Source organism: Oreochromis aureus, linkage group 3, assembly GCF_013358895.1.
Source record: "Oreochromis aureus strain Israel breed Guangdong linkage group 3, ZZ_aureus, whole genome shotgun sequence".
NCBI classification, from domain to species: domain Eukaryota; kingdom Metazoa; phylum Chordata; class Actinopteri; order Cichliformes; family Cichlidae; genus Oreochromis; species Oreochromis aureus.
In genome coordinates, this window is record NC_052944.1 from 42526198 (window position 1) to 42582292 (window position 56095).

The window sequence follows — 56095 nt, forward strand, 5'->3', positions numbered from 1 at the left end:
GTGTTTTGGTGTGATTTATGTATCATGACTTATGTTTTAGGTTCATTAGCAGTCTTTAGGTTAGTCTGTCTTTAGTTTCTTATATTCCTTTTTGGTTCCTTGTCCTTTAGGTTGTGTCTCTGTCCTCTGTGTCCCTTTCTGTGTGTCTGTTTTTATCTGTGTTGTTGTGTCTTCTTTCCCTTTTCTGTCCCCATATTCTCCTCATGTTTCATTCTATGCCTCCCATGCCTGTTGTGCTTATCCCATGTTTCCCCAGCCTGTCACATCTCTCCTCTCGCCCTCTTGTGCTCTTTCAGTTCCTTGCTGTCTCGCTTTCTCTCTCTCTCTCTCTCTCTCTCTCTCTCTCTCTCTGTCTTGACCCCCTTAAGTGTTTCCATGTCCCCCTCATCATCTCCTCATATTATCTCCCTAATCCATCTTGTTCCCTGAGTGTTCTTTCCTCACAGTTCCTGGGTCATGTTGTGTGAGTTAGTCTGCGTCCCAGTGCTTCCTGTTTTACTTTGATAGTCTCTTGTCTGGTGTACGTAATGTTCAGTTTTGTTTCCTCCTGTCATTAGTTAGATCACCTTCAGCTGTGTTCCCTCCTGTTGCTTGTTCCTTCGTTTGCACTCATGTGTATTTATAGCTGTGTCTCAATTCAGTGTCTGCATCCTTCAAGGCCTGATTTGAAGGCCAACTATGTCAGAGCAATGCGGCAAAGGTTGTCCCAATTTGAAGGCTGCTCCAAATGCGCCCAAAAATGTGTCCTTCATTTCCTACCTTGTGAAATTCCTTGTGCGGCGGTGGGTGTGGATAAATTTTTTTGAAAAAAAAAAAAAAAATAGCGACAGACGGTTGAACCGGTGCGGCTGAAGAGTAAACTTTCAAAAGTAAGTAATGAATATTATGTCACTTATTTATGTGCAAATGTTTAATAACGAAGAACATTAAAACATTACTGTTGGCCACATTTCGGCAAAGTTATGTGACATTAGTGATGTTTGTACTTTCAGCGTCAACTTGGTTTTAAAGCCTTGACTATAAAATATACGCCGTTCAATAGTTAACCTTAATCTTACTGTCCTGCACTCTCTCTCTGTTTCTTTCTCTCTGATTGTGGAATAAAAGTATGAACATGTATTTATAAGTTACACTTGTGTTTGAATCCTGCAGCTTATCACACATTTGATTTCCATGTGTGACAACTGCAAGTGTCCAGAGTGAGGACAGACTGAGGGACCCACTGCTGCACATCATCTGTGAGGCTTTGCACCCCTGATGATCCACCAGGACAAACTCAGCAGTGTGTGAGGAAGAGGAGGAGGAAGAGCCAGCAGCAGCTGACAGATGGAGAGAATAGACAGACTGTTCCCTGTTTGTGAAGGACTGCTAGGAAAGTTTAACATAACTAATTATCTGTCCTGAATCATTATTAGGTAATGTTCAGATAATGTTATCATCCCAGTGTTTTCAGTGTGGGAGAAAGTACTCAGGGCCTTCAAGTTACACACTATGAAAGGCAGCAACAAGTTTAATATTCAGAAACCTAAAGTATGTATCAGCAGCAGAATGGAGCTAAAAATAAATGTTTGTTTCAGTTCTATGAAGCTTTGAGTATTTTGGATTAGTAGCACTGCTGTGTTTGTTGCATCATATTGCTGTAATTGTTTATATGCTTTATATATTCTGAGGTAAGTTGATCTATAGTGTTACATCATATTCTATAAGGATGTTATGTGTTTGTTTACTTTCTGCCCAGTTTGACCCATTTAGCAGAAGTCAGCCTGTTTCTCAGGCCGAACACAGGACACACATACTGACACGCCCTCACCTCAAGCCTCACACTTCCTGCCTTCTCGGTCTTCGAGGACGTGACCCAAGTAGACCACGAAGGTTGCGTCCTCCAAGGCTGCATACCCTGAATTGGGATACAGCCTATGTCTGCGTCTCCCTTTGTCCTGCGTAGTGTTCAACCAACAAATCATCACTGCACAGCGCAATGGAGTGATGGATCACACTTTTGTGATCTTCTGTGACTTCTGTCAATCTGATGGATGAGTCTGTGTTTGGCCTTGAGAACAGTACTTGCCTGATTGTACTGTGCCAACAGTAAAGCTTGATAGAGGGGGAGATTATGGTGAGGGGTTGTTTTTCAAAAGTTAAGCTCAGCCCCTTAGTTCCAAGGCATCCATTTTGGACAATGCCGTGGTCCCCTTCCTGTTCCAGCGTGACTGCTCACTTGCAATGTTCACCCCAAAGCAACACCAATTATGTTAAGGAGCAGATACAGACATGCACACATGCATGCACCAAAATAAAAAATATATTTCTTGTAAGATTTTTCATCTCTGTTTCTTCAGTATCTGCAGGGTCTCATTACTGTGTGCATGGATGTTACAGAGGTGGAAATACAAATACTTTGTTACTGTACGCAAGTAAAATTTTCAGGTATCTCTACTTTACTTGAGTAAGTTTTTTTTTTTTCTGACTACTTTTTTTTACTTTTACTCCCTACATTTTAAACAAATATCTGTAATTTCTACTTCTTACATTTTCAAAACAATCTCATGACTTTTGCTTTAACGCATTCAAGGGGACTTTTTCACATCACATCAAACTGATTTTGATGTGACGTGAACTGATAGCCTAAACAGAAAAACATAAATAGGAAATCATGTTCCTATTAATCACTAGAGCATGATGCATAAAAAGAGATGATGTGTGCAAAGTCAGGGCCTAAAAGTGGGACTTTTTTTTTTTTTTGCTACTACACCGGAACGACTGCGGCTTTCCGTAAGCAAACACACAAACTGTTTGAAGTGTTAAAACACTTCAGTATAGATTTCAAGTGATAGAAATACAATCTGAGGTGTTCAACAGTTACCTAAAAACCTCTACATTATACATCAGTAACAGAGAAAAGGAGCAGCATGTTGTGATGTGTTTAGCACTGTTGCCACTGATGTCATCTAGTGACATCTTTGAGTACTGCAGAGTAGAGTACAAACTGACTATTTAAATCAGAATAAAAACTAAATTGATTGATTGATTGATTATACTTTATTCATCCCGAGGGAAATTGGGTTAAGGCTGCCAGCCGTGCCAGCGCCGTCTTACCCATCCGACCAAACATACATTACACAAACATCACATGGGGAAGACAGGTCAGAGGGGTATAACATGGAAAAGCACAACATGAGGAAAGATAAGGAGAAAAAAATAACTCCCCCCCCAGACTGAGCTCCAACAGGGAGATCAGTTTGAGAACAGAAAAAAAACACCTCTGCACATAGCACATGAAAAAAACTCTAATACACCAAAGAAACACATGACAAGCAACAGGGATGGGTAAAGGGTGAGAGACAGCCAATGTCAACAGTACATCCGGGCCTGCAGCCTATGCGCTGGTCTCCATGATCCACCGTCAGCATCGGAAGGGAATAAGCATCGAAGGCGTTTGGAGGGGGAGGGGGGATGAGTATATATCAGCATGTGTATATGTCTGTGTGCATGTGTGTGTGTGTGTCCAGAGTTCAGCTGAGACAGTGTCCTTCACCCTGCCAGGCTAAGTAAACAGTCTTCCAGCCAACCCAGGTGGCCTTGCATAGAATGAGAAGAACAGTCTCAACACAGTCGTTATCAGGGTGTTGTTGTTCAGCTCCAGCCTTGAGACCGCCGCTGGCGCCGAAGGGGTCTCCGCGTGAAGTGATGATGGTTTTAACTTTATTGCGAACAACTCTTATGAATTTCAAAGCTGTTCTAACAGTCCAACACTGGTCTCTCAATCTCCCGTTGGAGAGCCGTGAGCTTTCTATGATGTTATCAGACTTACGATCCGTGATGTTGTCATTCTTGTGCTCAAAGGGCAGGTTCTGAGAACTCACGACCGCAGTGCGCTTCCCAAGATGTGATCCAATTTGTGCTCAGAGGTGTTATTCCAAGCGAACCCCTCCAGATGTAATCCAGTTTGCACTCAGAGGTCTTGTTCTGAGTATTCACGGCAGCCATGCGGTTCTCCAAGATCTCATCCGTGCTGCACTCGATGAGCCATTTTTGAGAAACTCACGCCTCGTCCCATCATTTCAATCCCAGCGGGCAGCCTTGTGGGGGTTTGAACAGCCGGTTCCGCTTCCTTAATTCTTCGATAAGCCAGGGTCAAGCCAGCTCCGATCAGCAAGAACCCTGTTACCATGGTTCTGAATAGGTAGATATCTTCAGCACTCAGGCTCACCCGAGCCCAGACTTCTCGTTGAGAAGGGGTGTCAGTTGCATTCAGAGACCAGTTGATCAAATCCATAATTCCTCTTTTAGGTTTTAGAGAACAGACTGTGAAAGAGTGTTCCAGGGCAAGAGTAATACAAAAAACACGAGACTAGACAAGGACACAAGAGGCTAAGCAGGGAAGCTAAGGGAGAAGGAGGAGGAGGAAAAAAAGTGCGACCGCCTTCGCCGAGAGCAAGAGAAGAGAAACGGAAAGGGCTGAGTTATCCACTTTTAATGAATTGGTCGTACCCATTTTTAAACTAAATTTAAAACCAACATTTATTTTTTCTTTGTACATTTGTAACAGTTAAAGTGCAGCCTGCAGGCTGATGGTGGCCCTTGACTGTAACCAGAGACACTTCATTGATCAACAGTTCAAGTTAAACTGTGACTCAGAGCAGAACAGCATTTCTATTTAAACTCTTCTGTTGCAGCAGTTAGAGCAGACTCGCCCTTCCTCACACTGACAAACACAGCTGCTGTCAGCTCACACCTCACTGATGGCTGACTATAAAACTACAAACCAACACAAAAATGAAAATCAGCAACATAAACCAGCATCATGTGAACACACACATTAAAAAACACTAAAAGTTACTCAGTTTGTGTGAGGTTTTTTTTCTTCCTGTGACACCTTTAATGACACACTGGCTCCTTCAACAACATCCTTTCTCAGCATGACCCATTTTATTAGTGAAACTGTCTCCTCTCTCACACAAGGAGAAATTTGTTTGACTTGTTCTGCTTGTTGGCCTGAACAGTTATTCTGACAAAGAGAAGCACCGGCGTTTGCAGTGGAATTGACACAGTGAAATAAAAGGGTAAGTGTGCTGTCGCAAAAGGCAGGCTTAACAACACCCACTCCCAAATTCAAACATATACAAAGGTCTCAAAGTGCATTAAATACTATCCCTGGCTTTCATTTTTGAAATAAATGTGTGATTTACGAACTTGGTGCAACGCTGCATTTTTAAAAATGAGCTGTAAGCCAATACCTATCAAAAGCTATTACACATTTTTAAAATTTATTTCTAACTACCATGTTATAATAAAGAACACAAACAGAACAGCACCAGATTAACGAGCTTCATATCCCTGAAAATTCTTACAATTGTCCCCGTGTGGGCCTCATCCTTGTGCCATTGCCCAACTTGGATTAAAAACATTTTGAACCATGATGACTCACACATGTGTCCCTGATGATTGACCTCTGATACCAGCACGTTCTCACTCCCGAGGCGTAATATTTTTCAACATTTTGAACATCAGTGCCCAAAGTGGGGAAACATAGCACCTAAACCTTTGAGTGCCAGTAAGTCACATTTGGAGTATTTTAACTAGCACACAGATGACACCGATGCTTTGGCCTGTTATGAACTGCCGCTGAGCCGTTTAATATTACCACTATGCAGTAAATCCACAGTCCTGCCTTTGCTACAAAGTGTACTTGACTCTGCTGTATGCTGTGTAAATGTGACTTTTGGACCAGGTGAAATCTGTGACGCAGAATGAATATTTTAGTTTAACATTGCACTGGTTGTGGCCAATCACATTATATGGTCCTACTATAAATAGTAGCTGCTGTTTTATTTATTTATTCATATTTATTTTGGTTGATTGAGGCTGTTCGTTCTACTGGTGTGTTTGTGCAGTAGGGTTAACCACAGATGATGTCTTTGATTTCCCGTTTTGGGTCTATTAATAAGTTGTGTTATTACTCCGAATCTGAAGGCCTGAAGTGGTGGTGACTGGGTGACCTGGTGGTGCGATATTCCGTGGTTCGTAATTATTTGTGCATTCGCCCACTGGTAATCCACGGCTGTGAATCAGTTAACAGTACACGTGCAAATAAATGATTGGCTCTTCTGATCTTTGTTTTACATTTCGGTTAATAAATTATTTATTTTACACTCCCAACCACGTTTGTGTCTCAAGTGTTACAAACCTTAAAAACTTTGCAAATGACCAAGAAGGCACTAACTAGATACTGTCTGTGTGAAATTCCCAGGTTGGCGTTGTCGGGTTTTCCCTGTGACTGTAAAGCTTTAAGCTCCCTATCATCACAATACCTTTGTATATCCGCGTAGTTCTGATCTTACTGCAGCAAGTTAGAACAACTGACTTTTTTATTTCCGTTATTTCGCTTTTCTCTCCACTGCTCTAAATTATCGGGCTGCTCTGTCTGCAGCTCCAATACGTTCGCTCATGTGTTTCGGGTATTTAACCGAAAGTGTGCGAACTGGATGAGGAGAACAAGGTGATTTAAATAATGTGTTCTTTGGTCCGTTAATCTGTAGCAGTGCATACAGCTGAGCTGATGTAGGAATGCTGTAAATGTAGCACCTTAAACGTATTTAAATAAATAAATAAATATTTGAAAAATTGTCAAACTCTGTTGCAGATTGTTCAGTTAATACAGTTTAAATAGATAAAGTTTATAAAGGTGTACAGATCGTGTTTGATTTTGTGTGTTGGGCATTTTTCACACATTGTCAGAAATAGAAACATTTTTAAGGAAACACCGATGAGACGTTTGATTTACTCGTAAAAGCGAGGGCAGGGCTGTTCGCCTGAGCTAACAATAGAGAAACGAGGAAGTGGTGTCTATTCTCATTAGTAACCCGCGTCGTTTTTTTGGTTTCTTCCGTGTTTGGAGCCATGTGCAACTTGACGTAAAGTCTGAGGTCTGGATGAGCAGGAATGTCGATCCTACCGCAGATATCCGGACAAAACTTTTGAGAGGAAGGTCAAAGTTTTTTTTTTAGCTGAGACTGCGCTGCTTCTGCGTCCGAAACGGGAAAGAAAGACACGGCAGTAAGTGCATTTGTGCAGAAACCTGCTGCATCACACAGTGTTATGAAGTCTCCTGATTTTCCTGACATTTGTGTGCTTTAAATGAAATATTATAAAAATGTGGCTGAAATTGAAACCCGCACACCTCTTAAGATCATAAACATGTTAGGCATGCTTGTTCACTGTATTTAGTTTTGAGTCGGGCTGCTGCATAAATACACAACATTCAGCAGTCTTAAATCCATATTAGACTTCAAACGCACTCCGCTTTGCATTTATTTGCATTTGCAGTTACTATTAAAAAAAAGAAAAAAGAAACAGGATTTAATTTCTCGTGTTTCTCCAAAGGACAAAATACACCTGTCAGAATGAATTTATCAGATAACAGCTTATAATCTGAGCTGCAGTACATAATATAATGCTTGATTATCTACTGGAGCTGTGATATGAATTAATTGTCTCAGTTAATAAATGTTGTAAATAATGATGTAGTTAAATGTTCTCGTTCTGTGGTTTCACACTTTAGGGCTCAATGAAGAATGCCAGGCTGCACAGCTTCTTTGCTCTCAGCATTAACAGTGACTCTCTTCTGTGCTGTAGTCGGTGAGTAGCTGCTAATGTTTCTGTTTCTAATATATATATTACAAGAATGGTATTTAATACAGTAATTACACAGAATTTGAAAGGTTTGCTTCTACAGAAAATATGAGATGTGATATCACAACTTTGCAACTTTACAGAGGATTTATTCTTGCACCATTCTTCATGTTTAAAATAAATTAATACAGATTGAGTAGCGAAAGTAGAACAATTCTGGCTTTCAGCTCTTTATTTGTATTTTTTGACACTGGGTTTTTGTGTAAGCTGCTAACTACCATCCTGCTTTTCACTTCTCCATGAGGCATCTTCTGGTGGTTCCATTGTAGCTTCATATATATATATATTATATATATATATAATATATATATAATATATATATTATATATATATATATAGATATATATATATATATATATATATATTTATATATATATATATAGAAATGTATATATAGAAAGATTATGTTAAGCTTTTTGTGTTTCCAGTTTTTCTTCTTTTGGAATTGAATTTGTGTTAGACTGAGCCTCCCACTCACCTTGTAAAGATAAACACTGACAGAAGACCATTGCATATTTTTGAACACAGAAAACTAAAAACTTGTTTGTCTGAAGCAAGAAGTTGTGACTTTTCTACATTTAGGCTTAATTTCTATGCTATTCCTAACCTAATAGCATTGTGTTCAATGAGTAGGTGGGTGGGGCTCACATTCATATCAGCGTGTCAGAGATTTCCCTATCAGGGATGTCATGTCTTTCACACAGACTGAAGATTAGAGAAAAAAAAAACTTTCTAAGTTTAAACACCTAGTTTGGCTTAATTTGTCCATTATTTGTTTATCTACTCATTTATTGAGTTTTTTCTGCATTTTTTACAATTCCTCACTTATTCTGTGTCTGTTTCCTCTTGCAGGTGAGACTAAATTCACTATGAGTGCAGAACAGGAGGTCTACCATGCAGAAGAAAACAGTAACATCACAATGACATGGCTGTTCCCTTTCGACACCAACAGGCCTCCTGACTTCCTACAAATAGAGCTAATAAATGTGGAAAAGAAGACACGGGTTTACTTCTATAACAGCAAGACTGGCACTTACATGTATCCAGATGAGAACTACAGAGGACGACTGCAGTGTGATCCACAGCTCACCAGGAAAGGACGAGTTGAATGTCTCTTAACTGATCTCAGGCTCAACGACACGGGGACATATCACTGCATTGTTGTCCTTAACGAAGAAGTTAGTTCCAAAACCTGTGACCTCAATGTTACAGGTAAGATGACATCACTGTTGGTATCCTGCACAATAACTAAACAGTAAACAAATATTTAGCCTTGGATAATTAAGGGATACCAAATCAGTGTGTTTCTTTTCAGTAAGGGACAATTGTGCATCTATATCACTGTAAAAAAATTAATAAATGACAAAAAACAACAACAAAGAAAACAGAAATTTTTTACTTCAGTTTGGTGACAATCATAAATTGTACATAATCAAGTTGATGTCATCCAGTGTTGGCTGTAACACAAAGTAACGTGATACTGGGATTATATTCTTCAGTAATGTATTAATGCATCAAGTTTAGTAGTCACATTACAGTTACAATTATGTCAATTCAAGTAAGGTGCAGACTTTATCAAGGACAGAAACAATTGGAGATTACTGCACTAGCCAAGCTGCTGCTGGCTCCACTTTCACTGCTCTGAGATCAGTTTCAATCTGCATTTACTGTGTTGACAAAAAACCACCAGATCATTCAATGTTCCCTTAGTGCTAATGTATAGTATAATATACTAAGTAATGTTGTTAAGTCCTTAAAATCATATTCTTTTATTGTCTTGACTGTATTTGAAGCTATTTTTATTTTTGTATGATACCTGATTTATATGGAATATGGCTGAAGTAAACTAAAGTCTAAAATCAGTCATTTGTTTAATAGTAATTTAACATTATATAATTCACATATAAAACTATGAATTGTAATTTTAAATGGTTTAAAAGCATGTAGAATAGCACATGTAGGCAAGTATATTTCTCCTTTTTTTATCAAGAAGCAAAGACAAAAAAGAAAAAAAAAAGAAACAGGGCAGGGTTCGGTGGTTGAATCATCCATCCCCACCAACGCCAAAACCAAATCTACGCCCTTGGATCAGTAACTTCCTCATCCATGTGTTTATGGACCTTGTTCTGTTTACTGGTGTGCAGTCATATTGGAACAGGAAGGGGCCATCCCCAAACTATTCCCACAAAGTTGAGACCATCAAATTGTCCAAAATGTCTTGGTACACTGAAGCATTAAGAGTTCCTTTCACTGCAACTAAGGGGTCGAGCCAAATCTTGAAAACAAACTCACATCATAATCTACCCTCCACCAAACTTGACTCTTGGGTCAGTGCAGTCAGACAAATACAGTTCTCCGGACAACCCAGACTCGTCCATCAGATTGTCAATTCTATGCCATTAACAAGGCAGCTCTGAAGCTAAATGAGGGTCCAGCCTGGTAGCAAGATGTAATGAACAAAGCAGCCAGTTGGTGGTTTTGGAAAATTGTTTTCACACAACGAGGAAACAGAGTAAAGCTAAAATTCACTTGGAGTTGTGTTGCACGTCCAGTGCTTGGTCTGTACCAGCTTCTCCAAACCATAATTTTTAAGCTACTAAACACTTCACCTTCATTAATGACTCTTTCTTGTCCTCAGAAGTTTGCATTTAATGATCCTGTCACTCATACTTGTTCAATATCTTTGCAGCTGCTGTTGAAAAATTGAAGACAGAAACACTGAAACCAGAGAGCCGTCAGAGGATCGGTCTCTATTCAGCTCTGGGTTTGTTTGTAGTGGTAATTTTTGCACTTTCCCTGAATTACTTGATTTTAACGTATTGTAAATAATCAATATAATTTGTATTTATGTGAAGTAGCAGCCCATTACAGATCACTCCTGAGGTCACCTCTGACTGTAATGAGGCTGCTGACTGTTTTTAAAATATTGTTGCAATTCCTCAGAGCTGTACCACAGAGCAGTGCACACTCACATCATCCTCCACTCTCCCATATTTAACACAAATTTATGCACTTTTATTTCCAAGGTTTTTTGTTTTTTAATGACTTCAGTCCACCCTGACCAGTTGCATCCCATGTTGTCAGGTTTAGACTGAAGACACATGGAAACGAGAAAAGTAACGACCAATGAATTGGTCATTTCTTATTTAGTAATCAACAAATATTCATTTCGTAGTATTTCATATCAACAAATTCAGGAGAGTTTTTGTACTGAAGAAGTTAATAATATGCTGCTAATTAACTCTGGTGCTAATGGAGTTCCTTCAGTTTACATAGAAGTGTTTTTGTATCAGCTTCTGTTTCCAAAGAATCTTCTTCTATGGAGCAGTTTAGACTCATCATGATCAAAATAGTTTGTTGTTTGTCATTAATGCAAACTAGTGTTATGAAGTTCACCAATCAGTGTTTATCCATCGCTGACCTTAAGAAGAATGCACTTTGCTCACAGCTGATGACAAAGACTTGATTGGAATCAGTAATTTGCTGAATGTTTTTTTCTTCTTTTTTCCCTCCTTCTACCTCATATTATTCAGTTTACATTAGTTTAAAACAGCCATCCATTACAGATTACCTCTCAGTTCAGCTCTTTCTGTAATGAGGCTGATGTTAATGTTAACTGGGATTTCCTGGCCAGCAGTCAAAGCTCCACCAGACACTGTGAAATGAAGGTTTTTTTAAGTTGTTTTTGTGACCAGAGAGGTCCAATGAAGTGAGACTGAGTTAGTAGAATATGTTTTATCAAAGGGAGCTAAGATAAACACAAAATCATTTTCCCTACAGGAAGTACAGCTTCTTCTTTTTGTGGGTTATTACCCAGGATACTGAATCAGTAAAATAATTTGTTCTTAAATGTTTTAAATGTTTTTAGTCTCCTTATTAAATATGAGACAGTGTCATATTTGAACACACACTGAAATTTAAGTGTGTGCTCAAGGTTTCAGAGCTCTAATGTGCAGGTGTTTTTCATGTTACAAATAAACAGCAGGACTGAATAAATGTATATATTATTCAAGAATTCACAAGATTAACCAATGAGATGCTCTCTCACCTTATATGTTGCCGTTAATAACTTAAAATAAAAATTTTCATCTCTGACTGGGGTTTTAGATTTCGTTAAACAAGCTAACATAAAGAAAGTTGAGCTATGTTGAACCTGGTCCATATTATATCTCTCAGGTCTTAATTCCAGTGTTAGATCTGTTTGTTGTTTCACTGCGAGGCCTTTATTCCATCACCTCTCATTAACTCACTGATGTATGTTTACCAGCAAAACTGGAGGCAAGGTTCAACAGCAATGCACTACATGGGAAATGAACAATCCACAATTTGTGGAGGTTTACTCAAACATACCTTAGCCTAAGTGGCCTTATTATTATTATTTTTAAATAAAATGCATCAACATTACTGACTGACACCTGATCTGTCACCAATTTTGTTGGGGTGTGGAGATGATGTGGGTGCACTGTAAAGTGGATAGACTCTGAGGGCACTAATTTTTTTAATGTTTGTGTTAGTGCGGGGATATGCACTTTTTTTTTCTCTCTTCTCAGAGCCAAGAAAAAAAAATACAAATTGTATTCAAACTATGTGGAAACAGTTTTTACTAAAGTATAAATTCTGTTCACCAAATAGTGAGAATTGGTTTCTTTTAACTTAGGTTGGATAAGACTGTCTGCTTATGCATGTAGTCACCATCCAAATGTAAAATCTCAGGAAGGAGGAACTCTGTTATTTACTAATGAAGAGGAGAAAAATTCTTTTGGTGCATATTAACACATATCATTTTCATGAATATGTTACAAAGCACTAAAGGTGAAAAATCTGATGCTTTTACAAATTAATTATATCAGCTACCTCAAATAGATGTTAGTCAGTAGACCTCATCGTGGTGCTGTTTTCATCTGTGAACTGAGAAGCTCCGCACTGAGCACTGACACTAACTTGAATGATGGTTATGTGTTAAATATTACAGACTAACTTGACTATTGTGATACCATTTCAAAAACACTATCAATATCAGAGGTCAAAGTCTGTGTGACAGAAGAGTTATTCTCTGATTTACATTTGTCTTGTAACAGTTTCCTTCTTGTATAATGATACACTGAGATCATTAAACTAATGTAATTAGCTCTTATGCTTTCATACGATTTTTTTGTTTGTTCTTCATCTTGCATTTTTAAAGTGGATCTATTCTGTTTTCCCTTATATAATATTGTAGTGATGGATGTTCATGTTAGACTTGGTCAAAGTTTCAGAAAATGAGGTCAGTTTATGTATAAGTAATCTCCTTGAGCCAAAAATACAGGCTTCAGACTGACCCACCCACCTACTGTTGAAATGTTCTGTTTATAAGGGGCAGCTACTTAAATTAAATTGGACTCAAAGGGGAGGAGCTAAAACATCTGGTTTCCAACACAGGATGAGCTAAGGGGCTGCACCATGATCTGGTCTAACATAAAACTTATTTTGGATTGTAAATCATGCATTAACACCCATTATTTGTAGTATTGTAGAGTCTTTGCCGTACAAGATAAAGCACCATGAGGTGACTCTTGATTTGGTGGAATGCAAATACAATTGGTTGATCTGTTACATCAGATGTGAATGGACATTTCTCAGCTGCACTTCTTCCATTCTGGCTGCAAACTTATTGAAGAAGTTCTATATAATGTACATTATACATGTTTCACTTGGGTAATATCATTAGGAGGCATGCATACATTTTCATTGCTATTTTCATTAGATCAGCTGACCCTGAACCTGGGTCCTGGTGTAATAGTCTCAGGCTGCTGAGGGACCTCCCATAATGCACTGACCGTTTCTTCTCATTCACGCTTTTCTTTCTTTTCTTTACTCACCACTGCTGCATGTCATTAATGTGTCTCTCTATGCTCTCCTTTGTTCTCTTCTTGCCCCATCCCCAACCAGTCGTGGCAGATGGTCGCCTCCCTGAGCTTGGTTCTGTCCAAAGTTTCTTCCTGTTTAAAGGGGAGTTTTCCTTCCCACTGTCACCAAGTGCTTGCTCATAGGGGCTCATCTGATTGTTGAAGTTTTGTCTCCAGTATTTTAGGGTCTTTACCTTACAGTGTGAAATGTCTTGAGTTGACTGAAGTGAACTGAACTGAATGACTGTTCTATGTAGATTAATTCTTTTATTATTGCTTTGATAATATATACAGTTTGTGTTTAATGCTTTATTATTATAAATGTAAATGCATTTTAATTATATACGTACAGTAAAAAAATAAAAGAGGAAATTCACTCATTTACCACTGAAAACAGTTTGATTGTAAATAAACTTAACACTGCTCATCCAACAGTGTCTAAGAAAAACAACATATTTCTAAAGTGTGCATGTCCCAAACACAACCGATAATTGCACTTGATGACATTAGATAAAAATCTGACCTATTTTCAAAGCATCTGAACAAAAGCGACTGTTTTTCTGTCTACTGGGAGGGACTGACAAGAAGACATTAGTCAGATTCAAACATGAAACTGGTAGAGATGCGGTTTTCAAGGCCGCTTCAGCAGGAGGGACGTTTAGTCTGAGAAATTGGAAAAGTTATTTTTTACCTGACTCACTGTCTCCCACTGTTTTTCAAAACCAATACTGCCAACTAATAGTTTCATTATTAATTTGCTGAGTGGTATTTTTTGTGAATTTTCCTGCTGCACTCACAACTCTGACGAACACTGAACACTCGGCATTTGTTCAAGATTGTCTGTTAGTCCCAAATATTTGATTAATCTGGATAACTTTCCTTTAAGGATGAAGACAGCAGGTAAATGATCAAACTTTGCTAGTATTGACAAGAGCTGTAATATCTGGATATCAAATTGTGATGATTTAAATTAGTTTAAAGTTTAGTTAAATTAGTTAGTTCAGTTTGAAGGGTTCCTTTGTTCACAGTTTGAAAGGCACTGGAAAATGCTTAGAGCCCAAATACGAATCACCTGACTGCAAACATCAAAAGGAAAACACATTTTTACACAGTCTGCTGCTCTCAGCTGTGTTCATATTGGCCAGTGTATGATGTAACTGCAGTCCACCTGCAGCAGTCACTGAAAGGATCTCTGCTAATTCTTAAGAACCAGCCCAGGAACCCTCGCTTAGATCATCTGCTTAGCCAAGTGGTAATCACGCCTCTCCTAGTGTAGAGTGGTTTTTTTTCTGTGCCATAAGGTGTTTCTGTTCTTTCTTCAATCTGTTTTCCAAGGGGCCCAAAGAATCTCTCTTCAAACCGGTTTTCAAACCCAGAAATCTTGTCCCAAAACTGTCTCCCCTCCTATGATCTGCCACAAGCAAACCAGTTCCTCCCTCCAGGACCTGATAGCTAGCAATGAGAATTGATAAGAATTTAGCGATTCTGATTCCATTATCGATATCACTTATCGATTCGATCTCTTATCAATTCTCATTGGCTCATTATCACCAAAATCTGCAAGCATGTCAAAGTTCAGTTCGGTTCGGTTCATTTTTATTTCAAATATGTACATTCATCATCATTAAAAAATGTCATTTCATTCTTTTGTTTGAAAAGGAGTATAGGCAGAAGTACACACTTATTTGGCCCTACCCACTCAGGTTTTACCTCTCATTCATTTAATTTTCTTTCAGTCTTAAATTAAACAAACATATCAATCAAAAGCAAAGCAAAACAAAAAATACAAAAAATCAAACAAAGAAACAAACAAACCCCACCACAGTATAGTTTCTCTCATATAAACCAAGACAAAATGTGTAAATACGCAGATTCACAAATGATGAAACAAACAAACTAAAACACCATTACCAACAACATTACTGTTCTGGTTAACCCCGTTGTCTTCATTCTTATATTTGTTTAAAATTTAAAGTCATTACATTCATGCAAATTAATTGTATGTTGAATAGTCAAATGTTTCTGTTGGAGGTATTTCCCCTCTTTGTTGTGATCTGCGTTGGGTCATTACTCAAAAAAAGAAATGTAATTATGAGATAGTGTGTTTCAGGTCAATTTACAGAGAAATTCAATAGTAATGTAATGAATAGAGTAACAAATTACTTTTTTCTGGGAGTAATTAAGCAATGTACTGCATTACTCATAAGAAAAAGTGTTGCGTATAATACTGTTTCAGTATAAACCTGAAACCACGTCCCACACAGCGACACAAGTCCTTATCCTGCTGGAGGCACACATATTTCTCTTAGTATTAGTATAAACACAAGGAAAAATGAAAACCAGCACAAAGAGAATTTAAAGTGATCGCCACTCTGATTCTACTTTAGAAACATGGACTGTATTATTGTAGGGTCTTTACCTTACAATATAACACACCTTCAGCCAACTGTTGTTGTGATTTAGTGCTAACTAACTAAATAAATAAATAAAATACAATACAAAGCAATACAAAGCAATTTGTCCACACTGAAAACTATTTTACAAACGTGTACATACAATACAATACAATATAATATAATAGGACGACCACAGAGATGAGTCCACTGTCAGAGGCCATAAGAAGATCATTTGATGATCAATAAGCTGTTTTACAACTAATCTTTTAAGAATTTTTGAGATAAAAGGAAGGCTGAAGATTATCTTATAATAAGCTATTAATAATAAGCTGGGTCAAGAGATTTTTAAAAAAAAATTACAGCCACCAAAGGCCTGCAGTATGTTTTTTGGTTTCAGAAAAGGTGATCAAATTCAGTTTAATCTACTCTGAATATCTTCACCCTTAGTTAACCTCATGCATGAGAAAGAAAGCCATGAATGAAACTCTGATACCACAAATCATCGTGTCAACGGTTACAGAAAGGGAGGAGCCACCGTTTTAAATGAGTGCTTGGAATATGAATGTGTCAGTCTGGAAACTGATAAAACTGATGTCTATCGAAATCTACTCTACATTTGATTTTTAAACATAACGAACCAGCTTAAACTAAACTGGGATAAAAGGCAAAGCGATTGCAACTTAAAAAGAAACACTGTCATAGTTAGACCTAGTAAGACTGCATGTTGCCTGACAGCATTTAATAATGCAGTGACAGTCTCATTTAGATTAGCAAGAATGAAACTAGTTCAGGAGAGCACTGCTAGATAAACAATGAGGTTTGTGACGATGTGGTTGTGGTGAACCCGGAAATCGCTGACTGAAGATTAAAAACAACTCAGGACACAATAAGTCTGTAAAAAAGAGAGAAGTGACAAAATGGTAACAAGAATGTAGTTTGATAAAGAGACCGAACCTTTAAACTGAACTAACATCTCCCTATAATGATATACATGTAAGCTTCTCCTCACCCATGTGCACAGGAAGTTGGGTTTTGTACCAGACACATCTGGCACAGAATGACACAGCAAAATAAAGTGAAATGTTATTTATGCCAAATAATAGTTGGGAAATTAAAAAAAAAAAAAAAAAAGGATCAATGTGAGAAGTACAGTTTTTATATATATGTATATACTAATATAATACTGTAAAACTGTACTAACAAAAGCTGTATAAAAATAAAGAGACATGTCTAGGTCTCCTTTTCAGGATGAAAAGTAACAGGAGTTCATGAGAAATGAGGCAACAGGAGACGGGATATATATTATTATTATAACTGCTATAATTTATTATAAGTATATAATTATTAGTATTATTATATTTTAATATTTGGAACTGTTTTCAAATTGTTATAGAAAGGACAAACAACAGCCACTGGATGTTTTTTGTCTTCTCACAGGAGCTGAAGAAGAAATACAGATCACATGACTGGAACAAAGTTTAAACTGTTTTTGTGTAAAATTAATTAAAAGTGTCTCTATTACTGATGAATCTCAAATTCACTATGACTGCACATAATAATTTAAATTAACAAATTTTAGGATAATTTGTTGTTTTCTGTGTTTAGCATGATCTGAAACAAAATTCAGTCTCCGCAGGTTTGTTTTCATTCTGCACTGAAACTGCATAACTCGATAATGTGAGGGGACTTTCTAACCACTAAACAGGTGCCAATTCTTCAAAGCAAACACCGGCTATCTGTGTTTGTACCTATTTGACAGAGTTATACAGTTATGAGTGTGTCTTTTTCAGTGGTCGTCTGTTTTTTGACAACAGATCATTCATTGCATTATGACTCAGAGCTGAGGCGCTACTTACAGTGGCAATTTTCTTTAACAAGTCTTTTCATCTTTTATAGATATGAATTCTTTTTAAATCATTTCTAAAACCAAACATTTGTCTACAAAAAAAACTTCCCAACTTAGTTAGAAATATAAAATGTGATTGTTTGTTAAACAGTTTAAAGTGGGCCTTACTGATTTTACTGGGTGAATGTAGGACTTCAATGATCTGACTGACATTTTTTTTTTTACAGTGTTTTGGCTCAAACAGCTTTTTAGATTAGAATAGAACAAAATAGAATAGACACTTTATTGTAATTCAGAACATACACCAGTTACTTGTCATCAGAACATAATTTCAGTACATTTAATTGCCATTGGACTACACGGTATGAATTTTAAAAAAAAAATCTAAATATAAAGGTAGTAAAAAAAAAAGAATCTAGGATATGTACACATAAGAATATAAGAGAAATTCCTCTGTATAGACACTCTTGTTAGGGGAAAAACTGTTCATATTATTAGGAAAAATAAATATATTGCACAGCAGTAACAGCAGCATAATAATATAGTTTCCGAGCAACACTTAAGGTATGACATTGTGCTGCTCTGAATATACAGTTACAATGTGCACATATACGGGGGAGGGGAGGGGTTGAGTTTGGAGGGGCAGCTGTGTGTTTGCATAATCAGGCTTAACTTGAACCTTTTCATTGTATGAGCTCTGAATGTTTAAATCATATCTAGAATCGAAACTTTCACAAGAAGCTTGTATATCTGCAGAAAATAATATAGACTGATTATATCTGGGCCTAAGATGCTGATTCGTATACTGATCGCTTCAGCTCTCATCTCACGAATTGTCCACTGTGGACTGGCACTGATCGTCTCCCAGCCTGATCTTCAATGTCTTATCTCTGACACGTAGATCGTTCGATGCTTCTCTTTCTGCCTTCTCATCCGTTTTAATAATTTGATCTATTAAGGCCATCAAAGAAAGAGAAAATTCAATTAAAGATTCGCTTACTAATTGTTTATGGTTGAAAAATCTGTGTTGCAAAGAAATGTGAGAATCGAAACAACCTTAAGTTTCTTTCAGAGCACCAATAATTTTCTCATCATTTTCTGTTTGATCATTTGGCAAAAAACTATCTCAATCCATGGCAGTACCCTCTAAAAAGTTACAAACAATTTGAGCTTGCTCCTCTTCTGTTCTGCCTCTTGTGTGCACAAGGTCTCTTATCTGCTCATTCTACTCATCTAGTGTCAGTGACCACGTTGTCATACAGGGTTGTATCTCAGTCTCTGACTCACTTCCTGTAGCTCCTGTTGAAGTTGAGGGCCTCTTAACCCACTAGGTTTGCCAACTTTTTAACTATCAAATAAGGGACGCTGTGGTGTGCCAGAAGCACAATGCACAACCAGCTGGACATAGTGTAAATACGAACTGTATGTGATATCGCAGGTAACAGTCAATATACGTGACATTTAGGGTACAATAAGGGATGAACCAATCTTGCTCTTTATACTGGATGCCCCGGCTATAACGTGACAAACTTAGTACCCACAGATGCTGCTTTCAAGTCCCCAAGTTCATTCTCCAACTCCTGTATACATTGGATCATTGCTTGTTGCTCATCTCCCTCCATGATGACAATCAAATACTGGCTGCTTCTTCACTCAAGTCTACAAGCCTGCAAGCCTGTCCTTGCAAAAGAAACTAAAATGAATAAAAAAGACAAAAAGCAGCCACTCCCTTGGATCCTTTGGACAACCCCAAAAATGTGACAGAACACTAAGGTGTAGAATAAAATGCCCAATATCAATTAAATAACAATTTTACCATTTATTCACAGACAGGATTTATAACAAATTCTACTAATATCCAAGCTGCACATGAAACCTATTAAACCAAAGGTGCAAGCAAATAGCACTGCAAATTGTCAAACCCTCGTTTAGAGACACCACAATCAATTCACCTGTGGGCCAAACACTGGAAACGCGTAGTCGATTTAAATCTTGATCAGTTCAACCTTTAAAACTTGTGGCCACAAAAATCATACCCACTCACACCAGAGTGAGTTAATCGTCTCCAGAAATTTCCACGGAAGAAAGCTCACTTTACCTCACACACCTACTGCCTTTTCAAAGCTCCCCTGCCAATCACACGACAGAAGGCAGCAAACTGCCAGGTGGCACTTGTTACACTAAGAAATGTGTGATTCGTGAACTTGTGATTGTGCAGTGGTGCATTTTTGAAAATGAGCCATCAGTCAATACCTATCAAAAGCTATCACAGTGGCACAAGATCATTATTTATTTTTAACTACCATGCTATAAAGAAGAGAACAAACTTGGAGCATCAGATGAATGAGCTTCATACCCCTGAACAATCTTACAGTTGTCCCTGTGTGGGCCTCATCACCCACCTTTGATTTAAAACATGGTTTTGAACTACGATGACTCACACATGTGTCCCTGATGAATGACCTCTCAGACATTTCTCAGTGACTGTGTCTCAGTGACCCCCATGAGGAAATGTATCACCTAAATTTTTTAACACCATTAAATCACATTCTGACTTATTTGCTCGCAGATGACACCAACACTTTGGCCCATCATGAGCTGCAGTAAATACATTCCTGCCTTTGCTAGAAATTGTACTTGACTTTGTTGTATGCTGTGTAAATGTGACTTTTGGGCTGGGTGAAATATGCAAAGCAGAATGAATATTACATTTGCTAATTGCTAATGACTGGTTAGTGGCCAGTCATGTTACACGGTCCTACTATCAATAGTTGGTGTTATTTTGTTTTATTTTATTTCTGCTTATTTTCGGTTGATTGCTTTTGTAGAGATCACCTGGGGATTATTTCCTCTGAAGTCTTCCCCTTGTGGATTACGAGTAGGTTTTTATTTTGTGCCGTACATTCAGTTATTGCACTCAGCAGTAAAGAGTTGTGTTTAAGGGTTGGTGCTGCAGAAGCTTACTATTGGCCTTTGCTGCCTCTTTTCCATTTTGTTTGGGTTTCCTCCTGTCCTTTCAGTAACTGGGCAGTAATTTGCTTTAGAGTCAGCTTTTTGTGTTAGATTTTTGTGGTGACCCAGAACATTTGATCTGTGTGTTTTACTTGGGTCTTTGAAGTCTCCTTTTTAAAATAGTGTTTAAACCATATGTGGGATCTATGGAAGCTATTAATGTGTTTTAATGTAAGTTATTTAATTAGTGAAGTTTGTGTCTGTAACATCTTCACAGTACTAATCGATAGGTCATCTGCTCTAAACTGAAGATTAAATTTATTTGGTAGTTTGAGTGTTTGGTTTCTGAAAGATTGATTTATAAATGCTTAATTTTGCTAAATCACTGGAATGATGCCCTTTTATTAGCTGCAGGTCACCAGTGTGTTTGTGCAGTAGGGTTAATCACAGAGGATGTATTTGATTTCAGATTTTGAGTCTATTAATAAGTTGTGTTTTTACTCAGGATCTAAAGGCCTAAAGTGGGGGTGAATGCTTGCCCTATGGTGGTAAGATCATCCGTGGTTTGTGGTTATTTATGCATCGCCCACTGGTAAGCCTGAATCCGCTAACAGTACACATGCAAATAAATTATTGGCTCTTCCGATGTCTGTTTTACATTTCTGTTAATAAATTATTTATTTTACACTCTGAACCACGCCCGTGTCTCAGGTGTTACAGACCTGGGTGCCTTCTTAGTAATGTGCAGTGTTTCAAACGCCCCCACCACAATGCCGCCCTGGGGAGTTTCACCCAATTCCCCAGGTTGGCGTTGTGGGGTTTACCCCGTGACTGTGAAACCTTCAATCTCCTAATCGCCACAGTTCGGGTCAGCTGTAGATAATAGCCAGGGGTGGTCCTAGCCTGTTTTGGTGCACTCCCTCCTTCCAAGTTTGTCCATTCTGCGCTGCAGATGGGTTGATTGCGTTAAAAATTCTAATCGCCTTAATCGTGATGACAGCGTTAACCTTGATAGCCCTAGTTTGTTGGTTTGCTTTTATTTTGTTTTATTTTGCTAGTTGTTTATTAAATGCCGCTCCAGCCAGCCAAAGCATCCCCGCCGTCCCGCCCCTCTCCTCCCTGTGCAGCAAGCAGCAGGCGCACCTCATGAATGGAGGGCACCCTTACTCCACGCAAATGGGCGATAGAAAACCGTTCGGCAATCGCCAGAATGCACTGGCATGATGTCGGGGCAGTATGGGTGCGGGCAACTTTTTTTTTTTTTTTTTTTTTTTGGATGCATGTTGCACCACGATGAAGCCCTGGGCAACGGCCCATGTCGCCCATATCAAAAGCCGCCACTGATAACAGCGGCAATATACATTAAACCCAAGTCTTTGAAAACCTCAATGAACTGAATTTGGATAAATTCGCTGAACTCTGGTTGTGCCTGACAAGACTGACACACTTTGTACAGTTAAATTATGGTCATTGGTTAGAACACATAGTTCCCCTTCCCCGCAACCCACACACACGCCCACACACACAAAGGCCCTTCCCACTGTGGTAAAAGAGGAAATGTGAAATATGAGCTTTTAATATTGTTTTATATGTTTGTTGTTTGTTCTGCTAAATTGCAGCCGAACATCTCAAAACAGAAACCAAAGCAGTAAAGCATCATTATTATTTCTGATTCTGATTAAACATTAAACTGGTGACATATATACTCATGTGACTCCTCAGACAACTAACAAGTTTCGACACTTTAACGTTATTTCTATGCTCTGTCTGCAGCTACATTTATTTCATTTCACCCAGACTGTATGAACTTCCTGTCCGTCCACGTGCTGGATGAGGAGTATACAAAGTATTTTTGAATAATGTGTCCTAACCATGCATCAAACGGTTGTTAAAAAATAACACAGGTGGGCCCCGGTAGCAGATCACTCAGACACGCTTGGTAGTAGTGAAACAGATTTATTTAGAGTGAAAAACACAAAAACAATAAGGGGGCGAGGGAGCACGCGCACGGAGACACTCGAGCGTTAGTAAACGGGGAAAGGTGAGAGACTTCAATAGTGGACATCGGTTGCACACAGATGTTTTACTTTGGCAGCAACTTAAACAACTGAGTCAAATTAACACTTAAATTCAAAACACATAAATCCAAGAAGGTGGTCAGTCTTCTTTTTCAGTCTAAAATTGGAGCGCTTACTTGTCACACATTTACTGAGGACTCGGACGGGGTGCGTGGACCTCGTGGCGGGGTAGGCGTGGATCGATGATAGTGTAGGCGGGCAGGATGACTGACATCCAAAGGAGACAAACGAAGGAAGCACGGTAAGGAAGACTGGGGAGCGTGGAAGTGATCCTCAGGTTGTGGACGGCTGGGGTGACAGCGAAGCAAGGTGACAGGAAAACAGGCGAGAAGGAATCCCAAAAAGACTTTGATTACTGGAGGATTTCCACACGAACCACGACTGACTCATTACCACTGGCCCAGACAATACTCTGACAACAGACGTCTACCACTCCGCTATTTAACAAGTGTGTAGGGAAATCCCGAAAGTCACAGCCTCGCCCGCCTGCTACATAACGGGGAACCACAGCAAAACACGCGTGAAACAGATGTAACAACAGACAGATGTAGGGACCGGATGCTTTAAATGTAAAGTGATTATTTTGAAATATTGTCAAACGCTGTTACAGATTGTTCAGTCAATAAAGATGACGTTTATACCGTGTTTAGACCGTGTTTGATTGAGTGTGTTGGACAGCTGTAATTATGAATTTTAGGGGAATCTTATGAAACGGTCTTGAGACGTGTGCAAATTTGAAAGGGTGGGCAGGACTTTTCGGCTGAACTAACGAGGAAGTCCTGAAAGTTTTTTCTCGTTGAAAAGAGCCATGTGCAGCTTGACATAAAGTTTGAGCTCTGGATGAGCAGAAATGTGGATTCTACCGCAGAACGTTTGAGAGAACGATCAAAGTTTGGGTTTCTTTTTGTTGAGCCTGCGCTGCTTCTGCGTCCGAGTCGGGAAACAAAGACACGGCAGTAAGTACATTTGTGCAGAGGCCTGCTGCATCATACAGTGTTATGAAATCTCCCGATTTTCCTGACATCTGTATGCTTTAAATGAAATGTTATAACAACAGTGGCCTGAAATTGAAACCCACGAAAACATCACCACGACTAAATGAAAACAAAACGTCGTTTGCATTTCTCCACCTTGCACTCATTTGCATTTGCATCGACTAGGCCTAAATTATTTTCTGCTCCTTCCATGTGTTGCTTGCCTGTGTTCCTGCCAGATGTCCAGAAAGGATAAAAAACAACAACAACAACAACAACAAAAAAAACGTGTCAGAATAAATGTATTAGATAACAGCTGATAATCTAAGCTTCACTATATAATAAAATACTTGATTGTCTACTGCAGCTGTGATATGAGTTATTTAATAAATGTTGTAGTTAAATGTTCTCGTTCTGCGGTTTCACACTTTAGGGCTCAATGAAGAATGCCAGGCTGCACAGCTCTCTTCCTCTCAGCATTAACAGTGACTCTCTTCTGTGCTGTAGTCGGTGAGTAGCTGCTAATGTTTCTAAAATGGTAAAATGGCCTGTATTTATATAGCGCTTTAATAGTCCCTAAGGACCCCAAAGCACTTCACATATCCAGTCATCCACCCATTCACACACTGGTGATGGCAAGCTACATTGTAGCCACAGCCACCTTGGGTCGCAATGACAGAGGCGAGGCTGCCGGACACTGGCGCCACCGGGCCCTCTGACCACCACCAGTAGGCAACGGGTGAAGCGTCTTGCCCAAGGACACAACGACCGAGACTGTCCAAGCCGGGGCTCGAACCGGCAACCTTCCGATTATAAGGCGAACTCCCAACTCTTGAGCCACAGTTTTAAATTAATCATTTAAAAAATTTAACTTGCTGATTTTCTTCATCATCATTTATTTGAGCTTTTTCTTGTTTTTGTATTTGTAATAGGTTATTAAATAAATTAAACTTAAATAAATGAATTCAACATTGTCTAAGCAATTAAAGATTTTATTTGTAACTGTAGATTTTTCAACACTTTATGTTTAAACATTGAAAATAAACTAGAAATGTTGTTTTCCCCAAAATGTATAAACACATTAGCCTTCAGTAAATCATTTGTGTCATCAAAGCATATTTACACAATCAGCCTTTATGTATTTTAACACCACAGTAACAAATGTGTTGAATCTGTAAAATGTTAACACCACTTACAAAAAAACATTTAGCAAAAGGACTACTTTCAAGCAAGTGTTCAGTACATGTTAACTTTCTATGCACTCCGAACTTCTTAAAGTCTTGCATCTTTCTTTCATATAATGCAGTAAAAAAAACGTTTAAAATCAATTTTACACATACAGGACTCAAACAGTTTTCGTAACCACACCATTAACAGTATTGTGCAGTGCATAACAGAGTTCATTTACTAACAAGGATTAGTAAATGAACTCTCGGCCCACTTAGATCACAAAGGCCGGGTCCTCAGGTGGACGCACCCTCTGAATTTTGACACCCCCGGCCTGTTTCCGGCTGGACAATAATAACGGTGACATTTAACTTATTTTATCCAATAAATAAACACTGTAAAATTCAAGTTTTTTGTATATATATGTATATATATACCCCCCAAAGCAGATGTTTGGTTAAGATAACTAACTCAAGTTATAATAATTAATTAGAAATATCCAGTTTGTTATTAAATTTGTTTCCCTCTTCTACTTCTACTTCTTCTACTTCTACTTTGTCATGCAGACACTGAAATGATTAAGTGAAGCCCTAATTTCATTATTTACAATTTTTAAGGAGCCTTTTGCAATGCCCAACACCTATGCTGAACGGGCCACTGACATGTGTGTGATATGGGGTGATTATTGATCAATGTGTGACCTAAAGTGACTAAGACGGAGTCATGATGAAGGGTATGCAGTTCTGAATAAATGGGTTTTGAGACATGATTTAAAAGTGGTGAGAGAGTTTGTGGTCTGGAGATCTGGTGGAAGTGCGTTCCAAAGTCTTGGGGCAGAACAACATGAAGGCTTGTTTGAGGAAGCTTACAGTAATCTAAACGAGATGTGACAAGAACATTGACAAGAATGACGGTACTGTTTGGAGTGAGTGAAGGACGAAGGAGGTTAATATTACGAAGATGAAAATAGGAAGACCGAGTGATATTATTTATACTGTATGTGCTGTGAAGGAAAGAGTTCTGTCCAGGATGACACCAGGACTCATAACAAATTTAAGTATTGCAGGAGCAAATCCACACTGTGATCAGTGTGGATTTGATTTTTGTTCAAGATGCTGAATTCCTCACACCATGTTTGTGAAGGTTCTCAAGCCATGGTAATTTAAGGAGCTTGGAAAGAAAACCGAGTGGAGTCCTTTAAGTTTCATAAAGACACTGAGAAGTCAAATGTCTCCAAGAAACCTAAAGAAGCCCAGTCGCTTTTCTTCCCATTCATGTATTTGCTTCTGCTTATTCTTTTCAGGATCACGGGCAGGGGGCACTGGTGCTGGCTTAGGGCCTCTCGCAGGGCTAACACATAGACAGGAGACAACCAATCACACTCACATTCACTCCTATGGGCAATTTAGTGTTTCCAATTAACCTGTTCCCACTAACTGCCTGTCTTTGGACTGTAAGAGGAAGCAGGAGTGGAATTGAACCCAGGCCATTCTTGCTGTGAGGCAACAGTGCTAACCACCATGCTACCCTGCTTCTCTTCCCAAGGTCCTTAACTTACCTACACCAAACTCCATGAAAAAGTTCTCTTCCTTCTCTCCCAGGTTCAGTGGATGGGTACTTCGATTGTGCCATTTAAGAAAAAACTATAAGTATTCAAATAAGTATAAACTATGTAGGTGACTGCCAACAAATTGAATTTTGAAGCCAAAGTTTTAATAATTATCATACGTCAAGAAACATGTCATTGATCTGCCTGATTCTCACTTTCCTTGATGAAACTATGTCCATCAGTTTTGGGGTCCAGTGGTCACGTTTAGCCATAAAAGTAGATTCAAGGCTTGCAGTGGTTATTTCCCCATGAAACTTCGACCATTTTTACAAAAAAATGCCAGGCTTCACAAATATTTTCTTTTCAAAGCACACATTGCTTATATAAAGTTTTAATGACAAGTAGAGTCACAGAGTCTTTGCCAGGATCATACTACTAAAAGCTTATTAACAAATTCTCATATAGTCTGGCGGTTAGGCCTTCTGGTTTTCACCCAGGCGGCCTGGGTTTGACTCCTGGTATGGGAACTGTTTACATAATTTCGTTAGGGATTAATAAAGGATTCTGATATTATTAATATTGTCATATTAACATAGTATTTCCCAAAACGCAACTATTCCAAGAAAAGTAATAGTGATAGATACTGGTCTTAAGATCAAGAGCAATACTTCATTTAAGCTTTATCACAAGCGTAACCGAAATAATTTACAATATAATATAATGTATAGTGTTTTGTTAGGCCAGTTTTATAAAGACAGAACGAGTGAGGCAAACAGACCAACTCTACAGGACCCCTTCTCACACACGTATTCACAGTTTAAAGGCTTCTAACTTTGGTAAAAAAAAAAAACAACAAAAAGTGATTGAAATTAGATAGCAAAATTTATAATATATGTATATAAGTCTTATCCATTCATATGCTAAAGTTCAAAATGGCTAAATGACATTGCTAAATAGTAGCATTACTTACATGTGGTAGTGCAATATTAGGTTGATGTAATTACCAAAATTATTAAGTCAACAGAACCCAACAGCTCAGAAGACTTATCTCAGTAATAAATTTGAGTTTTTCTCTTACAGCCATGCATTTAATCAAGTGGTGGTAACAGGTTTGATGGATTGTTTTAGGGTGTGTACATGTACACATACAGACATGTACATATTTTAAACCTTTAAAAATGTATTTGGATTTCTTTTCTTTAGAGCAGTCTAAATTCTGAGCTTGTCAGTGTGCTTAATGAGTTTAAACGCCCAGTCTGAAGGCTTGATTTGTCCGGTATTTGCTTATATACTCATTTAGTTTTGAGAATTTTTTAATTACTCCTAATGATTCTGTGTTGGTTTCTTTTTAACCCCTGCAGGTCAGACTAAATTCACTGTAAGTGCAGAACAGGAGGTCTACCGTGCAGAAGAAAACACTAACGTCACAATGATCTGGCTGCTCCATTTTGACACCAACAGGCCTCCTGACTCCCTGCTAATAGACCTAATGAATGTGATAAGGACGACACAGATTTTCTTCTATAACAGTGAGACTGACACTGAAGTGTACCCAGATGAGAACTACAGAGGGCGACTAGATTGTGATCCACGGCTAGCCAGGAAAGGAAGGCTTGAATGTCTTTTAACTGATGTAAGGCTCAACGACACGGGGACATATGACCGTATGATTGTCCTTAACAGAGAAAGTAGCTACAAAACATGTGACCTCAATGTTAAAGGTAAGACGACATCACCAGCTCCTTTGTTGGTATCCAGCACAATAACAAAACAGGAAAGAAATATTTTGACCTGGATAATCAAGGGATACCCGATTAGTGTGTTTCTTACACTAAGGGACATTTTTCCAGCTTTATCACAGTAAAAAAAATAAATGAATAAAAAGAAAGAACAAATGTGTCATTTCAGGTTGGGGAAATTCACAAAGTGTATGTTAAAATATCTACATAGCCAACTTAATATTACTTAATACTTTAAAAGTATCCCCTTGAAAGAAACGGTAACTAAACCCCATGCTATATTATCAAAATATAATATTAGAATTGTAATGAATGTACTCTGTTTCAATCTGTTTATGTAGGATACATGCAGTAAATTTTATAGAAAAAAAACAACATTTTTTCGTGCTACCTACATTGTAGAGAGTAACTTTACCTCCTAAACAGGAAAATTAGTATGGTCAGGGATTACAGTGGGATTCAGCAGGTGGGGAAACCCTAAGATCTGTGTAGTGTCTCAGCATGGGGAAAATAATCACAACTTACATAATTAATATGAGCTTCAGTAGGCCCGAGGAACAGGTACGGGTGAAGGAGTGGACTGGGTCTCAGCTGCCCTTGCTATGGGAGCAGGCAATGGCTGGACACTAGTTTCCCCCACCTGAGGAACTGGCACGGGTCCGGGGACATGCTAAGCCCTAGCCCCTCTAGGAACCAGGACAGGGACTGGCTGTGCCCTAGCAACCATAAGCCAGGAAACTAAAGTAGTAGTAGTAGGTTGGGTCCGAACCACTTTGCGAGCAGAAACAGGCAGTGAGAGAGGTTCTGGCATGACCAAAGGAGGAGAGAAATGATCAGGTTCGAAGGCGTAAATGTCCTTCGTGAAAGCCTCAGAGGGCGGAACAGTCTTTATGGATGTAGCTGGGTACTGAACAGGTGGCAGGCAGAAATGCAGGGTGCTGAGAGGCGGAAGAGTGAGCAGCCGAAGATTAGCAAATAATGCCCTCTGGTGCAGGCAGAGCAGCAGGTGGAGGAGCGCAGTGCCTTCGAGGACCCTCCCAGAGCCAGACAAGTCCCAAAGTTTCCAAAAGGAAAGCGCTGACTGCTGCAGCTCAGTATAGTTCAGAGTCCGCTGGGTCCATTCCGTGTTCGAGTCACAGGTCTCATCATTCTGTCACGTTTAGTGGGTGGAAAATGGAGAGAGGACCCAAATGCAGGGGCATTGAGGGGTTAAAAGAACTGGATAATGAGGAGGGTTGGAAACAGGTGAGAATACAGCTGGAATAAATCTAACTAGTGACCCTAATGACCCAGACAAAGTAGAACTAAACATAATGCACAAAGACAAGAGGTTATCACAATAAAACTGGAAACATACACGGGAAACTAAACAGTGACAAAAGTCCAAATAGAAAAAAACAAGGTCAACCACTCAGGTACCCTGACAGATGTGCACATACATTTTTTTAATGCACGGCAGAACAAGAGCACAATGGTAAGGTGCAATCTCTATCAAAGAGAGAAACAACTGGAGATTACTGTACTAGCCAAGCTACTGCTGGCTCCAGTTTCACTGCTCTGAGATCAGTGATCAGTCTGCGCTTATTGTGGAAACAGGTAGCATTCGCAAGTACAGAAGCACTTTCATTTATCATCATAACTCATGAGTATGTATGATGTGAGAAACTGTTAATACCTTGTTTAGCACATCATTAATGAAAGCTTTGATGATGGAGAGGGTAACTCCTGCCATGTCTGGTTAAACGGCTTTATAGTTTCACTAGCCCCGCCCACTTAAGATCAAACTGGGCTGTACACTATGGCTATGTCCACACGTTCCCGGGTATTTTTGAAAACGCAGATTTTTCTATGCGTTTGCACCTTTCGTCCACACGTAAACGCCGTTTTCGGTCACTGAAAACGGAGATTTCTAAAAACTCCGGCTAGGGTGGATATTTTCTAAAACTCCGTTTTTGCATTTACGTGTGGACGAGAAAAACGGAGAAAACGCAGCGTCAAAGGTGTGCGCCTTTTTTGACGTCACAGTGTGCGCCACGTTGTTGTTTCGGTGAAATGAATTTCTACAATACTGTTACTGTTAATTGTACTCTCTGCAGTGTTTAAATGCTTACATATACACACACAGTTACTGTCCCTCCACACATACCACTCGGTTCTGCTTCTATGCCCCATCTTTGTTTACTATTTCCCACCGAGGCTTCTAGACTTCTGATTGGCCAACATTTCTACACGGTTAGGAATATAGCGCCACCTGCTGCTTTGGCATGTTCCTAGCAGCGTTTTCCTTCATTTCTGCCTTTACGTGTGGACGGGATTATTTTTTAAAACGAAAACGGAAAATCTCCGTTTTCAAAAATACCCGTGTACGTGTGGACGTAGCCTATATCGCCAAAAGTATTTGCTCATCTGCCTTCACGTGCATATAGACTTGAGTGACATCCCATTCTTAAACCACAGGGTTTAATATGATGTCAGTCCACCCTTTGCAGCTGTAACAGCTTCAACTCTTCTGGAAAGGCTTGCCACGAGGTTTAAGAGGGTTTATGGGAATTTTTGACTATTCTTCCAGAAGTACATTTGTGAGGTCAGACACTGATGTTGGATTTAAAAAAAATTAAATTCACATAATTTATGTGCAGCTACCAAATCTACAGTCACTGTGTGACGCCATTATGTCAACATGGACCCAATTCTCATAGAAATGTTTCCAGCACCTTGTTGAATCTATGCCAAGAAGAACTGAGGCAACTCTAAAGGCAAATGATGGTCCAACCTGGCAGCAAGATGTAATGAGTGCAGTGGCCAGTTTGTGGTTTTTGGAAATTGTTTTCACACACCAAGGAAACGGAAGAAAGGACTTGTGTTGTGTAATCCTAGTACATAGTCTTTCCCCCCTTATCCAAGACATCGTTTTTTTAAGCTACCAAACACTCCATTTTATTAACTAGCACCTAGGTTTTCTCAGAAGTTCATATTTATTGATCCTGTCACTCATGCTTGTTCAATGTCTTCCCAGCTGCCTTCAAGAAACCTGTGGCAGAGACATCGACACCAGTGAGGAGAGGGAGGAACGGCCTATATGCAGTGCCAGCTTTGTTTATAGTGGCGATTTTTGTACTTTTTTTGTAAATAACTGCTGTGTATTTATGCGAAGTAGCAGCCCATTACAGATCACTCCTGAGGTCACCTCTGACTGTAATGAGGCTGCTGACAGTTTTTAAAGTATTGTCACAATTCCTCAGAGCTGTACCTCAGAGCAGTGCACACTTACATCATCCTTCACTCTCCCATATTTAACACAAACTTATGCACTTTTATTCCCTAGTTTGTTTGTTTTTTTCAATGATTTTTCCATTATTTTTACACCCTGACTTGCTGCATCCCATGTTGTTATGTTTAGACTAAAACATGTGGAAAAGAGAAGTTTAATCATCACTTTACCAAAAACACTATTTATCCCAAATCTGAAACATGTTCGTTCATCCTCGCTGGATTGTTATTCACACCACAATATTGTCATTATTCACACAATGTATTTATTTTTTATTGGTACACTGTGTGGCTAGCACAAATGCTAACCATAAACTGAAAGTAAAAGGGTAAGCAGCTGCTTTCTTATAGTTCTTACAGTTTTAATGCTACCTCAGCTTTATAGGTTTACATTTTTGTACTGAAGGAGTTAAAAATATAATTAACTCTGGTGCTAATGGAGCTCCTTCAGTTTACATAGAAGTGTTTTTGTATCAGCTTCTGTTTCCAAACCATCTTCTTCTATGGAGCAGTTTAGACTTTATAAAGGTTTATGTGCAGCTCTGCTTCAAAGCTCAACATGGTCAAAATAGTTTGCCGTTTGTCATTAATGCAAACTAGTGTTATGAAGTTCACCGATCAGTGTTTATCCATCATTGACCTTAAGAAGAATGCACTTTGCTCACAGCTGATGACAAAGACTTGATTGGAATCAGTAATTTGATGAATGTTTTTTTTCCCTTGACATGTTTCTACCTCATATTATCCACTTTACATTGGTCCAGAGGAGTCGTCCATTACAGATTGCCTCTCAGTTAACCTCTTTCTGTAATGGAATGTTAATATTAACTGGGATTTCCTGTCCAGATTTTAATCATCCACCAGACACTGTAATGTCTGCTGGACGTTTTTTTCAAGTTGTTGGTGTGACCAGAGAGGTGCAATGAGTGAGATTAATTACTTAGTGGAATATGTTTTACCTCATGTTTTATCAAAGGGAGCTTCATTAATTCATAAGATTAACCAATAAGATGCTCTCTCACCTTATTTGTTTCTGTTATACTTTCTAATAACCAGTGTTGGTCAAGTTACTTGAAAAAAGTAATCAGTAACTAATTACTGATTACTTCCCCCCAAATGGAATCCCGTTACTTTACTGATTACTTATTTTCAAAAGTAATTAATTACTTAGTTACTTAGTTACTTTTTAAAAACACAATTTACAACCTGAATAGGTGATAAAGCGATAGATCTTTCAGCCCAATTCTACTTTTTCTGCATAATCCATCATACAAAATGTAATCAAATGGAAATGTCTCTTTTTAAAACTTGTTTTATTAGTTTTAATCTTTTAACTTTATGCATCAAGCAAAAATTAAATTATACGCAACATTCTCTGACTGGAAGAAATTTGTTTAACATTTAAACCTATTTTCTGCACATTCCAGCACATAAAATAAAATATTTTTTTGTGTTTACACTCACTCTTTCAAATAGATGCAAGTAAAACACAGCAGAAAATAAATAAAATCAAAGGCTAGTTGCTCTATTTTCACCTGTAAAGCAGGACTGGGGTAGGCGGAGGTTTACCCTGGTGCAGGTGTGCCGCAGCGGTCAGTGGAAGAATCCGCGAGTTTCTCTGTGAATTTCCCATTACAGTCGTAGCGCACTCGGCGCTTGCTTGGAAGTTAAGGGGTTTTTTTTCGCTGTAAAAAGAAGTTTTCTTCCCACGCACAACGGACGCTAATGTTTTTGTCACTTTTTATGGAATCAAACTCAAAATAAGGTCAGTACTTCCACGCTTTAAACGCTGCACGCTCATACTCTCTCCCGCACTCGATATATTATCCATTGTTGATCTGCAGACAGCTGTTGTCACGAACGCCGCACTCTCGTTTACGCCACTGTCATGAGACATTCTCGCAAAAACTCACGGTTTTAGTAACGCAGTAACGCAGCGTTCCTACGGGAAAGTAACGGTAATCTAATTACCGTTTTTGCAATGGTAATCCCTTACATTACTCGTTACTTGAAAAAAGTAATCGGATTACAGTAACGCGTTACAAGTAACGCGTTACTGCCCATCTCTGCTAATAACCTTTTTTTGGTCTCTGACTGGGGTGTTAGATTTTTCTGAGCATTTTGTTGAACCATAGTAAATCCCTCTGGTCTTAATTCCAGTGTTAGATCCTCGAGGTCTTTATTCCATCACCTCTTTGTAATCAACTGAATGAACACTGATTTAAAAAAAAAATGATGGCACATTGTTTTTCAGAAATTTCAGAGAAAAGCAGCAGAACAGCAGGAAAGTTTCACTGAGTTTCAGTGAAAGTTTCAGATTAATCTGTGGCATGTCTGCTTGAACTGTAGTGTCATGGTGTGTCCAGTTCCTTTTTTATAAACCTTCGAAACTGGACCATCATCATTAGCAGAGGTTGACAACGAGGTCGACCCTCACACATACCTCAGCCTCAGTTATTTGTTTACCAGCAAAACTAGAGACAGGGTTTGAGAACGATGTACTAAATGGGAAAGGATCCACAATTTGTGGAGGTTTACTCAAACATATCTCAGCCTAAGCTGTCTTTATTAGTTTTGAAAAATAAAATACCTCAAACCTACTGAGAAAAAGCTGATCTGTCACCAACTTTATTGGGATGTGGAGATTGTGAGGGTGCACTCCAAAGTGGGTAGACTCTGAGGGCACTGATTTTAGGAGTTTGTAGAAGTACAGTACATGATCAACTGTAAAACTGTACTAACAAAAACTGTATAAAAATAAAGAGACATGTTTAGATCTCCTTTTCAGGATGAGAAGTAACAGGAGTTCAAGTGAAACGATGCAACAGAAGACGGGTTATGTAATATTATTACTGGTATAACTGCTCTTATATTATTATATTAGATTATTATTATTATTATAACTATAATATTAGTAGTATTATTATAGTTTAATAGTCTGAATTGTTTTCAAATCTTTATAGAAAGGATAAACAACAGCCACTGGATGTTTTTGTCTTCTCACAGGAGCTGAAGAAGAAATACAGATCACATGACTGGAACAACGTTTAAACTGTTTTTGTGTAAAATTGAGTAATAGTGTCTCTATTACTGATGAATCCCAAATTCACTATGACCACAATCAATAATTTGTATTACATTTTTTTTTAGGCTCATTTGTTGTTTTCTGTGTTTTGCATAATCTGAAACAAGATTCAGTCTTGTTCCAGATTTGTTTTCATTTTACACTGAAACTGAATAAGTTTTTATCCACTAAACAAGTGCCCATTCCCCAAAGAAAACACCTGTTTGTACCTATTTGACAGAGTTATACAGTTATGAATGTGTCTTTTTCAGTGGCTGTCTGTTTTTTTACAACAGATTATTCATTGCATTATGACTCAGAGCTGAGGCGTTAAGTACAGTGGCAATTTTCATTAATCATTTCTAAATCCAAACATATGACTAACCTTTCCAACTTTGTTATAAATATAAAATGTGATTGTTTGTTAAACAGTTCAAAGTGTGCCTTACCAATTTTACTGGGTAATAGTAGAACTTCAGTGATCTGACTGACAATTTTTTTTTTTTACAGTTTTGACACTATCAGCTTTTTAGATGAGAATAGAATAAAACAGAACAGAACAGAACAGAGACTGTATTGCAATTCAAAACACACCAGTTAGTTGTCATCAGAACGGAATTTCGGTGCATTTACTTGCCACCGGACTACACAGTATAAATAAAAATAAATCTAAATATAAAGGTAGTAAAAAAGAATCTAGGATATGTACACGTAAGAACAGAGGAGACAATTTTCTGTATAGACTATTGTTGGTGGACAAAATTGTACAGATTATTCAGTGTTTTTTAATGCTTGGCTTCTTTGTGAGGTTGGGATTATCAGTTGAGTTGTGCAGAAGTCAGGTTTATTTGACAACTGTTAGAAATCATATAATGGCCAGAACCAATCACCTAAGTAAAGATAAACAGCAATCCATCATTATTTTAAGAACTGAAGGTCAGTCAGTTCAGAAAATTGCTAAAACTTTGAATGTGTCCCCACGCACAGTCATAAAAACCATCAAGCACTATGATGAAACTGGCTCACATGAGGACTGCCCCAGGAAAGGAAGACCAAGACTTATCTCTGCTGCTGAGGATAAATTCATCTGAGTCACCAGCCTCAGAAATCACAAGTTAACGGTACCTCAGATTAGAGCCCAGATAAATGCCACACAGAGTTTCAGTATCAGACACATCTCTACATCAACTGTTCAGAGGAGACTGAGTGAATCAGGCCTTTATGGTCAAATAGCTGCTAAGAAACCACTATTAGGCAAAGCAACAAGCAGAAGAGATTTGTTTGTGCCAAGAAATACAAGGAATGAAGATCAGACCAGTGGAAATCTGTGCTTTGGTCTGATGAGTCCACGTTTGAGATCTTTGGCTCCACCCGCCGTGTCTTTGTGCAACACAGAAAAGATGAACAGATCTCTACAAGCATGGTTCCCACAGTGAAGCATGGAGCAGTTTGGAGGGTAGCTGTTGTTTGTAAACTCAGACCTAAATTGAACTTTTTAATCATATGCAATTTTCATTTTTTTTAATCATATCAACATCTGTAATGCAGACTTATATGAAGCTATTCTGTTGTTATCTAACTCAATCTGGACTAAAATCCATGAGGTAAACAGACAGAAGATGTTTTGTTGTTTTATTTAATTAAAACCAAATGAAAATATCACAAATTCAATCAATGTGCAGGGTACTCCCATTAAATGGGAGCTCCTTTGGTAACTGCACAACATTAGACTACAGTGAGAGAGTCTGTTGTCTGTATATTTATGTAATTCCAGAATATCATAATAGTGAAACACACTTGTAGCAGGTGTCAATATATCATAAAATATAAAATAACTAAAGGACAGGACCATTAATATATACTGCTAGTATCCCAGCTGTAATTGGGACACCTTAAACCAAGAGTGAAAGGAAGTGTCACTGCACTGCAAATAGTCACACCCTGTTTCAGAAGCACCACAGTGAGTTCACATGCATGCCACACACTGCGAATAAACCTGGTGTTACTAAAAGGGATTTGAGTTATAAGTCACAGATTTAAACAGAGAAATGACACAAAATAAACGAACACACAAAAAATAAAATAAAATAAAATAAAGAGTCCCCTTCACATGATCCCCTCCCGGTTGTGTACATCTATTAGCCTGAACGAATTGGCGAACTGGGAAAACAAAACTGCAACTACATGAAAAACGAACCGCAGGAGAAAATTGTTTCAACAACAGCCGCAAAACACAAACAGAATGATCAAAGAATAAACAAAAGAAATGAATCACACAATGAAAACATCCGTTTTAACAAACTGTTTAAAATAATTGTAAATCTAAAACACCAACTAAACCTACGACACCGATCAGTCTCAGCGAGAGGAATATGTGAAGTATTTTAGGGCAGCGGTCCCCAACCTTTTTTGCGCCACGGACCGGTTTATGCCCGACAATATTTTCACGGACCGGCCTTTAAGGTGTTGCGGATAAATACAACAAAATAAAACTAGTACCGGTACCGAAAAAAAGAAGATTTATTCATAACACACGTGAAAAGACCCAGGAAAACCGAGTTAACGATAAAAACGATAACAAAATAACGCTGAAAACCGATAAAAACCCCTGAAAACAATACATTTCACACTCGAGCCTCAACTCTCGCGGCCCGGTACCAAACGACTCACGGACCGGTACCGGTCCGAGGCCCGGGGGTTGGGGACCGCTGTTTTAGGACAGAGAGAAATTTTTGGCACTACTCTCACATCTTTAACTCATCTACCCAAAGTGACGATTCCGATACCCCCCCTCCTAAAGCTATAAATAATTGAGCACATTACTTTCTGCGTTAGAGTTGCAGTGACGTGACTCCTTTAAACATTCGACAGCTGTGATAAAACTGATACTTCAGCATTTAAACAGCTTTCTCTTTTTAGTCACAAAAGAAAGGTGGTTAGAGCAGACAGACACGCGGTAAATTTGGGGGGACTTCTTTCCGCCCTCGTGCTTTGAAGCTCGTGATTATTGAAAGCTGTGATTCAGAAAGAAGACACACAAGAAGGTGTATGAAACAAGAGGGAGTGTGGCACAAAATACATCATACATGTCCACAAGTGTGCCTACTGATATGTACGGTGGCCCTGAAGTGCAAACCACAAAAACAAATCACAAAACGCACAACAAATTGAAAAGCGCAAAAACAAATTGAAAAGCGCAAAAACAAATTCACTTAACGCAAAAACAAATTGAAAAGCGCAAAAACAAAAACCAAACCGGAAGAGGTAGGTACCAATGCTGCAACAACAGGCATCACTGATTGGATGATGGATCCGGTAGCCTTTTGAACCGGAAGTTGTTCTGTTCGGAAGTTTGGTGACTGCTCTACCAACTTTTTTCCACAACCTGGACAAAACATGTTGGCTGTATCCCAATTCAGGGTCTGCAGCCTTAAAGGCTGCATTTTAAGGCCGATTACGTCACAGCGGGCGCTACCAAGGCTGTCCCAATTCAAAGGCTGCTCGAAATGCGGCCCTCAAATTCGGCCTTCATTTCCTGAATTTTAAGGCTGTGGTGGTGTAGACTTCGTGGCCCAACATATCCCACAATTTATAGCGCGGCAGTCACTGTGGATAATTTTGCCGCAGACGGCAGAAGCGTAGTGGCCGAAGAGTAAACTGTTAAACGTAAGTACTGAATATGATGTCACTTTTTATGTGCAAATGTTTAATAATGAGGAACATTAAAACACTACTGTTGGCCACATGTCGGCAAAGTTATTTGCCATTAGCGATGTTTGTACTTTCAGCGTTTACTTTGTTTTAAAGCATTTAAAATATAATAATACAATAGTTGACCTTAATCTTACAGAGAATGTGATGATTTTATGGATAATTAAAGTCAGTCATATATCCACAAACACAACAAGCTGAAAGTCAGTGATGCTGCTCGGTTTGCAGTCCTGAATATGACGGCACAAGCAGGATTCACTGCACTGTTAATGTTAGCTATGTTATATTGCTGCCTCTGTTCGGTGGTGTCGAGCCAAACGGACTTTAACGTGTGTTTGAACGAGCTGACGGTTCACTCGTTAAGCTGAAAGAAAGATGCTTTAATCACAGGAGTCACACATGTGTCCACTGGACCATCTGGGAACTCTTCTTGTTTAGCACTCATAATAACACAAACACTAAATCCTCCTTCTCTTGTGCTGTTTTGTAGCAGTGTATACACCTGAGACTGTCACCTGTCTGTCTGTCCTGCACTCTCTCTCTGTTTCTTTCTCTCTGGTTGTGGAATAAAAGTATGAACATGTATTTATAAGTTACACTTGTGTTTGAATCCTGCAGCTTATCACACATTTGATTTCCATGTGTGACAACTGCAAGTGTCCAGAGTGAGGACAGACTGAGGGACCCACTGCTGCACATCATCTGTGAGGCTTTGCACCCTGATGATCCACCAGGACAAACTCAGCAGTGTGTGAGGAAGAGGAGGAGGAAGAGCCAGCAGCAGCTGACAGATGGGGAGAATAGACAGACTGTTCCTGTTTGTGAAGGACTGCTAGGAAAGTTTAACATAACTAATTGTCTGTCCTGAATCAGTCTAATTAGGTAATGTTCAAATAATGTTATCATTCCAGTGTTTTCAGTGTGGGAGAAAGTACTCAGGGCCTTCAAGTTACACACTATGAAAGGCAGCAACAAGTTTAATATTCAGAAACCTTAAGTATGTATCAACAGCAGAATGGAGCTAAAAATAAATGTTTGTTTCAGTTCTATGAAGCTTTGAGTATTTTGGATTAGTAGCACTGCTGTGTTTGTTGCATCATATTGCTGTAATTGTTTATATGCTTTATATATTCTGAGGTAAGTTGATCTATAGTGTTACATCATATTCTATAAGGATGTTATGTGTTTGTTTACTTTCTGCCCAGTTTGACCCATTTAGCAGAAGTCAGCCTGTTTATGGCTCTGATATCTATTCTGTATGACTTAAAGCAGTTATGACATGCTCTGATTTTCTCACCCAATAAAGGAATATTTAATATATCAGTCTACTCTTCATTCTATCAGAAACAGTTATCACAGCTCGTACATTTTCTTTTTACACATATATGTAAGCATTGAGCCAAATTTAGTAATGCCAACATATTACACGGACAATATTTGTCTCTTATATATAATACATCTACATATACACTGTCAAAGATACTTGTCTTTGAGTGAAGATTTAAGGTGATAGGACATATAAATAACTGCAACTTGAATCTTTACTGAAGCTCAGTGTTAGACACAGAGTTCACTCACATGTGCTGTACCAGTGTACCTGCACATGTGATGTGACAATAGAAGTGATTTGATTTGAGAGTTCAAACTCACTGCTGTAATAACTTATGATTAATATAATAACTATGATATTGGCCATATCATATTTACACTGACTTCAGTCTCATGAACAACATTAGCTAATTGTTATTTACTAGCTAATCTTAAATGACTGTTCAGTACAGAACTGAAGGCCAACAATCATGTTTTACAGTCCTGTGGTCTCAGCCTCAGATACGTATTAAATCACACAAAGCTCGTGTAGAAACAAACACACGAACAAAATATGTTCTCCTTCATTTCCGTCAAAGCTGTATGAAACGTTTCCAGCGGTTGGTGTTATGGTTGCTAGGCAACCTGGGCAGCGCGACGGAGGCTAGACCGTCCCATTTCACAAGCCTCGCACTTCCGGCCTTAGCGTTTTTTTAAGCACGCGGCCCTTGAGGATCGTTGAGGCTGCGTACTTTAAGGCTGCAGACCCTGAATTGGGATACAGCCGTTGACTGCTCTTTCTCATAACCACGTTCGGCAGAACAACTTCCGGTTCAAAAGGCTACCGGATCCATCATCCAATCAGTGATGCCTGTTGTTGCAGCATTGGTACCTACCTCTTCCGGTTTGGTTTTTGTTTTTGTGTTTTGTGATTTGTTTTTGTGCTTTTCAATTTGTTTTTGCGTTAAGTGATTTGTTTTTGCGCTTTTCAATTTGTTTTTGCGCTTTTCAATTTGTTGTGCGTGTTGTGATTTGTTTTTGTGGTTTGCACTTCAGGGCCACCGTAGATATGATCCCTTTGTGTCAGAATACAGAGGGGGTAATTTATAACAGTCAGTGGAAGAGATGATTTTTATTGAAAGCTGTAGACAAAGTGCCTGAAAACCTATAAATACTGACTGTGAGCGTCTCGTTTTTTTATCTGAGTGAAGCTCAAACGTGGAGTTGTCTCTGAAATCCATTTCTGATGTTGCTGAGAGTTTCCCTAAGTTAATATATTAATAAAGTTAAGAAATATTAGCATAGCATTTTAACTAACTAATCTTCTACACGCTGTAAACATGATAATAGTTATAAATGTTTTTAAACCAATGTGGTTTATCGAACATCAGGGTTTTCCCTTTAGTTTATCTGATGAAGTGGCGCCATCTTGTGACGTAAACATTTCTGCACCATCAAAGACTAAAGAGCTTCTCAAGCTTTTGATATTCAGGCGGTAACTTACACAACAAAATAACGAAAGTGCAAACAGCACGTTTTTGGTCATTTCTGTGCATCTACATTTGTTTTAGTTTTTAACACTTACTGAGGTGAAGTTGTTACAAAGGTGATGTCAGCTGTCATCGCTTTAAGAGGTAAAACTGGGGACAAATGCTGCTTTGTAAAAAAAAAAAAAAAAGTTTTCACGGCTCACAAACACTCTGCACAGAAAGCGGTCAGACCACAATGAAAACTGTGAAGACTTTAATATGTGCACTGTTTTGAGAGTAAATCAAAGTGCAGGATTTTCTTTAAAGCTCAACAACAGATTTGTTCCACTTCTCAGTGTGTCTGCTCCTCTCTTTCCCTCTCTGTCTCCTCAGCAGGATCATTTGTAGTGAACACTGATTATGGCTTCAGCTCTGGCACCTCTAAAGTCAGTGTCACTGGTAAATTGATTCAGGAGAAGTTAATATGTATGCTGAGAGGGAGAGAGACAGTATGTATCCTCAGTCTGATCAAAAGCTTCTGGAAGCTTAGATCACCACCATCTGGGCAAGAGGGGAACTGTAGTTGCCAACAGGAATAAAATATGTAGATGTAGAATTTCTAAAAAAGAAACTTTGTTAATCTCAATTTAATTTCTCTTACATCCTGTAATTTCCTGTATTTGGTGATGCCTCTCCTCTGTAATACTGTACATGTAAACCTGTGCATTGCTGTATCTATCATATAGGAGCAAATCCCCACCAGGACATTTATTCACTATACTGAACTCCATAAAGTACCATGAAACTGACACTGAATCACTGTTTAAAGACACAGTAAAATGAAACAAAATACTGACATGAACAGAAAATACAAGGATATAAAAATGTGATTACACTGTAGCAAAGTTTCATCTTAACAACAAAACATTAAAGCTCCATGTGTAACAGTTAAAGCTCTCAAAGTGTGTCCTGCAGGCTGATGGTGGCCCTCGACTGTAAGCAAAGACATTTCATGGATCAACAGTTCAAATCAAAGTGTGACTCAGAGCAGAACAAGAGCAACGCAGTGTTTCTCTCATATTTAAACTCTTCTGTTCCAGCAGTCAGACTGTAATCACATTACATGTTTCACTAATGTAATAATGTAAATGTTTAATGTGTTACTCTATTAAATGTATTTATCACATCATAGTTACAAATATTTCAATACTTATGTCCAGGGCTGTGCAGAGATGTTTAAAGGGGCGGGTCCTCAAAGTTAAAAAGGAGCACATAGAACCAGGCTGAAGAACGACAACCCACATTCACCAAGAATCTAATATGGGATGACATCATACTATATCACTGTCATCAGGTGGGGACAATGCAAAGCAAACGTAGCCTGTGTTTTACCTGATGGGTACAATGTTGCTGTTGAGGTGTTTCTGCTGCTCCTGCTGCTGATAGTGCTGGAGGGCAGGGCTGTGTTGATCTGAGACTCTAGACCAGGGATGGGCAATCTCAGTCCATGAGGGCCGGTGTCCCTGCAGGTTTTAGATGTGTCCTTGATCCAACACAGCTGATTTAAATGGCTAAATTACCTCCTCTGTATGTCTGGCAGTTCTCCAGAGGTCTTGTAATGAACTAATCATTTGATTCAGGTGTGTTGACCCGGGGTGAGCTCTAAAACCTGCAGGACTCCTGTAATAAAGAAAAGCGAATAATTCAGTCTAATGTGTGCTGTAGTGAGACATTAAACTTCAGTAAAACTATGCAGTTATGAAACGTAACTTTAACGTGAGCCAAAGTGATTTGATTAGTTGTAAATAAAAGAGTGAAGTAAACGTGACCCGACAGACAGAACCTAATTATGCCCAGTGTTTAATCTCCACTGAGAGCTAAGACTCAGCGAAGTTTTAAAGCTGTGTGCTGGTGACGGTAAACTGTGACTATCACCAGGTTACATATCTGAGATAGGATAGAAAAATGAAGCAACCAGAGATTTAATGATGAAGACTCTGGGTTCTGTAGTTCACGTTTTACAGTCCTGAATGACTCACTGCACATCCATATAATTTATTGAAGAGGAGTTTAGAATGCACTTTACATTTAGACTGTTGCAGTTTAATTTTTTACATTGTTACCATGTCATGAATAAGGTTCACCTGCTGGGGTTTGATGGATCAGCTGGACAATACAGTCAAAGACCAGTGTTGGGACTAACGCGTTATTAAGTAACGCGTTACAGTAACTACGTTATTATTGTGGTAACGAGCACGGTAACTAGTTATTATGCCAAAATCAGGAACGCGTTACTCGTTACTGGGATTTAGATAGGTTCGTTATTCGTTACTTCGTGTGGTGGATATCGCGGAGCTTCCACAGATTCAGTAACATTAGCAAGTGGTGGAGGCCAGCAGGTGGATGAGAGAAAGGGGAGGCAGGAGGAGAGACCCGAAGCGGCCGCCGGTCCGCGTGTCAGGTGAACTGAACTTCAGGTAAGAAGTTATGACCTGCAGTCTATCTGGGTCAGATATAAACCAAGTTTAGGTGGAGTTTATTTTCGTTATGCTGACTTTTTCGTACTGCGTGCTAGCTAGCATGACTGAGTTTCTATACAGCTGTGTGGGTGCTATGTTACTGATGTTGAACTTTATTTTGTTCATATGGTTAATTATTAGTGTTAAACAAGAGCTGAGGTGGGCGGGGCCGTCTCTGGTGATGTCACCATGAAGGAACAGCGTCTGGTGAAACATCCCAGTACACTGGTGTAGTTTCCTCTCCAGCTGGTTGACATTTGACACTTCAACATTAAGGGGAAGAAGAAGAAACAGTGTTAGGTCAGGTGACCACATGGTTTCTAAAATAACTGACAGGAAGTAACCAGGCTGTTAGAAATGGATGGCATGTGTTTATAGTTACTGTAGTTAGGTAACTCTACTTACCAAAAGCAAAGCTGCTGAATGTTGCAGGAACATGCTCATGTGTGGTGATCATTCAGTGCTGCTCCGGCAGGTTAGACAGTCTAATAGTGATATCCTGCCCATCTGAGAGTTTGAAAACACACATGCAAAGATTTAATTGTATTACAGTCAAAGTGGGATGTTCGTTTTTGTCCTTTAAAAATGTTTGTGTATTTGAAAGCACTAACATTTAAGGATGACTCAGATCGTCTCTCTCTAAGAGTATCTCCTCTAAAGGGGAGACAAGTGTATCCACTGATCCACGTCACTTTACCTGGATGATGACTCCTCTCTCCCTCACTCAGAAACTGGAGATTTACCTACATCATTACAAAAACATCAAAAACTTCTCCCTTTGATTCCATTTCTCCATTCCTGCTGAACATCAGGCAACAAATATCTCAATAAATCACAGTAAAATGTAAAGCACATATTTCTCTGCTTTGTCTAACCTCTGCAGAGCCTCTGTCAAGAAAAACAAATCTGTAAGCATAAAACAAATATACATTTCATAACACGTCACTGGACAACCTCGGTCAGTTGATTTCCTCTGTGCAGTGCAGACGAGCATCAGTCAGCAAGTCAAGGTGGTGAGAAGGACTCGTGTCCTTTGTGACTCTGCTAGTTCTTCTGAGGAAACACCACCGCCTCTCCACACCATCACCATCTGTGAGCATAGATCAGATATATATATATATATATATATATATATATATATATATATATATGTATTTCATTTAACAATTGCAACTGAAAGAAATTAAATATTGAACAAAAATATATTGTCACATTCTTCATTCTCAAATACAAATTTCACAAATTAAATTTTTAATTAACAGAAAAAATATGAATTACAAAAAATAATTGTATATTATTAAAATATTATGCAACCGTGACCAAAGTCAGAATTATCATTACAGTATTGTGGACTTACTGCTTGTAAAATAGTGATAAACTTCAGGGGAGATCATGATGACAGAAAACTGTAAACAACACTCTGAAGCTGCTTTTCTTGTTTCTGTGACCTCAGCACGCTGACAGACCTGAAGTTGCTACAGATTTTAAAAAGTGATAATTACAGGGAAGAAACTTCTCTTTTTCATCCGTTTAATCAAACATTTGATGCCTCAGCTGTCTTGGTCCTAAAGCATTCTGCAACTACAACTAACCTGAGGAGGCTTGGATTTGGCTGCAGGTGCCCCTGTACATCCTTCTCAGCAGCACACATGTGGGTACCATTTAATCACACTTCTTCCTGAGCTTTGCTTCATCACAAGACTAAAGGTGGCATCCCGTGTCACAGTCTTATCATCATCCAATTGGAGAAGAAACATTTACAGGCCTCCTGGTTTTGTTTTCTGATCCTGCAAAAAGACTGAGGACAACAAAGCCCAGAGAACACGAGATACACAACATCCAACATTCAGACTCAACAGCCTCCATAAATGAAGAGCACCAGGTTGGTCCAGGTATACTAGATATGAGCATACTTCACATTACTGTGTATGAATAATAATCAAGAGACAAACTTTGAAGATGCAGAGCATGATGTCCCATCATCAGACTGCAAACAAACATCCACCAGGCTTCTTTGTTGGCAGAGGTGATGATTCTCCCATCAGGGATCAGTAGAGTGTATTAACCTGTGGTATAAGCAGCAGTCACTGAAATGTTACTGTTTCAGATAAGAAATCTAGCACATAACAGTTAGGGTGGGAGGGATCTCTGCAAACTGACTTACCTCTCTGTTCCTCCAGCCTCAACAAAAATCTGACTCTCCAGTCACAGACAAACAAAAAAACTCCAGCTGGGAGATAGAAAACGCTGCCTGGGTCTTGCTGGATGTTGCTGGTCAGAGTCCACACATTAGCAGAGTGCTTCTTGGTCCCACTGACCCATGTGGACAGTGACTGTGGAGAACTGTTCTGGAAAACAGAAAAGAGAATTAAAATGACAAAAAGCCAAATTTCCACAAAGACTCTCTTAGAATCAGCAATCAGAAAATCATTGGTTCATATTACAATTAAATATGACCAGGCTCCTTAAATGTAAGCAGTTAAGATCTGATTTGATTTACATCCTTTACACAGCACATGTGTCCAGGCTGTCAGGTAAACATAGAATTAATCTCAGTTAACATGACTCACAGTAGAGATTCAGTAAGAAAGATTGCCAGCTCTAATATTATTACCACACCAACAGCTCAGATTTCTAGAACTATTTAAACAAATGTCAGTCTATCCATTCATTTTCTTCTGAATATTCAATTCAGGTTCACAGTGGGAGGGTGGGGGGGTGGGGGGGTATCGTGGAAGTTTGTAAATAAAGTCTGCAACACAGAAAGAGCTGTGATCAAGCTATTTATTACTGCGCGCAGGAGAGCCAACACACATCAAACATCACAGTTCACAGTCATGTCAGCTCTGGCATAGAAGTCGTGCTCCTACTCCTTTATGCATTCCAAGAAAGACGGAGGAAGTTACATCTGATCATACCACACTTCACGCGCCTCGCTATGAAACCTAACAGATCAATGGTTAAGCTGTTTTGTGCCCTTGGCCTTATCAGCACCTGTAAAGGGAGTTGTTTTCTTAAACTGCTGATGCTGAAGTAAGTTCATCTAGTTTTAGAAACTTTCACTGAACAGTCTATAACTGTGTCACAACTAAGCATATGCATAAGCACTTAAATACTTTAAATGAGAATAATAGAAAATTTCTATTACAGGAGCAAGAGCCTGTCCCAGTAGTCATAGGTAGAGCACACCTGGACAGGTCACCAGTCTGTCAGAGGACTAACAGAGAGACAGACATCAGAGTAACAAATCCATTTAAAATTATTATTATATAATGTAAGCTTGCTGCAGCTGTATGTATGAACATGTGTTTCTGTGCTCACACTCCACCTCTCAGGAACCTGCAGTTCATTTTAAGTCTACTTTAAACAGACCTCACAAAAGGCTGTCCGTTTAAATGGCCTTACCTGTAAACACTGCTGTATCCACCGGATTCCAGCCAGAGTGGATTCTGGAGTCTTCCACGCTCCTGTCAGTGATCCTCCATCTGGATGGATGATAACAACCTTCTGAACAATCTAGCAGGTGGAGATGGCCCATATCTATGGGACTGGTTTCTGCTAATAACGCCCATTGTATGGACTGAACATCCGAAGCGGGTGAATAAAGTCACCCGGTCGCTAGCTGTGCCATTACCCAGCATACACCTCTCCCTCCATAAATGCAATAAACGATACAAAAGTAATGGCCTATAATTAATTTATCTGCTGTATCTGCTGTTTCTCAGGTAGTTGTTTACATTATATAATATATTGTGTTCAGTACACGTCACTACAATGTGATTTCGGAAATGTATAAATATACGGACAACAGGCTCTTCCACGGAAATCTCTTGTCGTCAATAAACAACGTTTAGGGAGCGCTATAGTATTCAATAGGAGGACCCTGCACGTCAATTCTCGACGCGAGGGGGGTACCCTGCGCGTCGATAAGTGAAGCAGAGGGAGCCTGACCATGCGTCACACATTTGACGAGTTGGGAGTGAGAACGTGTTGGTTTCACAGCCGTCCCTTGCAGGACTCCGTAATTGTTTGAATTATGATGGCAGAGCTAAAATTGATTTCATCTAACATTTTCCCACAAGGTGAAGTTTCTACTCTTGCACAGCTTCACTGTAACTGCAGGCAGATGTAAAAGTTTTTAGTGTGCTTCATATTTTAATGTGTAAAAGATTATTAACTTATCCTTTAGCCAGTTTGATGAGACTGAGACTGAGCCCGACACTGTGGAAAGATTTTGTTATGAACAAAATTCATTTTCTTTTGTGTTTGATACATGTTTGTATTTACCTGTATGACAGTATTATTATTATGGTGTATTAGTGTGTATCAGTATTGATTTAATATTAATTGTTTTATGTTTATTATTCACAGCTTAAAACACAACTGCATCCCCACTATAAACAACAACACAAATAGCTTCAAACCCACCTGCTTTCACTCTACAGAAAACAGCAACACAGAGTGAAAGTGTCACTGCAGGAGTCTCTACACATTGTCCTGACTCCTCCTGGCTTCTGGTTGTGCGTGCGTCCTTGGATGGTGTTTTGCTGATGGCTGTTTTCCTCATGCTCTTCTACATTAGTAAGACAAGGAGGAACTTTGGACTGAACACCAGAGAAAATGACACAAACATGGAGGTGAGTTTGTGCCACTTGTTTTCTGTCTGTTGTTGCAGGTTTCAGTGAGTGTTGTTGATTCATGCTGTCAGTGTGACTTTCTCAGTGACATTTAGTGAAAAGAGGTGATGTTACCTGATTTTTCCACAGTATCATAATTTCATGATGTCATATCTAAAAGTGTGAAAGCACCTTTCGTCCTGTTTCCTGACACTGCAGTACATGTAAGCTGCTCTGAAGCAAACCAGTTGAACTTCTTATGATATTTATAGTGTTGCATATTTTTTTTCCTGTCTCTGGAAAAAAAAAAAAACAAACCAAAACAACAACAACAACAAAAAAAACTTTGTTCTTCTTATTTTTAAACTTCAATCTCCATGACACTGTGATGTTGCATAAGGTTGCTGAAAATCTGTTGTGTGTCTCATGTTTTGTGTCTCATGTTTTATGTTGTTTGTTTTATTTTCAGTTATCTGCTGCACATGACAACATGGATCCAACCTCAGAACATAAAGAGCCCAAACGCAGCAGGACCAAACCTACTCTGCATTATTAAAGACCAAAATCTAAAAAGTAAAAATTTTCCCCTGATTAAAAATTTGGTTGATCTACTCTGTGAGGTTATCTTCTCTTTCATATCTGTTTAGTTTTGATGTTTTGAGCATATTTCTGAGATTTGATGATCATCTCCCATATAATTTGCGTCAATATGTTTTATTGTTGTTCTTTATTGCTGAGCATTATTCAAATGCACATCTGTATCAGAATAATTAACAAGGAGACTTTGGAGGAAGTTCATATTTTCCCCACCTAATCAAGCAACAGCCATGTGCTGTCGTCCCCCCCCCACATCAAATGGAACTTTAAGAGGTCATGCACATTTGGTTTTGATTTATGTATTTTTGTTTACTGTATGATTTAGAAATTTAAGTGCTTACTTATGCAATGTATTTAAAACTACTGGCTTTTGTTACAAGGTACAAAAAAATAAACATCTTTTAAAAATGCAAAATATTGCAATGTATCCTTAAATGAATTAGAAACATAAAGAGTGCTCTAAAATAATGAGTCTGTGTCAGTATTCAGGACTTCCAACTTTTCAGTCTGTCTACATTGTCTCTAAACGTTTAAAAAAAAATAATAATGATAAATTTAAAAAAGTCTAATGAGTCTACAATACTTTTGCTTATTAGTTGAAACAGGGCTCCACCTTGTGACAAAAATAGAACATTTCTTCAGCTGTGAATATTTTAAAACATGAAATATGTTCAGAGTAAATTAAAGTGTGGGGTTTTCTTTATGGTTGCTTCTATTGCAGTGGTTGCAGCTGATTACATTTTTGTGTTGGTTTGTAGTTGTTCAGCCATCAGTGAGGTGTGAGCTGCATTCCTGACAGCAGCTGTATTTGTCAGTGTGAGGAAGGTTGGGTCTGCTCTGACTGCTGGAACAGAAGCTTGTTCTGGTCTGAGTCCCAGTTTGAGTTGGACTGTTGATCAATAAAGTGTCTTTGCTTACAGTCGAGCACTTTCATTGTTACACATGAAGCTTTAATGTGTTCAGCTAAACTGTGCTACAGAGTAGTTATATTTGCTTATCATTATTTCTTATATTTATAGAAATTAACTTTATATTTGTTCATGGATACATGTCATGGATTTAATATATTTGAAATTCAAATATTTTGTCCGAAACAGTTTTATTGCTGTGAAACTGGAGATACAATGCATGCTCCATCATACAGGTAGGAAAATCAATTCTATTCATCTGGACGTAGCGATTGCAGCTGTTCCCCAACTCTCCGTGAATGGTTCTCATGGTCATTGATCAGTGGTTGCTGATTAATGATCTTAACAATTTGCATGGTAATGATCAAGAAACTGACCTTACAGCCCATTGTTCGCCAGTGGTGCTAGTTTCAGTCATTATGCAAATGTTCTGTTTATAAGATTTGGGAAAACTGCAGTCAGCTGAGACTGAAGAAGTCACTTGGATGAGTGACGAAACGTTCCTCCCACTGAAAAGAAGCTACATCCAGATGAACAGATGAAATGACTGCTAGTCTGTCATTGTGCTACGCTGTGTTTATAAAATATAATAATATGATTTGTGTGTATAATCTGTCTGCAGATTATTATGTCTGAGAAACTTTCTGATTGACAAATTAGAAATCTCATTAGATGAAAAACAATCAGTCTTGAGTTTTCTGAGAGTGACAACCTGAATTTGTAGTAATTTTAACTATTTGCTGTAAAACAGCCACACTGATGCATTACAGCTCAGTGCTTATCTTCAGGTCATCGAGTGTTTTAAGAGTGCAAAGAACAAATGCTGATTGTTTGACTTCAAACTTTAAAATAAAAACATTCAGATGCACCTTGACCTCATGTGTTGACTCTTCACCTCTGTGTCCTCTCACAGGGAGAAGACGATCTGCAGGAAATTATAGAAATAAGTTCAAACCAAAAGACACTGAATGATTTTGTTTTCATTCACTTTGATTTGTTCCTTCAGGACAGACCACCAAACCTGAGATCTTCATCACTTCAATGAACGTCCTCTGTTGTAGTCCAAAACTCTTAGTCCTGTATCATGTTCATGAAGGTGTTGAGGTGTCAGAGTCTCAGGATGAAAAGTTTTTAATTCTTTAACAGATGCTGATCAGTTCCAACTCTGAGACCAACTTTGAGTGGAGAATTTAAAAGTTGGGGAAAGATCAAACTTCACCATTGTACATGGTCTAACAGGACTAGCAGCTCCTACGGCTGCCGGGCTGGCTGCTTTCAATTGGTTTATTGTAGGAAGGGAATGAAAGAGCAACGATGTTCAGGAAGTTACGATCAACTGACAGACTACAAGAATTTTCCTTTAACAGTTTTTCCTTTAACTCTTTTCCTTTTGTTTCTTTTAGAATAAATTTCCTGGTGCTGAATTTAACCCTTTAACACCGGTCGGAGCTAAATCCCTGTAGAACTGCAAGTAAGTTGTACTTACATCTTATGCCATCAGCTTGCCCTAGGTCACGGTTTCCTTCCACATACAGCTTTGCAAAAATTGCATAAGAAGCACTCACAACAACAAAAACATAATATTCCAGAAACACGCTTTGCCGATCCGATCAGCTGTTTGTAACACTTGCTACGTTGAAATAGATGTCAGTGCGAACTATCGGCTGTGTCCCAATCCAGCGATCGCGACGCTCAGAAGGCTGCTCAGGTTGCCTAACAACCATGATACTAACTAACTGAGAAACATTTCATATAGCATTGTTTGACAGAAATGAAGGAGAAAAAATGTTTTTTTGTTTGTTCATTTTTTATGACATCACTTTAATTTGTTGAGTATCTAAGGCTGAGACCATGGGACTGTAAAAACATGATTGTTGGGCTTCATTTCTGTACTGAACAGTCATTTTAAGATTACTTAGTAAATAACAATTAGCTTAAGTTGTTCATGAGACTAAAGCAGGGGTCAGCAACCTTTAACACCCAAAGAGCCACTTGGACCCGGTTTCCACGCAAAAGTGAGTTATAGATAAAAAGCAATAATAGTATCATGTTTTAAAGCAAGAAGTAAGAGATCTTTTTCAGAAGGCCTTTTTTCCCCCAAGTAATGTGCAGCTGAATGATTCCAGTTGAAATGACACAACTGCAAAATCTTCCCTAAACTATGTGTCATGTTTAAGTAAATAACAATAAATGATAATAATCATAATAATAAAAATAATTAAGTAATAAAGGCACTACTAAAGGAGTTTACAAGTTATTACGTAACAGAGAGAGAGAGCAAACTGCGGTGGCAAGAAGTTTTTCTTCTGTCTATGTGCTCATTATTGGCTGTTTCATATAGATCCAACCTGTACATAATGCAGATTTTTGTCCACATACAAATTCCAGGCTTCCCTCGTTCACGTATTCATATGCAGCATACTTTTGGGAATTTTAATATGTTGTTTTTACCTTCCCTCTTCTAAATTGGCTGTTTCTCTGATGTACTGTTTGTTTCTATGGTTTATTTACATTTCTTACACAATTAACATGGCTCCCACATACCAGAATTCAAAGCGTAATGCCAAGCCCTATATACTTACATTTATTGTTAATACAATTAATTTTTTTGATGATGTGTCAACATGTTATTTGCAATTATTACTTTAGAGCATGTGAAACCAGCACTGGTGATTCACTGGTCATCACATAGAAAATGAAAGGCCATTGAAAACAAGAATTAATTAAGTGGAAGCAAACATTCTTGAGTGTCTCCCAGATTTTTGTTTGTGCTAGCATTATACACTATCATGCTGATGCATACTTATTTATGTTTAACTAGGGATGCACCGATACCACTTTTTTGGAAAACGAGTACGGGTACGAGTACTTGCATTTCAGTACACGCTGATGCCGATACCGAGTACTTAATAAAAACATGATTTAAATTTACAAGTTACAGTCACATAGTCACATAGTCGCTGAAGCATCTCTCTTTTTAGCTGCTCCTAAATTAAATACAAAGAATTTTACGTTACTTCACTAACTTTGTTGTTCTCCAAGCTTACAGATCAACTAGGACGTAAGTTTCAGCCGAAAATGATAGCGAGGCGTTTCTGTTGAGCTAGCATTTCAGCAAAAAACATTATAAAATAAAAAAACAGAATAGCCGAAAAATTAACCGTAACAATGGCCACTTCTTAAATTCGTAGTATTCACAGACTGCAGTGTAATTGTTCCAAACTTAAACACTCACCTGATTGTTCGCGCCAGCAGTGTTGTTGGAAGACGACGCCATCGTTCACTGAGGGACAAGTTAACAGCAGCCCCCACCCGATACAATGCGCGCTACTTTGAGAGCATGGGAAATGACCACTTCTCACGTAGTGGCTGGGAAAACGTCTCATAATTGATCAGTTACGGCGTAATTTGTACACATTACTGCTTGAAAGAGCTTTAGTAACTGAGTTTTAGCAGTTATGCATGACATGTTTTCTAAACATTATCAAATAATACAGTGCAGGAGGTGTTTGATAAATTATGTTCATTCCCAGGTTTCCTGAAGGCAACATGAAAAATGGACCATCTTGAGCCTGCAGCGGTCTGCTGTCACTCATGATTCCCCGCCCCTCTCTGTGTAGCCACGCCCACCAGGCCAAAACAGGGCCAAAAGTCTGTAACTGAAAAATAGAGATCTGAAAGTGAAAAAAAAAAAATTTGAAGCTGAGAGAAAAATCCGAACCTGAAGAATTTTTTTTTTGTACATTAATTTAAAAGATCTGAATCTGAAAAATGTAATCTGAGACTGAATAGATTTTTAAAAATAATAATAATGAAAAAAAGATTACTGAAAATTTTTAAATAAAGTTTACTCAGAGAAATTATAGATAAAAGAACCATTGGGTTTTCAGTTAATACAAATATTCAAAACGTTTGATTTTATTTTAAATCCAACTCTTTCTTTTTCAAAGTTCACTCTAAAAATGTGACTTTTGCTTTCAGTTTACATATTTTCGATTTCAAATTTTTCTTTTAACTACACAAACATTATGGCCCTGATTTAACTCCATACTAGGACCTGGCGTCCACATATGTGGACATCACATTTTGGGTTATTTAGACCAAAATACTCAATTTTGCTCTACAAGGGCCTGATATCCACTTACAAGGACATTATACTACTACTGTTCTATCGAAATTTTAAACTAATATCCTCATATGTGGCTCTCATTTTTCTTAGAAACAAAAATTAGGTAAAAAAAAAAAAAAAAGTCAGTTAAATCTGGACTTCCGGATAGGCCATGAGAGGGTGAAGACGTGTATGCCAGCAGCTCCTGCACCTGATCTGATGAAATTACGATAATCATCAAAATAATACATTTTTCTCCTACAAAGTAATACAGGGATTGTGAAGAGTTCACTCTTCTCCAAATGCTACCAAAAAAACCAAATCCGAAGCAAGCGGCGACCGAAACGACCGACTTTGGCATGGCCTCGGCTGAAAATGACAGCGTTAAAACCGGCACGCCAGCCATTTCCGCATTTGAGGAATATACACAAGGTAACAAACAAGTGCTGTCAGCGATTGCTTCTTTGGACACCAAGATAACTCAAATGAAAGCAGACATTTGTGATACACGCTGGATCTTGTTTACACAAACATCCCCGGCGCATATCGGGCAGGGCCCCGCCCCCACCTTGGCCACTCAGACCTCATCTCTGTTATGCTAATTCCAGCATACAGACCACTCGTCAGGCGATCAAAACCGGTTCTGAAGCAGGTGAAAACCTGGCCAGCAGGAGCCACTTCTGCTCTTCAGGACTGTTTCGAGAGCACTGACTGGAACATGTTCAGGGAGTGTGCAACTTAGGGCGACTTCACTGACTTGGAGGAGTACACGTCATCAGTGTCCAGCTACATCAACAAGTGCACCGATGACGTCACTGTCTCCAAGACCATCATCTCACGACCCAACCAGAAACCGTGGATTACAGCGGAAGTGCGTGCACTTCTGAGGACCCGAGACTCTGCCTTCAAAGCGTGAGATAAGGTGGCGCTTAGTAGAGCTAGGGCCGAACTTTCTCGGGCCATCAGAGAAGCGAAGCGTGCACACGCCCAGAGAATCCACAACCACTTCAAGGACAGCGGCGACACACGGCGCATGTGGCAGGGCTTACAAGCCATCACTAACTACAGGACGACATCACCTGCCTGTGATGGTGACGGCTCCCTCCCAGATGCGCTGAACAACTTCTACGCTCGGTTCGACAGGCAGAACGACGTGGCGGCGAGGAAGTTCACCCCTCCTCCGAACGACCAGGTGCTGTGTCTCACTACAGCTGAGGTGAGGAAAACTCTACGCAGAGTCAACCCACGTAAAGCCGCTGGACCAGACAACATCCCAGGCAGAGTGCTCAGAGAATGTGCTGAACAGCTGGCAGATGTTCTCACCGACATCTTCAACATCTCTCTGAGCAGTGCCGTCGTTCCCACATGCTTCAAGGCCACCACCATCGTCCCCGTGCCCAAGAAGTCTTCTGTGTCCTGTCTCAACGACTACCATCCTGTTGCACTTACACCCACCATCATGAAGTGCTTCGAGCGGCTCGTCATGAGACACATCAAGACCCTGCTGCCCCCCTCACTGGACCCACTGCAATTTGCATACCACCATAACCACTCAACGGACGACGCCATCTCCACTGCACTCCATCTTGCCCTCACGCACTTGGACAAGAAGGACACACACGTTCGAATGCTGTACATAGATTTCAGCTCAGCATTCAACACGATCATCCCCCAACAGCTGATCGGAAAGCTGAGCCTGTTGGGCCTGAACACCTCCCTCTGCAATTGGATCCTGGACTTTCTGACCGGAAGGCCTCAGACAGTATGGATTGGGAACTGCACCTCCAGCACCACCACACTGAGCACTGGGGCCCCACAAGGCTGTGTGCTCAGTCCTCTGCTGTTCACACTGCTGACTCATGACTGTGTAGCAACACACAGTTCAAATCACATCATTAAGTTTGCTGATGACACGACCGTGGTGGGTCTCATTAGCAAGAACAACGAGTCAGCGTACAGAGAGGAAGTGCAGAGGCTAACGGACTGGTGTAAAGACAACAACCTGTCTCTGAATGTTGACAAGACAAAAGAGATGGTTGTCGACTTTATGAGGACACGAGGCGACCATTCACCGCTGAGCATCAACGGCTCCTCTGTGGAGATCGTTGACAGCACCAAATTCCTGGGAGTCCACCTGGAGAAGGACCTCGGCTGGTCCCTCAACACCAGCTTCCTGCACAAGAAAGCCCAACAGCGTCTCTTCTTTCTGAGAAGACTGAGAAAGGCCCAGCTTCCACCACCGATCCT

At 39.0% G+C, this 56095-nt stretch overlaps 1 protein-coding gene and 2 long non-coding RNA genes across 9 annotated transcripts; 1 reads left to right on the forward strand and 2 right to left on the reverse strand.

Annotated features, from left to right (window-relative positions):
* The first annotated feature begins 6741 nt into the window (after positions 1–6741).
* LOC120435626 (programmed cell death 1 ligand 1-like) lies at positions 6742–32700 on the forward strand. Of its 6 annotated transcripts, none has more exons than XM_039605392.1 (4): positions 7041–7056; positions 24257–24333; positions 27901–28260; positions 31295–32700. In XM_039605392.1, exons 2-4 carry the CDS (start codon positions 24270–24272, stop codon positions 31405–31407), a joined length of 537 nt encoding a protein of 178 aa, XP_039461326.1. In that variant the 5' UTR covers positions 7041–7056; positions 24257–24269; the 3' UTR covers positions 31408–32700. The 6 variants fall into 6 exon arrangements, with proteins under 6 accessions (XP_039461331.1, XP_039461326.1, XP_039461320.1 ...); XM_039605386.1 differs by lacking the exon at positions 7041–7056 and adding an exon at positions 22998–23090; XM_039605394.1 differs by lacking the exon at positions 7041–7056 and adding an exon at positions 23097–23297.
* An 11124-nt stretch (positions 32701–43824) lies between these two features.
* On the reverse strand, positions 43825–44676 carry LOC120433252. 2 transcript variants are annotated; one of them, XR_005608430.1, is made up of 4 exons: positions 44574–44676; positions 44231–44362; positions 44025–44126; positions 43825–43882 (listed from the first exon to the last, which is right to left on the reverse strand). It is a non-coding gene; the product is annotated as an uncharacterized LOC120433252 (long non-coding RNA). The 2 variants fall into 2 exon arrangements; XR_005608431.1 differs by having other exon boundaries at positions 43826–43865.
* Positions 44677–44982: 306 nt separating this feature from the next.
* On the reverse strand, positions 44983–47039 carry LOC120439090. Its single transcript, XR_005612372.1, has 4 exons — positions 47025–47039; positions 45784–45967; positions 45212–45685; positions 44983–45094 (listed from the first exon to the last, which is right to left on the reverse strand). It is a non-coding gene; the product is annotated as an uncharacterized LOC120439090 (long non-coding RNA).
* Positions 47040–56095: the final 9056 nt, after the last annotated feature.

Excerpts from the sequence above, each read along its gene's own strand:
- LOC120435626 (XM_039605392.1), top strand. The coding sequence starts at position 24,270 with ATGCCAGGCTGCACAGCTCTCTTCCTCTCAGCATTAACAGTGACTCTC. Across the intron at positions 24,334-27,900 it reads TCTCTTCTGTGCTGTAGTCG|GTCAGACTAAATTCACTGTA; the intron begins GTGAGTAGCTGC and ends TAACCCCTGCAG. Across the intron at positions 28,261-31,294 it reads ATGTGACCTCAATGTTAAAG|CTGCCTTCAAGAAACCTGTG; the intron begins GTAAGACGACAT and ends ATGTCTTCCCAG.